Source organism: Coccinella septempunctata, chromosome X (genome assembly GCF_907165205.1).
Source record: "Coccinella septempunctata chromosome X, icCocSept1.1, whole genome shotgun sequence".
Taxonomy (NCBI): Eukaryota; Metazoa; Arthropoda; class Insecta; order Coleoptera; family Coccinellidae; genus Coccinella; species Coccinella septempunctata.
In genome coordinates, this window is record NC_058198.1 from 3683754 (window position 1) to 3755842 (window position 72089).

The 72089-nt window shown below is 37.4% G+C and overlaps 3 protein-coding genes across 8 annotated transcripts; 1 reads left to right on the plus strand and 2 right to left on the minus strand.

Moving 5' to 3' along the window:
• The first annotated feature begins 14375 nt into the window (after positions 1 to 14375).
• Positions 14376 to 42055, plus strand: LOC123321689 (ras-specific guanine nucleotide-releasing factor 2-like). Its single transcript, XM_044909414.1, has 5 exons — positions 14376 to 14396; positions 14686 to 14817; positions 34514 to 34620; positions 40321 to 40468; positions 41918 to 42055. Exons 1-5 carry the CDS (start codon positions 14376 to 14378, stop codon positions 42053 to 42055), a joined length of 546 nt encoding a protein of 181 aa, XP_044765349.1.
• On the minus strand, positions 25919 to 27552 carry LOC123321626. 6 transcript variants are annotated; one of them, XM_044909335.1, is made up of 6 exons: positions 27374 to 27552; positions 27204 to 27310; positions 27000 to 27082; positions 26910 to 26939; positions 26732 to 26848; positions 25919 to 26663 (listed from the first exon to the last, which is right to left on the minus strand). In XM_044909335.1, the coding sequence occupies exons 2-6, from the start codon at positions 27293 to 27295 to the stop codon at positions 26122 to 26124; spliced, it is 864 nt and encodes a 287-aa protein (XP_044765270.1). In that variant the 5' UTR covers positions 27296 to 27310; positions 27374 to 27552; the 3' UTR covers positions 25919 to 26121. The 6 variants fall into 6 exon arrangements, with proteins under 6 accessions (XP_044765270.1, XP_044765274.1, XP_044765268.1 ...); XM_044909339.1 differs by having other exon boundaries at positions 25919 to 26259; positions 26423 to 26663; positions 26910 to 27082; positions 27374 to 27546; XM_044909333.1 differs by having other exon boundaries at positions 26910 to 27082; positions 27374 to 27550.
• Positions 42056 to 55114: 13059 nt separating the features above from the next.
• Positions 55115 to 57106, minus strand: LOC123321690 (CTD nuclear envelope phosphatase 1 homolog). Its single transcript, XM_044909415.1, has 2 exons — positions 56167 to 57106; positions 55115 to 55128 (listed from the first exon to the last, which is right to left on the minus strand). The coding sequence occupies exons 1-2, from the start codon at positions 57062 to 57064 to the stop codon at positions 55115 to 55117; spliced, it is 912 nt and encodes a 303-aa protein (XP_044765350.1). The 5' UTR covers positions 57065 to 57106.
• Between the last annotated feature and the right edge of the window lie 14983 nt (positions 57107 to 72089).

Sequence of the window (72089 nt, forward strand, 5' to 3'; positions counted from 1 at the left end):
TGCTGAGGTCATAAGGATGACCTCAAATAAAACAAAAAATCAGATGCCCTTATTGCTGGTTAAAACCCAGAATAAGGGTATCTTCGAGGTGAGAAGGCTCTACAACATGAACTGTGTTGTTGAACCTAAGAGAAGGACGACCGGGCCTGGACAATGTTACCGCTGTCAGCGATATGGACATGCCCAAAGTAAGTGCACTTTTCCATGGAGGTGCGTGAAATGCTCCGGTAATCACAGCTCCAAGGAGTGTACGCTTACCAGGGAGAACGAGGAGCGAAATGCCTCTTGTGTTCTCTGTGGAGAGCAAGGACATCCAGCCAGCTACAAGGGATGTAGCGAATGGAAATTGGTCACTAAAAAGACCAAGAGATCGCCAAGATCGAACCAGACCAGCTCGAGGCCAACAGAAAATACATCGAGGCCATCCCCAAACTCTTCGGAAGTGAAGAAACCCCAGGAAACTGGAACCAAAGCAGTCAAAGAGACGAAGAAACCAGAGAAAAAGACGGAAAAGGCAAAAACCGTCAAAAAAGCCGAAACCAGAAAAGGAATTTCTGGAATCACTGAGGAACTGGATAAGTTCACGAAAAACCTCCTCAGCACGATGATGCAGAATCTGGAGAAAGAGATTGAGAAGAAGATGCAGCAAATTATTAAGAATATTTAATGGCTGACACGACGATAAAGAACAATCTCATAATCGTCTCTTGGAACGTCGAAGGATTGAGAGCCCGCAGATCAGAATTCGAAGAACTGATTGAAGAGAAGAGACCGGATGTCATAGCTCTCCAAGAAACGAGACTTAACCCCAACCTTCGGATAGCATTTCCCAATTACGATATTTACAGAAATGATAGACCTAACAGCACAGGTGGCGTTGCTATACTGGCTAGAAGGAATATGGATCACCATTTCGACCAAATATTCAATGGACAAGAAGTAGAAGCAATATCGATTATTGTGAATACTAATCGAGGGCAAGTGAAGATTATTTCAACTTATAAATCACCGGATAAGGACATGCTGGAAGAGGATCTAAAAATGCTACTAGAAGGAAGACACCCGAAAATCATAATTGGTGATCTTAACTGCAAATCGCAGGAATGGAACAGTAGGGTGGAAAATACAAACGGGAGAAGACTGAAGATTTATGCTGAAAAACTTAATGCAGTTGTGATAGGACCTGATATACCGACCTACATACCAAGAGTAAATGGACTACCCGATGTACTGGACATTGTCGTAATGAAAGACATCACTGAAGAAATCAACATTGATACAATAGAAGACGGAACTTCAGACCACAATCCCATAGAATTCATAGTGGGACATGGCCCAAGAAACGAAGAAGAGACACAAACCAAGGATCGCACAGACTGGGAGAAATATAAGAATTTACTTCAGGAGAAAATCAGGGAAATTCCCCAAATAAACACCCAGGATGAATTAGATGAAGCAGTTGAAAAATTGGAAAATCATATAAAAGAAGCCTATGAAGAAAGCACCAAGAGAATAAGGAAACCAATTCCGAAACATTCACATGGAGATACGCCAAGGGATATAAAGGAACTTATAAAAAAGAACAGAAGACTCAGGAAAATCTACAGAACAACAAAAAGAGAAGAAGACAAGAAGAAACTGAATAAGCATAGTCAGATATTGAAAAATGCTTTAACAGAACTGCGTAATAACAGATGGCACCAGAGATTAAGGGAACTGAATACAATAGATCACTCGGCTTGGAAAATGCAAAAACGCTTACGACGAGAACAGACAGTTATACCTCCACTGCATGGAGCAAACGGAATGGTATATACGAGACTTGAAAAAGCCGAAGCACTTGCCGACACAATTGAGAGAGAAGCCAGAATAAATTACAGAAATGATGATGACAATGAAGATCTAGAAGAAGAAGTGGAGGCAAACGAAGAACTGATGATGGAACCACCGGAAACCGAAATCATTCCAAAACCGGCTTCACCAACAGAAATCGAAGAGATCATAATGAAACTGAAAAACCGGAAAGCACCGGGAGAAGATAGGATAACGAATTATATGTTGAAGAAATTGCCTAGAAAAGGAATAGCAGCCTTGACGAATATAACAAACGGAGTGATGAGGACCGAATACTACCCAAAGAGATGGAAAACTGCAGAAATGATAGTTTTCAACAAGCCTGGAAAGGAACGGAAATTTCCTCAAAATTATAGACCAATCAGCCTACTATCAGCACTAGGAAAAGTCGTCGAGAGGGTTATCGCCAAAAGGCTGAATGAGGAAACAGAAATGTTGAAGATAATCCCACCCGAACAATTTGGATTCCGACGAGAACACTCGACTGAACTCCAATTACTACGGCTCATAGAATACGTCACCGAAGGAATGCAGACAAAACAGGCCACAGGATTAGTTCTGATGGATATCGAGAGAGCTTTTGATAGAGTATGGCACGAAGGCCTAATCTACAAGATGAAAAAAGCAGGATATTCGACCAAGCTATGCAAGATTATAAGGAACTATCTGAGGAATAGAAACTTTTATGTGAAGATAGATGGAGCAACCTCTCAAACCAGACAATTGGAAGCGGGAGTGCCACAAGGATCGGTACTTGGACCTCTGCTTTACGTAATATACGTTTATGATATCCCGAAGAATGCTAGGAATATGCTCACCTTGTACGCAGATGACACAGGAATAGCGTTCAGACATCGACGCCCAGAGATCATACACCGGAGACTGCAGGAAGCCATAGATGAATTACTCAAATGGTGCATCAAATGGAAAATCCAAATCAATGGAAGAAAGACTCAAGCAATATTACTGCAAAAGAGAAGATTGAGGATGGAAGAAAACCTTGAAGTTGATGGACAAGAGGTTGAATGGAAAAATGAAGCAACATACCTAGGAGTGACGCTTGACAGAGGACTTACATGGAAAAACCACATCAAATGTGCTGTTGATAAAACAAAAGCCGCAATGAGTAAACTTTATCCACTCATAGGCAGAAGAAGTCATATGAATAAGAACATCAAGTTGACGATGATTAAAACTATTGCGCGACCACAACTCACATATGGATCGGCGGCATGGGGCTTCGCAGCCAAGAGAATACGGGCCACTGAGAATGAACTCCTTAGAATGGCGATGGACGTACCCTGGTTTGTTAGGAACAAACAAATCTACAAGGACTTGGAATGGGAACCAGTTACAGAATTTATGAAGAGAAAGGCGGAAAGGATATTCGACAAAGCCAAACAACATCCAAATGAGGAACTACGAAGATTAGTCGACTACGATCCAACAGAAGAAGCTAGAAGGTCAAGAACCTACCACCGAAGACCGAGAGATCAGTTAAGGATTTAAATGTAACCAAAGAAGAGCTTAACCTATAAAAGCTATAGGCAGCATACAACTATCAACACGACTATGATCGTGTGAGAGTCCAGAAACCATAAGAGTCAACTGGTTAATAGGCAAAATGCCCGGAACCTATGAAGAAGCAGTTAAGGGTTTTTAGTGGGTCTCGAGCTCAGAGAGTGAGAATCCCCACACTGTTCCCCCTCAGCAGAGGGTGTGTTCGTCTGTTTGCAGATTTTCCCCCTGCTACACCAAAAAAAAAAAAAAAACGGAACGCTCCCGAAAATCCCCAGACTGGTTTGCCGACAGCGAAACTCATATCGCACTCCTTTTGGACGCAAAACACAAAGCGATGAAAACCGCAATTAACAAGCCTGGCGATGTTGCAGCCCAAATAGGTTTCATAAACATAAAACGCGAGGTCCGTCAAGAAATAAGAAAAATCAAGGACAGCTGGTGGAAAGAAAAAGCTAGAGAAATACAAGCTTACGCCGATAACCATGACTACAGGCGTTTTTTCGAAGCTATTAAAACTGTTTACGGTCCAAGCAGAAAAGATAGCTTTCCTATAAGAGATGCTCATGGAGCTATTCTAACTGATGATAGAAAAATTCTCGAAAGATGGAAGGAGCATTACTCACAGGTCTTGAATCAAAATAACGACTCGGATTTATCCATTTTAGACCTGCTTCCCGCGTATAGTCCGATGACATCGCTTGATGACGAAATTTCAATGTCGGAAATCATAAGCGCGATTAAAAATATGAAAAATGATAAGTCCCCTGGTCTAGACGGCATTCCGGCGGAGATATTCAAAGCCTTGGATGAGGACATTGTCAATAGTCTCCTAATACTATTCCGCAAGATCTGGGAACAGGGAGATGTGCCACAAGACTTCAGAGACGCTTTAGTTATCAACCTCTATAAGAACAAAGGCGTACGTCGAATTGCAACAATTACAGGGGCATACCGTTGCTTAATGTGGCCGGTAAAATTCTCTCGAAGATTATGGCTAATCGTCTGGTTCCACTCTTAGAGAGGCTTTTACCTGAATCCCAATGCGGCTTTCGACCAAATCGAGGTACGGTGGACCTAATTTTTACACTGCGACAGCTACAAGAAAAGGCCCGTGAACAACAATCAAGGATTTAATGTTTGTGGATAGTTCTCGTTCCTTCCAGAATTCAGTAATTGATAACTTCTCGGTTTAAGGAACTGGATGAAAACACTTTGGACTCTTAGAGCGACGTTTCGGCGTTATATTTCGCCTTCCTCAGGCTACAATTATAAAAGAAAACAAAAAAACATCAATACATGGACGACTGTGTGGCTAGAACAAACTTATATCGATATCTACATAAACAGATTACAGGAACTATTACAAATTTTTTAAAATTTAGGTTGTTTAATCAACTTTACAAAAAATTCAATGTTTGGAGACTGACTAGATTGTATTGAAATCAAAAACATCATCGCCCATAATCTCTTACCTAAGAAATCCTTTATTCTTCAAGGAAGAACCAGTCAATGGAAAAGTCATAAAAAATAAAACATAATAGCAATAAATGCTTAGAGGGCTCGGTAAATACTTGAGATTTTCTTGGTAATCTATTCATAGTAAATCCAACAATCAACTAAACAGAGAGACCGGCGGGCGAGTTATCACATTGAACATATGAAATTCTTACTACCAAAACACAAATAGGAAACACTACACAGGGGTATTCATCGACTATCTAACGAGGTTTATATATATATTATTAAGGGTGGAAGTATCAGATTGAACATTGACGTTGTCTGTTGTTTTCTTGATGAAGATCATCTCTTTGAAAATTCTCTTGTCCAAATTATTTTCTCTAGATAGAATCTCAGGTTCCTCAAAATCGAAAATATGACCTGTATCTCTATGATGAAATGACAAACCCGTACTAAAATTGCCACTCTTGCAATCGTTTTCATGTTGCTTCATTCTATTTTTGAGATATTGTTTAGTTTGACCCACATATGAAGACTGACAACTTTTGCAGTTAACTTTATAAATTAAATTAGATTGTAACATTTTAGGGGTGAGGTCTTTTAACTTAGAAAAAAAGTTCTTAATTGTTTTCCTGTAATAGCAAACAATACGGACACCGCTGCTAGACAGCGCATGGATAAGTTGCTTCGTCAACATCGGGATAAAAATAAGTTTAAATGTTTTTTTAGATGGTGTAGCCTCATTGTTTTCTGGAGCGTTACCTGGATTATTGACGAAGCAACTTATCCATGCGCTGTCTAGCAGCGGTGTCCGTATTGTTTGCTATTACAGGAAAACAATTAAGAACTTTTTTTCTAAGTTAAAAGACCTCACCCCTAAAATGTTACAATCTAATTTAATTTATAAAGTTAACTGCAAAAGTTGTCAGTCTTCATATGTGGGTCAAACTAAACAATATCTCAAAAATAGAATGAAGCAACATGAAAACGATTGCAAGAGTGGCAATTTTAGTACGGGTTTGTCATTTCATCATAGAGATACAGGTCATATTTTCGATTTTGAGGAACCTGAGATTCTATCTAGAGAAAATAATTTGGACAAGAGAATTTTCAAAGAGATGATCTTCATCAAGAAAACAACAGACAACGTCAATGTTCAATCTGATACTTCCACCCTTAATAATATATATATAAACCTCGTTAGATAGTCGATGAATACCCCTGTGTAGTGTTTCCTATTTGTGTTTTGGTAGTAAGAATTTCATATGTTCAATGTGATAACTCGCCCGCCGGTCTCTCTGTTTAGTTGATTGTTGGATTTACTATGAATAGATTACCAAGAAAATCTCAAGTATTTACCGAGCCCTCTAAGCATTTATTGCTATTATGTTTTATTTTTTATGACTTTTCCATTGACTGGTTCTTCCTTGAAGAATAAAGGATTTCTTAGGTAAGAGATTATGGGCGATGATGTTTTTGATTTCAATACAATCTAGTCAGTCTCCAAACATTGAATTTTTTGTAAAGTTGATTAAACAACCTAAATTTTAAAAAATTTGTAATAGTTCCTGTAATCTGTTTATGTAGATATCGATATAAGTTTGTTCTAGCCACACAGTCGTCCATGTATTGATGTTTTTTTGTTTTCTTTTATAATTGTAGCCTGAGGAAGGCGAAATATAACGCCGAAACGTCGCTCTAAGAGTCCAAAGTGTTTTCATCCAGTTCCTTAAACCGAGAAGTTATCAATTACTGAATCAAGGATTTATACAGCCTTCATCGATTTAAGCAAGGCATTCGACTCGGTGAATCGGAGAGCGCTCTGGAAAATCATGGCACGTCTAGGAGTACCCGAAAAATTCCTAGCAGTGTGTAAAAGCCTTCATACCAACAACACCGCTAGAATACAGCATAATGGCTCTACAACCGACCATTTCTCAACCAACTCTGGAATAAAACAAGGCTGCGTATTAGCGCCTTTACTGTTCAATATTTTCGCCATAGCTGTATCGATAATTGCTGACATGAGCATGCCCGTAAGAGGTGTTGGGATAAGATTCAGATTTGATAGAGGCCTGTTTAACCTGAAGCGCCTCAGAGCAAAAACCCGTACCAAGTTTATCACGGAACTTCAATATGCAGACGACTGTTCACTCATCGCTAGCAGCTCAGAGGATCTACAGATAATGATGGACACCTATAAACATATATACGAAGCTTTAGGCCTTAGACTCAATATTGACAAGATCAAAATCCTGGTAAGTCCGCCAGAAAGCCTTCAAACAGATATCAGCCTGGACAATGAAACTCTAGAACAGGTTGAGCAGTTCAAATACTTGGGAAGCTTCATAAATACTAGGGCTAACCTTGACACGGAAATACACAACCGTATCAATTCGGCATCACGGGCATTCTGGAAGCTGAAGGACAGAGTGTTCCAAAATCACGACCTCAATCTGAAGACCAAGACAGCTGTTTACAGAGCAGTGGTCCTCCCAACGCTTCTTTACGGAAGCGAAAGCTGGACTCCCTACAGGCGACATATTAAACAGCTTGAACAGACGCAGCAACGTCATCTAAGACAGATAATGCACATCAGATGGTTCCACAAAGTTTCGAATGCAGAAGTCTTGCAGCGCGCGAGTTGTACAACAATTGAGACTCAAGTAACGAGGGCCCGACTCAGATGGAGCGGCCACATTCTGAGGATGCAAGACACAAGACTCCCCAAAATAGCTCTATACGGCGAACTCACTGAGGGAGCCCGGAAACCAGGAGGCCAGTATAAGCGGTTTAAGGATACACTACATCAATCCCTAAAATCAGTTAATGCTAATCATAACTGGGAACAACTAGCGTTAGACAGGTCACAGTGGAGGTCTTTGGTCCACAGTTATAGTGGAGAATGGAGAAGGATACAGCGGCGGCCAGATCTGGTTGGAGACTATCCATGCCCTGAGTGTGGAAGGATCTGCAGGTCACGGTTGGGTCTCTTTAGTCACAGGAGGGCACACAGTCGCAACTAGCACTAAGAAGTTACAAGTCTGTTCGAATTTTTTTTTTTTTTTCTTCTTCTTTTTGTAGATTTATTCCCGGTAACGGGATACAGCAATGAATGAATGAATGGTTTCCTATGTTTCTCCGTTTTGATTTTCTCGTCGAATTTGTTGTAGGAATTCGGTCTGTGAATTTATTTTCGAAGAAATTATTACATTTCCTACATAATGAATAAATTATCTTATATCTAAGACGAGATATAAGATAAATGAGTAATTCATTCAATTATTTTTGTCACAGATATCTAGGATGACTTACCATCAGTATTTGTCAAAACACTTTCAATCAGCTCGCTTTCCATTTCATGTGGCCCCTCCATGAAAGGAATGCTTCCTCCATACGAAAAAGATATGCATTCAATATATGATAAATGAGTATTGCATTCAGTTATGCATTGCAGATATCTAGGAAGACTTACCATGAGTATTCGATGTATCAGTTTGAAACAGCTCGCCCTCCATCGTACGTGGTTCCTTTGGTGGCCCTTTCATGCATAGGATGCTTGCTGCATACATCAACTTACGTGCATGAAAAGCTTCAAATTGACTTGAAGTAAAATGTTCACTGTACATGGTGTAGCTTTTACTCAAGTCAATGTCTTGACGCCCAGAAAATTGTATCCACTTCAGAGCACTGAAAATGAAAATCAATCAACATCTGAGTCACATGGTGCGAGTTTCAATACTTACGTTTCCATTTTCTTTGGTAAATTTTAAAAACTTATATTCGGAGGATCCCAAACAGCAGTTTCCACAGTTCTTCACCATACAATATTTCCCGTACGACATTTTGAGCAAAGTTTTTAATTTTGAAGTTTTCTCTAAATAAAATAAACAATTAACTTTAAAATTAGGTGACTAGAACCAAAGAGTATCAACAAGAGTATTCACTCTATCATTTTGGCCGGTTCCGTTTCGATGTCCTTGAATGTTCCCTGGTTTAGTGGAAGGGACGAAAACGAAAGCAGATGTTCGTTCTGTTCGCAAGTCCCAATCTGATTGGTCGCCCAGATTCTCGTTTGACTGTAGTGAATCTGGGCTGGTATTCATTGTCGTACTGAAAGGCATCACTGAAGAAATCAGCATTGATACAATAGAAGACGGAACATCAGACCACAATCCCATAGAATTCATAGTGGGACATGGCCCAAGGAACGAAGAAGAGACACAAACCAAAGATCGCGCTGTAATAAATCGGAATAAGAAATTCGAATTAATTTGGGATAATTGAAACGAGGTATCGCTGGAACCTTCATACATTGTTGCAGCCGTGCTGCAGAGGCGATTTTTTAGTTGGAAATACGATACTTTGAGGCGCTTGAGATCAGACGGTATTAAGTCGTGGGAATTTAAATAATAACCAGTTCGATAAGAGTTGAAAGAGTTAGTGTCGCTCCGTCAGAAAATCGGCAGATATTGATACCCTACGTTTTCAGAGAGCAACCGGCGATCGGCGGCCTATGTAATTGATTCCAATATCCGGTGATAGGGACTTCGGAACAAGCGAAAATGGTTAGTCATGTAGATTAAGAAAGATTTATCAGTTTGGAGACCCTGAGAGCAAAACAGTTCTCAGAATGCGAAGTAGCCGAAATTTTCTTGTCCCCGCCGAGCTTGGGAACGCTGAATTTTCAACTCAGCAAGAATGATCGTCCAATGATTTCGATTTTGGGACGTTTTGGTACCACCCATAGCGTGGGAGAAAAAGACCGGGGGCAAAAGTACCTCGGAAAAGTTAGTCAGTCGGTCCGGGGACGTGATCTGTAAAATATCGAAAAATATACCCCTTCGAGTCGGTACGGAATAGTAGAGGAATTATAAGTCTTTTGTAGAGTCAGTCATTTAAATAGGTTTTCACGAAGAATCAGAGACTCGGTCGGCTCATATATATTTGGAAAAGTTGAGTATAAAGAAAAGTCCAGTCCTTTGTTTTTGTTGGTTTTGTTCAAGTAGAAACGGAATATCGGGAATTAGGTAGTTGAAGAGAACGGAAATAATTTGGAGCTAAAGTCAGTTTATCGGGAATCAGTAAAGTAGTATTCGAGGAGTGATCGTTGATTTTTTTGATTTGTAGTAAGACCATATATAGAATTGTGTTGGAATTTGGATAGGGAAAAGTGCGGGAAGTTCGGTTGAGTGTAAAGAATTCGCCGAACTGTGCGGGTAAAGTCCGGTGTCGAAAAGTTCTTCATCGGCAGCGTCAGACAAACAGTAGTCGCAGAAAAAGGTAGAAGGTTCCAATTTTTTTTTTATTCGTCCAGAGTCTTGAAGCTCCTCTAAAATTCATTGATTAAGTATTGATTAATATTGCGCGCTAAGTTGGGAAGTTGCATTTTAACCCAAGATTTTGGTTACGAAAAATATGTTTTATTGTTTTGCGCTCATTTGCATAGGTTTAAGAACTTGAAGATTTTTTTGTTGGTCGTCTTCGACCGAGTACGTATTTGTAGAGAAGTTCTAATTTTATTTTTCCAATAGATTTATTTGTTAAAGTTTTTCATGAGTTTCATTTAAACTTCTCCCCAGAAAAAAAATATCAACTTCAAGACCTGTCCTTCGTGCGACGGGCCGGATCCCCATTTTTCCCCTTTCGAGGGCATTCGATTTGTGTATTTAACATCTAAAAATAATCACCCCATGACCAGTGGAAAGCCGCTCTTCCACTACGGGGTGCATTATTACAGCACACACTGGGAGAAATATAAGAATTTAGTTCAGGAGAAAATCACGGAAATTCCCCAAATAAACACCAGGGATGAATTAGATGAAGAAGTTGAAAAATTGGAAAATCAAATAATAGAAGCCTATGAAGAAAGCACCAAGAGAATAAGGAAACCAATTCCGAAACATTCACATGGAGATACGCCAAGCGATATAAAGGAACAGAAGACTCAGAAAAATCTACAGAACAACAAAAAGAGAAGAAGACATGAAGAAACTGAATAAGCATAGTCAGATATTGAAAAATGCTTTAACAGAACTGCGTAATAACAGATGGCACCAGAGATTAAGGGAACTGAATACAATAGATCACTCGGCTTGGAAAATGCAAAAACGCTTACGACGAGAACGGACAGTTATACCTCCACTGCATGGAGCAAACGGAATGGTATATATGAGACTTGAAAAAGCCGAAGCACGAGTGATGAGGACCGAATACTACCCAAAGAGATGGAAAACTGAAGAAATGATAGTTTTCAACAAGCCTGGAAAGGAACGGAAATTTCCTCAAAATTATAGACCAATCAGTCTTCTATCAGCACTAGGAAAAATCGTCGAGAGGGTTATCGCTAAAAGGCCGAATGAGGAAACAGAAATGTTGAAGATAATTCCACCCGAACAATTTGGATTTCGACGAGAACATTCGACTTAACGCCAATTGCTACGGCTCATAGAATGTCACCGAAGGAATGCAGACCAAACAGGCCACAGGATTAGTTCTGATGTATATCGAGAGAGCTTTTGATAGAGTATGGCACGAAGGCCTAATCTACAAGATGAAAAAAGCAGGATATTCGACCAAGCTTTGCAAGATTATAAGGAACTATCTGAGGAATAGAAACTTTTATGTGAAGATAGATGGAGCAACCTCTCAAACCAGACAATTGGAAGCGGGAGTGCCTCAAGGATCGGTACTTGGACCTCTGCTTTACGTAATATACGTTCATGATATCCCGAAGAATGCTAGAAATATGCTCACCTTGTACGCAGATGACAAGGAATAGCGTTCAGACATCGACGCCCAGAGATCATACACCAGAGACTGCAGGAAACCATAGATGAATTACCCAAATGGTGCATCAAATGGAAAATTCAAATCAATATAAGAAAGACTCGAGCAATATTACTGCAAAAGAGAAGATTGAGGATTAAAGAAAACCTTGAAGTTGATGGAGAAGAGGTTGAATGGAAAAATGAAGCAACATACCTAGGAGTGAAGCTTGACAGAGGACTAACATGCAAAAACCACATGAAATGTGCAGATGATAAAACAAAAGCCGCAATGAGTAGACTTTATCCACTCATAGGCAGAAGGAGTCATATGAATAAGAACATCAAGTTGACGATGATTAAAACTATCGCGCGACCACAACTCCCATATCACATCAAGTCATATTTAAAACTAATAGATCCAAATTGAATTTTCCGGAAAAAATAGACTTCAACAATACATCAGTTAAGATAGCACAGTCCACAAAGTTCTTGGGAGTTCATGTGGACGACCAATTGAATTGGTGTGAACATGTTCTACAACTTGGTAAAAAACTAAATAGTGCTCTTTACATGATAAGAGTATTGTCTCGACGGGTGGATGTGAATCTTTTGAGGTCCATATACTTTGCAAGTTTCGATTCTTTGCTTCGGTATGGAATCGTGATTTGGGGTGGCAGTTCTGATGCCAGTAAATTATTTGTACTTCAGAAATCGGCTTTAAGAGCCATGATAGGATTAAAATATAGAGAAACGTGTATTGGCCATTTCAGAAGGAATGGAATTCTTACTTTCTACGGACTCTTCATTATGGAGAGTATTCTTTATACCAGAAAAAATCCCCATTACTTTGAAGATTCCAAAAATAATAATAATACCAGGCGAACAGTTCCTTATCACTTTCCACAACATAATCTGACTCTAACAGAAAGAAACACCAAATATGTATGTATCAGATTGTATAATAGTGTCCCCAAAGCCATATTAGATATAATGGAGTTCAGAAGATTCAAGAAAAAACTCACCAACTTGATCCTCGATATTGAACCTTATTCAGTATTACAGTTTTTGAAATATGATTATAGGAATTTTGAAATGTAATTCTAGTTTTCTCTTTGTTTGACGGTTTCTCATTTCTTTGTATTCTGGATTCTGAGAATAAATTTATTGTTATTGTTATTGTTATTGTTATTGTTATTGTTATTGTTATTGTTATTGTTATTGTTATCAAGAGAATACAGGCCACTGAGAATAAACTCCTTAGAATGGCGATGGATGTACCCTGGTTTGTTAGGAACAAACAAATCTACAAGGACTTGGAATGGGAATCAGTTACAGAATTTATGAAGAGAAAGGCGGAAAGGATATTCGACAAAGCCAAACAACATCCAAATGAGGAACTACGAAGATTAGTCGAATACGATCCAACGGAAGAAGCTAGGAGATCAAGAACCTACCACCGAAGACCGAGAGATCAGTTAAGGATTTAAATGTAGCCAAAGAAGAGCTTAACCTATAAAAGATATAGGCAGCATACAACTATCAACACGACTATGATCGTGTGAGAGTCCAGAAACCATAACAGTCAACTGGTTACTAGGCAAAATGCCCGGAACCTATGAAGAAGCAGTTAAGAGTGAGAATCCCCATACTGTTCCCCCTCAGGAGAGGGTGTGTTCGTCTGTTTGCAGATTTTCCCCCTGCTACATAAAAAAAAACTGGTATTCTCGAGCATTCGCGATATATTCGATCTTACGCATCGAAAAACGTTGTGATGTTTTTAACAGCAAATAGCAGAGTTTTCCAGAGTTTCAGCAAAGCATTGTGTTTAGCCCATATGAAAGCACAAAATGCTTTGGTAAAACTCTGGAAAACTCTGCTATTTGCTGTTAAAAACAACACAACGTTTTTCGATGCTTACGATCGCATATATTGCGAATGCTCGAGAATAGCAGCTCTGGCGAAGTATTGCTAGCGCGTAGCGTATCCTCACTTCAAGGTTAAAATTCCATGCATTCGATCTTACCTTGTAAATAGGCAAAGTGAAACCTCTTGTTGATACTCTTTGCTAGAACGAGCGGTATGAAAATCAAAACATAAACAAAACGGCCATGGGCAAATATCTCCATGAAATGGCAAATGGCCCTCGAATAAGAATTTTAACCTGTCTTAGTATTTTGATACACAACTGAACCACCAGGTGGCGCTCACGCAAGTGTAGTCGCTTCGTTTCCCATTTTCCTAACTCTATAATCTTTGCTGAATCCCATTGTAAAGGAAACAAAGAATTAGGAGAGACAGAAGAAAATCTATTCTTTTCGCAGTCGTTAAATATAAACAAAATTTAATACAGGGGCAATCCCTACAGATTCCTAAAGTTCATTATTAGAAATAACGAACGGAAAGAAGTGAAGTTGAGAAGCTAATTGGAAGCCCTGCGGCCGAAGTGACAGATCTGGACATGGAACTTGTGAAGTGTCCATTGCAGGGCATATCATGCGGACATTGAAATGGAAAAATCGGAACCTCAGTTTTGAGGCTAATGGAGTTTTATTCCCGCTGGGAATCATCCTCCACATTCATTAATTTCCTCCCCAAGATTGAATTAACCGATTTTCCCTGTGAATAATTTGCATCATTGCGTTTCTGCATCTAAAAAATTGAATTAAGGATTTCAGCGATAGATCTCCTGAGCTATGTGATTAGTGAAGGCAGGTCGTACACAAGGAATCGGATTTTGCACTTCAGTCTAGGCCGGATTTTCTCCGGGGAACAATGGTTTGTCAAATATTTAGGGTATTTATATTTCGGAGTTTTGAGGAGGATGACATGCTTCATCTGTTGATGGAATTCTCAACTGAAAGCGTTTATCAGGATCATTCAAGCGTTTAATTCTCGGATTATCCCGATGGCTTCCTTGTCGTATAATAGGGAAGGAATATGAATATTTCTGTTCTATTTGTTCAGTCAAATGTGTTCGTCTTTTCAGTTCTTGTTATATCAGCAATATTGTGATTTGACAAATATGAAGTAATCAAACGTTCATCTGTTGAAAAGTAACGGGAATATTTTCGCTTTTTTTCAGAATCTCCTCTTTTATTACGATTCGGAGCATTGCCACCGTCCAAGTGGCATTTTACTTTTGGAAGGCTGCTACTGCGAGAGGCTGATTACCACTGGGAGTGCGTCGAAGACTAAAGATGGCTCCGATAGGCAGGTGAGTGAAAGTGAAGTAAATTATGTGCCCTCTTTCGGTGTTTCCTCCATTATTTCAGTTCGAAGATGGTTGGTAATTCTAAGTTGACAAAATCGACTTGATTCGGAGATATAGGCAGAAAGCCTAGTCAGGTTCTTCTATTTTAGTACAGTGACAAGTTGTTGATGACTAATTCGAATACCAAAGTTGGCAACAATTGTTCTGAACAACAACAAGAGCTCAATAGGCCTTCTTTCCATGTGAAATGGTAATATCTCGCCTGAACCTCCCAACATAGAAAGTTATTCTCGCGAGCGACTCCCACCCTTTGCGAGAATCCAATGTAAACAAGCATAAAATCAAGTGAAATTAAACTGAACGAATGCGAAGCTCCTTGAAAATACTCTGGGAGGATCACCTCAGAGCACTTCAGCCCGGTTCATAAATCTGTCATTTACGATTTCTTTCGAAATTTTGTTTCGCCTAATCTGGAATTCCATCTGAAAGGAATCGATAATATTTAAGTCGGCGCTTATCTTTTTTGTCATTTTCTCTCTGACTTGTTTTCGTGATGTTTCTGTTCCTTTACAAATGAACATCTCTATCGGGATGTATAACAAGGTGAAAAATAACGCTGTGTGTATCCTCGAGGGCGCAATTTGTTGGAGGTTTTTTTTAACTATCACCGAAGTAGTTGGTGATGAGTTGTTATCATACATCTCAATTTCAACAATACACTGAACAATATCTGCATTTATGTGCAATTAAGGAACTTCGAGGTTTTTGAAATCGAGTTCCTTTGCTAGGGTAGAAGCATGGGCTACGCTGATTATAGAACTGATTATAGCTTTGGAGGAATCTTCCAGGGGAAATCGCAGATTGAAATTTGCAATTTTTCAAAAATGGCATTTCAAAGCTGAAAATCTAAACGGCTTCCGAAATTGCTCGCAATAGATAAGGCGTGTTCGAAAACCTATATCTTCATACCAATATTTCAAATATCTGGCTTTAGGAGAAAATAATTTTCCAACATTTTCCAAATGTTGGGTTTTCTCGAATCTTAAAAACAACTTCTATGCATTCCATATCCTAGGATAGCAATAGGGAGTAGGCTATCGGTCATCCGGATTTTCAGATAGATGAGCAAATATTTCATTTCGGGGGGGTCTAACACCTTGCTCATTTTTGACCAAAAAAAATCGGGATTTTCGAAATCGAGTTTTTGGGCTAGGATGATAGCCTTGGCAACGCTGATTATAGAACCGGAGATCTCAATTGGATCGCAGGAATATAAAAGGAAATATCGCAGAATGAAATTTGCAATTTTCGCAATTGCTCGCAATAGATTCAGCGTGTTCGGAAACCTATATTTGCATACCAAAATTTCGGATATTTAACACTGTTTACGAGAAAATCGAATTTTTGTTTTTCCACTTTTCACTAGGAAGGACGTCTACGTCCCAGAGAATGAATGACTGCTGCCAGTCCGATTTTATTTATTTATTATTTTCCTTTATCTACCGTTTTACCGCCCTTTGTTTTGCCATCTGCGATTCTTTGATTCCTCATAGGTATATTACACTAACCCCTTGTTTCAGTTTTTTTTTATCTTTCCTCCTCTCCTCGATACTGCCTGAAAGGTAAAAAATTCCGATAATTTGGTGACCCCCGATCCCCCTACGGTGGTAAAAATTACGAAATATGGTTTTTTCGAATGCACTCGTGTTTCCCAATATTTCAGCGAAAAAATAATGAACCAACACGAGACCCTCTCCTCGATACTGCCTGAAATGTAAAAAATTCCGATGATTTGGTGACCCCCAACCCCCCTACGGTGGTACAAATTACGAAATATAGTTTTTTCGAATGCACTCGTGTTTCCCAATATTGCAGCGAAAAAATCATAAACAAACACAAGACCCCCTCCTGAAATCAGCCTGAAATGTAAAAAAAGTCGGATAACTTGGTTACCCCCTTACCCCCGAAAGGGGGTAACGCGCAACACCTTGCGAAATACGGTCTAAAATGTAATTAATTCGCACTATTCAATTCTCCGAATGTCACCCATGGCGGTGGAAATTATTGTGATATGTATTGTGTCTTGAGCATATTTCCTGCAACGGTTTTCCAAATCGAATGGTGTTGTGCCCTCCAACGGAAATATATATCATCAATTTTTTTAGTATTTCTGTATAGAAATATTGATGAAATACTAGTACATCAACATCAATATTGTAACCAGTCCGGCCCTTGCGGCCGGACCTTTCGCGAACCAGAGCAGTCGCTAGGTTCTGGAACGACCGCGAAGGCATGGGAATGTTTCCGGCGCCTATATAAGCCCAGCGGAGGAGCAGGTAATGAAGTACAGTTATAGTTCACACTGCAAGCGACTAGTGGAAATAAATAGTAGTGACATAGTTAGTTTGTAGTTATAAGTGTATTAAGTGTAAATAAATAATTTTAATCAGTTGGACGTTTTAATCAAGTGAAGAAAATGTTACAATATGCTCATTACTAAATTTTTGTTTGACTCGTAGTTATTAATGGATACACCATCATCAATCGCCCTCGATATTGCAATCATAACGAAGAACTATGAGTAACGTGCAATAAGCGTGGCTACGAAATATTTGGAGATCTGGCACCAGCGCACCTAGATTTGTCCGTATCCCAACTTCGTAAGTCTACACGTCATAAACTGTGGCTGTGAAAGAGTGGATAACTTCATTACTTCATACTGTTCATACTTAAGCTACGGTTTCCTCGGACAGTCCGTCGACCGTCGCATCCAGGCCGCCAACCGCTGCGTTTCGACGATTTCATCTAATGCCGCAAACAGACTTCGTTCTTTTCCGTAGCTTTTTTTTTTTTGGTGTAGCAGGGGGAAAATCTGCAAGACAGACGAACCATGAATGTGTTTATCCTCTATTGGATTAACACTTTATTGAAATTTTCAATAAGTTTCTGTTCTTATTAAATCTCTTTTTAATTGATCTCTTGGTCTCCTTCGGTAAATTCGCATTCTCCTTTTGTCTTCCTCTGGGTCGTAGTCCACTAGTCTCCTGAGTTCTTGATTCGGATGGTTTTTCGCATTTTCGAATAATTTCTCTGCTTTTCTGTTCATGAATTCCGTTATGGTTTCCCATTTCAGGTCCTTATAAATCTGTCTATTCCTGACAAACCAAGGTGCATCTATTGCACATCGTAGCAGCTTGTTTTCAGTGGCCTGAATTCTTTTGATATGGCTCTTTGCCGCGAAACCCCAGGCAACTGATCCATAAGTCAGTTGAGGCCTAGCAACGGCTTTGATTATCTTCAATTTTGTCTCTTTCGACATGTGGCTTCTTCTTCCTATCAGAGGATAGAGTCTATTCATCGCTGCTTTCGTTTTGTCGATTGCTTGTTTGATATGACTTTTCCAGGTAAGTCCTTTGTCAAGCGTTATTCCTAAATATTTGGCTTCATTTTTCCAGTCGATTTCTTCGCCGTCAACATCCAGTTTTGTTGTGGGTCGCAGTCTTTTCTTCTGTAGTAATATTGCTTGGCTCTTTTGTCCATTGAGCTTGATTTTCCACTTTATGCACCAGTCATTTGTTTCGTCAATCGACTCTTGTAGAACTCGTTCTATTATTTCAGGGTTTCGGTGTCGAGTTGCTATGCCTGTGTCGTCAGCATATAACGTTAGCATGGTTCTTGGATTTTTCGGAATATCGTGGATGTATATGTTGTACAGAAGTGGCCCAAGTACTGATCCTTGGGGTACTCCAGCCTCTATATCTCTTGTTGAGGAGCATTCTCCTCCCACTTTTACGTAAAATCTTCTATTTTTGAGATAATTCCTGATCAACTTGCATATTTTGATCGAATATCCAGCACATCTCATCTTATATATAAATCCTTCATGCCATACTCTGTCGAATGCTCTGGCGACGTCTAGTAAAATAAGACCTGTAGCTTGTTTATTTTGGAATCCCTCTGTTATGTACTCTGTGAGCCTTAATAATTGTTGTTCTGTTGAATGCTCTCTTCTGAATCCGAACTGTTCTGTTCTGGTGATATTAGTTCCAGATTTTCGGTTTCCTCATTTAGCCTCGTGGCGATAATTCTTTCTACTACTTTTCCTAACGCCGACAGCAGACTTATCGGTCTGTAGTTTTGTGGAAACTTCTTCTCTTTGAATGGTTTATTGAATACTATGACTTCTGCTGTTTTCCATTTTTCTGGGTAGTGTTCTGTCCTCATAATTCCATTCGCGATATTTGTTAGAGCGGCTATACCTTTTCTAGGTAATTTCTTTAACATAACATTCGTTATTTTATCGTTTCCGGAACTTTCCTCTTCTTCAAACTTCTGATTATTTCCCTGATTTCATTTGGCGATGTTGGCTTGTCTATTTCAGCAGTCGCTGGTAATTCATCCATTTCTTCATCATTTTCTTCAACCAGTTCTTCCAAATCTTCATTGTCGTCGTCTATCCTGTAATTTATTCTCGATTCTCGTTCGATCGAGTCCGCCAATGCATCTGCCTTATCAGTATTGGTATAAGCCATTCCCCTTTCTCCGTGTAGGGGTGTAGAGGAGTCTTTTCTCCTCGTAGGCTTTTTTGCATTCTCCATGCAGAATGATCGATTGTATTCAGTTCTTGAACCCTTTTGTTCCATCTGCTTGTTCTTAGATCTTTCAGGGCATTTTTCAGAACTTGGCTATGTCGGTTGAGGTTCCTTCTATTTAGATCATTTTTGTTCATCCTATATATTCTTCTAAGTCTTCGATTTTCTTTTATAAGATCTTTTACTTCTTTAGGCGTATCGCCATGCGGATGCATGCGGTGCTGGTCTCTTCACTCTTCTCGTGCTTTTTTCGTAAGCTTTCAATATAATCTCTTCCAGTTTATCAACCGCACATTCCAGATCGTCTGGAGTGCTTATTGTTGGAATTTCTGTTATTTCCGATTGTATTAAATGGCTGTATTTAGCCCAATTGGTATATTCTCTTATTTCCAGCAGTTTTTCTCTTCTCCAATTGTCAATTCCACGGGATTGTGGTTTGAGGTTCCATCTTCCAAAGTTTCAATCGAGAATTCTTGAGTTATATTTTTCGATATCGCGATATCTATTACATCTGGTATTCCTCTTCCAAAAGCAAGATATGTCGGTAGCTCTGGTCCAATAACTATGGCATTTTGTTTTTCGGCGAAATCCTTGAGTTTTTTGCCATTTCTATTCTCTGTTATGCTATTCCATAATGGGGATTTACAGTTGAAATCTCCGATGGAGATTTTCGGGTTTGATCCTTCCAACATGTTGTTTATCTCTTCTTCCAATAGATTGTTTTGTGGTGGCTTATACGCCGAGGTTATTTCGACTCTTTGCCGATTTAATTCGGCAACAATCGTCACTTTTTCTGTTTTTCCTTGTGTTTCGTCGGATCTACTTTTAAAGTAGTGTTTCAGATCTGTTCTCACCAATATTGCTACTCCTCCTCCGGTGTTTGTAATTCTGTCACATCTATATGTTTCATAATTCATGAAATTCAGTCTTCTGTTCCGGTTTATTCTTGTTTCCTGTAGGGCTATAATATCAGGTTGTCTTTCTGATATTATTTGTTCTATCTCGGCTTTCCGAGTGTTGATCCCGTTTATGTTCTACGAGATTATCTTGAGGGATTTCTTCCTAATATCCGTAAGGTCCATTAATTCAGTTTACTGAATAATGCTTGGAGTTTTTTCTCCATTTCCCTCTCAATTTTCAACATTATTTTGTTGAAAATTTTTTCCGTGAAGATATCTAAATCATCGGCTGATTCAGTTATCTTTTTCTTCTCCTGTTGACTGTTCACATCCTGTTTCATTGTAAGTTTTTTCTGTCCTTCTTTTTTCTGGACGGGTTTTGGAGTTTCCCTCTTCTTTTCCTGCTCTGTAGGTTGGGTCTTCGCTACTTCCTGAATTTTTTGTTCAGAAGTTGTTGTTTTTGTTACCTTCTTTTTCTGTTCAACTGATTTTCGGGAATTTTTCTTTCTGGTCACCAACTTGAACTCGCCACATCCTTTGTAGCTAGCTGGATGGCCCTCTTCTCCACATAAGACGCATGTGGCATTTCTCTCTTCACCTTTTCTGGTGAGTGTGCAGTCATTGCTGCTATGACTTCCTGAGCACTTCACGCATCTCCACGGGAAAGAGCATTTGTTTTGTGTATGTCCGTACCTTTGGCACCTAAAGCACTGGCTTGGACTTTCAGGCCTCTTTTTATGTTCAACCACAATACAGAGGTTGTAGAGTCGCTTCACTTCGAAGATTTCCTTTTTCTGGGTTTTAACCAGGTAGAGAGGTATTGGCTTCTTTGTCTTGTTCGATGTCATTCTGGACACCTCAGCGTCTGATATTCCCTGGAATATCAGGTCGTCCTTAATCAACGCAATATCAGCGTCGATTGGTAAATGCCTAATAACGGCATATATCTTCTTCTCCTCCTCCATTTGGTAGGTAACAAATTCTTTACCATGCTGCTCGAAGAATGTAGTGATTTTTCATCATCATCTACGGTTGACGCGATGATTTTTATACCGTCTTCAACTGTAGTTGCACGGTTGTAATTTATCCTTTTTGTGTAGAGAGCTTTAGATATCTCTACCCAATCTGAGGTGCCCATCATCGTGATGGGTGGAATTTTATCTCTTTTAGGCACTTCCGTTGCCTTCTTGACAGTCTCCTCATCAGAAGAGGAGCTTTCTTTTCGCTCGCGTTGGGGGCGCGTTCTGGGTTTTAGCAACTTGAGTTGCAAAATTTTTCTTCTTTTCCGGTTCTGGAGTTACTTCCTGTTTGGAGGAATTTTTGGGGACCGCTACCGGCTTTGCAATTTCTGCAAATGTGGGGGATTTCTGTGCCGTAATCTGTTTTGCAATTTCAGCAAATCTAGGGGATTGAGGCGCTTTATTCTTGTTAACTTCCTCTCTCAAGAGGCGTATCTCCCCGACCAACAGAGACACGGTTTCAGTCAGTTTATTTATTTGAGCCTTCAAGTGCCCATTCTCTTCTTTGAGCCTTACAAGCTCCTCGTGTTCGCCTTCGCTGAATTCTTCAGCATCGGTCGCTTCCATGTAGGAACCCTCATTATCTGAGGTTTCCGACATGGTTTTATACTCAAAAATCCCAAAATATCAAACAATTTGAAAATAATAAAATATTCAGAAATCTTCACTGGAATAGTCTAATATAAAACTATGGTATAAAGCCGAATGTTTTATACGCTATGAGAAAAATCAGAAAAGAGATACGAAAAATAAGCTCACCTGATGTTTTCTGCAGTACCAACGAGAAAAAAAAAATTCTCTGGACACTTAGGATGAACACCAACTTTGAAAATTTTAACGAATTGAAATTCCGATAACAAATATAGAACCTACACAAACTTCACAGACGGAATCAAATATTCCGTAGCTTGGTTAGTGGGCACTTTCACCTCCGCTTTCACTTTTACGGCACTGTGACACTTCGACTTTTTCGTCCGCTTTCTCTTTTATAGCACTAGGAGCACTGTAGCACGTCTTCTCTTGTCAAGCGAATGACTCGGGCTGGAAACCGTAGCTTAACGTGGCGAGTAATAGGTATACTGTTTTGGGTCGATCCTGATTTTGTCGATGTTATATGCGAGTATTTGCCTCCCCCAGAATCCGAGAGGCTGACCTTTTTCAAGGTGTATCTGGATGATATAACCTACCCACCTGCGGTAAATTTCCGTTAGTTTTGTTACTCGTCATAATCTGTGACATTGAGGGGGTCAATAGCCATTATTTCCCACGCTGTCCAGACGGGTTGGGAAATTGAATTTCAGCCGTCCCTAACATGTGTGGGCTATTTTCAGTTTCTGTCCTTGAAGTGGGAGGATACGAAATGATTGTCTGGATTCATTTCGAGTGTCTGATTCATACAAGGATGATAAATTCGTCCTTCGATGTCTCTCCTCCAATCAGGAGCGCAGCAAGTTTGGTCCGGGCCCTGGTGCAAACTGGAACAGCAGGATGGAAAACAGAAATGGCAGAAAACTGAAAGATCTCGCTGAAAAACATGAAGCTATCGTTATTGGACCTGAAGAACCAACGTACCTAGCATTCGGAAATGGATTACCAGATATAATTGATATCGCAATTATGAAAAATATCACTAGAGAATTCTCGATAGAGACCTTGTGGGACGGAACCTCTAACCACAACCCCATCGAATTAACAATAGGAGAAGGGCCAAGAAGAGAACTAATGCAAACAAAAGAATACACCGATTGGACTGAATATAGCCATCTGATACAATCGGAGGCAACAGAAATACCAACAATCAACACAGCGGAAGACCTAGAAAGAGCAGTTGATAAACTAGAAAAGAATATACTAGATGCCTACAAAAAGAGCACAAAGAAAATAACGAGACCAGCACCGATATATCCACACGGTGATACACCCAGAGAAATCAAAGATCTCATCAGGGAAAATCGGAGACTAAGAAAAACATACAGGCTCAACAAAACAGATATAAATAAGAGAAATCTAAACCAACACAGCCAAGTTCTAAAAAATGCCCTGAAGGAAATGAGAACAAATAGATGGAACAAAAGAGTTCAAGAACTAAATACTATCGATCATTCTGCATGGAAAATGCAAAAATGTCTGAGAAGAGAAAAGACTAAAATACCACCTCTCCACGGAGAAACAGGAATGGCATATACGAATATCGATAAAGCAGAAGCACTGGCGGACTCGATCGAAAGAGAATCGAGAATAAATTACAGACCTGATGACGATAATGACGATCTGGAAGAACTAGTAGAGAACAACGAAGAAGAAATGGACGAACCACCAGTAGACGACAAAATAGAAAAACCAACTTCTCCATTTGAAATAAAAGAGATAATCAGAAGCTTGAAAAATAGAAAAGCTCCCGGAAGTGATAAAATAACGAATGCTATGTTGAAGAAATTACCTAGAAAAGGTATAGCTGCTCTCACAAATATTGCAAACGGTATAATGAGGACTGAACACTATCCGGAAAAGTGGAAAACTGTAGAAGTCATAGTGTTCAACAAACCAGGCAAAGATAAAAAATTCCCCCAAAACTACAGGCCGATAAGTTTATTGTCCGCCCTAGGTAAAGTAGTAGAAAGGGTAATCGCTAGGAGGCTTACAGAAGAAACTGAAAATCTGAATCTCATTCCAGCAGAGCAATTCGGATTCAGAAGAGATCACTCAACTGAACAGCAATTACTGAGACTCACAGAATACATAACAGAAGGATTCCAAAATAAACAAGCAACGGGTCTTGTACTACTAGATGTCGCCAGAGCATTCGACAGAGTATGGCATGAAGGATTGATTTACAAAATGAGATATGCTGGATATTCAATGAAACTGTGCAAGTTGATTAGGAATTATTTGAGGAACAGAAGATTCTACGTGAAAGTGGAAGGAGAAAACTCCACAACCAGATATATGGAAGCAGGGGTGTCTCAAGGGTCAGTACTTGGGCCGTTACTGTATAACATATATATTCACGATATACCAAAATCTCCAAGGACTATGCTGACACTATATGCCGACGACACGGGAATCGCAATTCGACATCGCAAGCCAGAAATCATAGAAGGAAAATTACAAGAAGCTATAGATGAAATAAATGACTGGTGTATTAAATGGAAAATAAAGCTCAACGGACAAAAGAGCCAAGCGATATTACTGCAGAAGGGGAGACTGAGAACTACAACAAATCTAGAGGTAGATGGAGAAGAAATCGAATGGAAAAACGAAGCGAAATATTTAGGTATCACCCTAGAAAAAGGTCTAACATGGAGAAGCCATATCAAACAAGCCGTTGACAAAACCAAGACAGCCATGAATATGCTCTACCCGCTGATAGGTAGAAATAAGAGCCACATGTCAAATGAGATAAAATTGAAAATAATCAAAGCCGTTGCTAGACCGCAACTGACTTATGGATCAGGTGCTTGGGGATTCGCGGCAAATGCCATATACAAAGAATTCAGGCAACAGAAAACAAGCTACTACGATGTGCCATAGATGCGCCTTGGTTTGTCAGGAACAAACAGATATATCGAGACTTGAAGTGGGAAACCATCACCGAATTTATGAAGAGGAAAGCTGAAAAGTTATTCGAAACAGCGAAGGAACATCCAAACGAAGAACTCAGGAGACTAGTGGACTACGATCCGGAGGAAGACAGAGGAAGAATGAGAATTTACAAAAGGAGACCGCGAGATCAATTGAGGAGAGATTAAAATGAGTACGGAAACTTATTGAAACTATACTAAGAAGAGATATCCGAAATGGACGAACATGAAAACCCTAGCACGACAATGTGCAAGAAGAAATTAACCGATTAAGGGATAAATGGTTTATAGGCAAATGCCCGGAACCAATGTAAAGCAGGTTAGGTTTAGTCACAGTATAGACACCAACCAGTAGTTGCACTCTAGATCAAATGAACTGAATTATTTACTCCTCCGAGAACACGCGCATCATTTCGGCGCGCATGAGAAAATGCGCGGCAATTTTAAAGGGAATTATTTTACGAGAAGAATTATGAGCATTGAGGCGAATGTAAAAATAATATTATTTGATAATTATCACTTCTCAAGTATTATTTCGAAATTTTTCATGATTTTCTATTTGAAATGATTATCGTCAGGGGAAACTGATGCATTTTTAGTGCATATGTCCTAAAGTGAATGCGATGGTTGTGAATCAGTGTTTTTTCAGATAATTTTATGTTAATTCTCGGCTAGAAAGGTTTTTTCCTTTAGTTTCAGAGGATTCATTTTTCTAGATTTCTTATTTCCATGGTAATCAACCACCTTCTGTCACAAAGCTGCTGTGATCTGTATTCAATATAGAGCCTTTAGGTTCATCTACTGAATAGGTAATGCATATTTTGAAAATGTGCGAAGGTTTGCTCTGAAAAGTAATTAACTTGTTCATTTAGTTCATTGTTGAAACTGCTGTGACAACACATGAAAAAACTATACTGTGTTCCCTATAAATTAGAATGTTATCGTCTACTTACAATATGAAGTCAACATATTCTAGACTGATGAAATGAAAATGCAGAATGAAAAGTTCAAAATAATGAATAAAATTTTATTAATACATACATATAATACAAAAAACACGAGAAACAAATAATATATCTATAAATGTAAAATTTTTATAATTTTTTTTTCTTTTTTGTTTGTTTTTTGTGCAATGAAGTTTCTATTGCAAAATTTAAGTGTGTAAAAAATTCTTAATCTAACATACAAACTTAATAAGTAATTCCAAGGAAATTTCTCACAAGGATTGGTGAAATCCAATAATTTGATCCAATGAGATATTGTAAAATAAATGGGTTTTTATTGACATCTCGTCAACACACACAATGCAATCCTTTGCTGCATCGTCCATATTCCTTGTCTTTAATGAAATGGCCTGAAATATGTGCTCATTTAAGCCAACAGAGAAATCCCAATTTGTGGTTATTCTACAAAGTGTTGCCTTGTGTGGCAAAAAAAATGTTTTTTGTAGAAATTGGTACACTTTGGGTCCCAAAAAGTATATTGTTAGTGCAAATTGTTTAAAAGCGACTGAATACCTATAGCCATGAGGTTTCCTTTTTCGAAGCTTCAATTGGGAGATCATAAAATCTGCCAGGGTCGAATTGAAATTTTTTCTACAAAATCGGATGAAATCTTCATCACTTATATCTACAGATTTCTTCTCTGGAGTTGCAACTAATTTTCGTTTCAAATTCTTCACCACTGATTGTAACTTTCTTTTCCTCGGAGTGGCTGAAGACAAACTAGGAGATGTTTGTGTTTCTTCTGGTTTCTTTTCTATGAATACAGATAAATATGCATAAGATATAATAGTTCAAATAAATAAGTAACGTTGAAGTCCTTACCTGGTGTAGTATATATGTTGGGGTTTATAGAAATCTCACGGCATTCATCTACGGTCTCATTATTTTCAATATCCATTGAAGATGTTGAAGCAGAAGTTGAAGCATTTACATTCACCCCTAATTATAAAAATAAATATTAATTATAACAAATAAAATCTTAATTTTCTTCAATATATACCTTTCTCACCAATGCCTTCTTTGAATAAATCTGGAAAAGAATCCTTTTTTAATCTACTTCCAGATAGCATTTTTTTAGAAAAATGCTCACTACATATTCTTTTTTTGTGGAGAAGTTCTGGTCTTTTCAGAATCCATTCTTGCCTTCCCATTTTTGGAAGCCAAATCATTTGCCTGAAAATGATAGGAAAAATTAAATAAGATACCATTCACGTGCATGTACGAAGTATAGCAGTTTAACTAAAATATTACCAAAAATTTACCAACATTAACACGTGCTTATTCAATAACTCACCTGAAAGTGTCTCCTGGTATGAGAAAAAAACTAAGTTTAGGATTCTTAACACTACTGTTTTTGCAATTATACACGCTGCAATAATTCACCATTTTGCACAAATATATTTACTTGGGCTGAAGGACCTAGGTCGATGGCCATAAAATAAACTTTTTTTTCTCTCTCTCTATTTACTTCACACGATTATAATTGCTACAATTTACCAGAGACTGTCTCTAATGTTCACCTTTACTTCTGCTTAACTTTCAAATTTCAAATGCTCGAATTCGAAATGCTGCTCAACAATTTGAGGTTAGGAGCACGGAAATGATGCGCGAGTCATAAATGGAGTAACAGAAACCAGGGAGTGCGACTACTGCTTGGTGTCTATACTGTGGTTTAGTGGGTCGCGAACTCAGGAGAGTGAGTAACCCCACAGTGTTCCCTAGAAATGGGTTCCTCTGGGCGAGAGATAGAGCCCCGTGTTTTCACGGTCGCAGATTCCTCCTGCTATAAAAAAAAAAAGGTTTTCCAAATCGAATGCTGTTGTGCCCTCCAACGGAAATATATATCATCAAATTTTTTAGTATTTCTGTATGGAAATATTGATGAAATACTAGTACATCGACATCAATGTGCTCCTTAGTAAATTTTTGTTTGACTCGTAGTAATTAATGGATACACCATCATCAATCGTCCTCGATATTGCAATCATAACGAAGAACTATGAGTAACGAGCAATAAGCGTGGCTACGAAATATTTGAAGAATGACGGAATCATTGACACTAAATCACATCATTTTTATGTTGTACATATTGATTTGACTTGAAATAAAGAAATATTATTATTATTATTATGACTTTAGCCTTGCGGCTTTCACACTCCTCTCCAGAGGAAAATTCGCTTATCCCAGATATCTCAGATATCAAAAGGATTAAGCTCTGTTGGAGCCCTTTCCAGGTTTTCGGGCTCGTGGTGGTGGTCGCTCCCTGCCACCGGTTGGATTCTTGCTCCACCCGCACTTCCTGTCGGAGCAGACGGTGTTCCTCTGAATTTCCCATATACTTGCATACAGTTCTCAGCCCGTTCCCATCAGTACCGCCTTCTGCATGACTCTATAGATATTTTCGTGTTTCGTGTTTCGCATTTTGAGTGCAAAGAAGTTGGATTATTTTCATGTGTGCAGACTCCATCCTACTGTTGATGAGGAAGTGTTGAAGGAGCATCTGAGAGCCAATGGATTCTCTGATGTATTTTGTGAAAAGCTCACATCCCGGCGACCTGGGGAATATTCTTCTTTTAAAGTAGGTGTTCCTGTTTCGGATTCTGAATCTTTGAAGAATCCGGATATTTGGCCGGAAGGTACAAGATTAAATTCTTTTTTCTTCCATCTAACAATGAAGAAATCGAATATCTAAAGGATTTTTCGCGACACCACCGAAAAAATCATACCGTCAATAAGATCACAAACTACCATCTGCTATCTTTGAATTGCCAGTGTCCTTACGTCTAGTAAAGTTGATCTGATAACTAGTGAATTCTTGGAAATTCAGAATCTACATTTCCTGTGCTTCAATGAAGTATGGTGCCGAGACTTTAATATTGATTGTGTACATTTTCCGGGTTTCTACCGTGGAGCTAGTTTCTGCAGGTCCAGATTAAAAGGAGGTGGTGTCGGAATTTGGTGTCCAAACTAACAAACTTGACTTGGAAAGATTCTGTGTTGAGAAACAATTCGAGATATGTGGAATTTGCTATATACAAACTAAGGTAAAAACTGTAATATTAAATTGTTATCGTTCTTGTGTAAACACTGATTTCATGTTATTTTTGGAGCAGCTCTGTGCTGTTCTTGAATTTTTGTATGAACCGAATTTGAAATTTATTCTTTGTGGTGATTTCAATATAGATCCTTCTCGAGATCAGAAGGAGTACAGAAATCTTGCAAACATTTTGGAAAGTTATAATCTGCATAACACCGTATATCAGAAGACACGTCAAAACAACACATTAGATTATGTTTTTTCAAATAGTCGACAATCGTCAACAAGTGTGGTTGATGTTCATTATTCCGACCATAAAGGTCTTCTTCACACTGATTTCCAGGAGTCTCAGTCAAAAATATCTCACGAATATAGGAGAGACTTCAGCAAGTCAAATATCGCGGATTTTGTTGATCAATTAGTTGGGGAGGACTGGAGTGATGTTTATAAGAGTAGTAATGTAGATGTTGCGTTTGATAACTTCTATCGTATTTTTCAGTACTACTTCAATGTCAATTTTCCTTTAAAAATTTTTTATAAAAAACAAAATAAAATATGGATAGATGAACGAGTTAGGTCATCAAGTTCTGCTCTAAAAAAATTAGCAGATTTAAGGAAAACTTTTCCTGAATTAGATGAGTTGTATCGTGTACGCAGGAGTAAACATTCCAAACTCGTTGAGAATGCGAGGCGAAACTTTTATCAAAATAAAATCAATAGATCGGATAATAAAGTGAGAACTGCTTGGAGTATTATAAATGAACTCGGAAATGGGAAGCGTAGTAGGTCAATATGTTCAAGGGTCAAAGACAGGGACAAAGTGTTTGAGGACCCTATTGAAATTGCAAATCTGTTCAACCAATTTTTTGTTGATGCACCTGTCACTTCAAGAAGCCAGATTCCTAAAAAATCATTCAAAGATAGAATAACCTCAAATCATTCAACAATTTTTTTGTTCCCATTCGTGAAACAGGAGTTCTGCAGTCTGATTAGCAATAAGCTGAAACCAAAGAATTCTGCAGGCTATGATGATGTACCCGCATTTCTGATTAAAAGCTGCCTCAATGAGATTTCGGAGCCGCTAACTTACTTGATCAATCTGTCCTTTTCATGCGGTGTTTTTCCGGACAAATTGAAGGTTAACAAGATCTTACCTGTACATAAGAAAGGCGATAGAGAAGACATGAGCAATTATCGTCCCATATCTTTAACATCGGTATTTTCTAAGATCTTTGAATATTGTTTCCTTGATCGAATGATGAGGTTCCTAGATGTTCATAAAATATTGAACGATAGGCAGTTTGGCTTTCGTGGCGGACGGAGTACCAATGATGCAGTTCATGGGTTTCTAAAATTTGTCGTGGAACACTTAGAGAGCGGTGATTGCCCTACAGGAATTTTTTGTGACTTAAGTAAGGCATTTGACTGCGTCGATCATAAGTTGCTATTAAAAAAGCTTGAAAAGATCGGTTTCCGTGGAGTGGCTTTGAGTTGGATTAAGGATTACCTCAAAAACAGGAGACAGTTTGTTTGCGTTGACCAAGTCTTTTCAGACTATTTGAAGTCGGAGACGGGTGTACCTCAGGGTTCAGTTTTGGGTCCTGTACTTTTCATCTTGTTTATTAATGATATATTCCATCTTATTTTCGATTTGTTCCTATACGCAGATGATGTATCAGCAATCATTAAAGCGAGAAATAACATCAATCTCGATGAAGTAGTGCGAAGATGTTTTGAAGAGATGTACAACTGGTTCTGTGAAAACTCTTTGCATATAAATTTTGAAAAGACTGGTTACTTAGTATTCCATAATTATGGTAAGAATATTGATGTTAATGTTAGCGCTCACGGTGTCCAACTGAAGAGGGTTGAAACGGTTAAATTCCTAGGGATAACTTTGGATGAAAATCTTAACTGGAGATCTCACTGTGAAAATATTTGCACCAAACTGAATTCAGTCTGTTTTTTATTGAGAAACTTGAAGAAAGTCTTGACATTGGATCAACTTCTTTTAGTGTATCATGCTCAGGTTTCTTCTAGACTTAGGTATGGTGTAGTGTTTTGGGGCGCGTCCTCTTTTGCTGAAGATGTTTTTCTCCTACAGAAAAGAATAATACGGTGTATTGCGGGAATATCACAGAGAGTATCATGCAAACCATATTTCATGAAGTTTCAATTGCTCACTCTGCCATCATTACTGATATTGGAGATGGCTTCGGATGTTTTTGTTAATAAGAACTCACTCTTAAAAAATTCTGACAATCATAATTATGACACAAGAAACCGTTCGGATTTAGTTTTACCCAGTTTCAAATACAGAATCGGTAGGCGGTCACCGTTCTATCTTGGATTAAAAATTTTCAATAACCTAACTGAGGATATAAAAAGTTCTTGTAACATAAAAGTTTTCAAAAACAAATTAAAGCAGTATCTACTGGAAAAATGTTATTATAAGGTTGAGGATATTTTTTTGTAATTCTCTTTGTAATGTACTTTTTTTTGTATTTTTTCTTTTTTTCAAATGATTCATTCACCTGATATTTTCTGTAATTCTCTTTGTAAGGTACTTTTTTGTATTTTTTCTTTTTTTCAAATTGATTCATTCACCTGTGCCTATTGTAATTCTACTGACCTTTTCTATAATGATGTGATCATTCAAATGGAAATAAAGTATTTTGTTGTTGTTGTTGTTGTTTCGTCCAACTGAAGTTTTCTCAAGTTCTCTAGTAGTTTCTTCGGTATCAGGCCTGTAGATGATATGACAATAGGGATGGTCTTGATATCTTTCAGCTTCCACTGTCTCCTGGTTTGTTCCTCGAGATCTCTGTACTTTGAAATTTTTTCAGTGTGCCTATCTAGAAGATTATTATTATTTGGAATCGCCACATCGATGAATAGTGCTCTGTCCTCATCCTTATTGAGCAATATGAGGTCTGGTCTATTGTGGGTTATTTTCCGATCTGTGAGAACCGTGCGATCCCAATAGAGCTTATGATGTTCATTTTCCAATACAGCATCCGGATGGTAATTGTAATAAGGAACCTTTTTCGAATTCAGAAGTTGGTGTTTCAGTGCCAATTCTTGGTGAAGAATCTTGGCAACGGCATCATGTCTATTTTTGTACTCCGTGCCTGCGAACTTCTGACATCCCCAGGTGATGTGCTGGATAGTTTCATGTGTCTCACAGCCATAACGACAGCTATCATCCGCCACTGAGGCATCCTTGGCGATATATTTCATGTTCATATTATTATTATTATGTCTATCGTGTGTCTCTGTTCCCGTTCATTTTTTACCAAAGAATGTTCCATATACATAAATAAATAGAATCTCCTGAAGCTGTTCACGAGAAAATCAGGATGTATTGGAAATCAGAAAGCTCAAGATTTTGACGTTCTTCCTCCGAAAAATCTATTTGTAGAAATTGTTACTTTGGGCTTTTCTAACTGTTACACTAAAGATTCTTTCAGAAATATTCAAAGTGATTGCTGCTTTATATGAATATTTATTCATCACCTCCTGTCACGGGAAATTATTCTCTCCAATTCTTTTCCTGCATGCTTCAAATTTCCATCAATCCTAGCTCAACTTTTCAGTTGCTGATACGGATTCCGACTCTGTCATATTGAATCTTTGTCATCAAAAATACCTGCTCGTTGTCTGAAAACAGATTTCAACTCGCACAAAGAGATGAACACCTTTATGCCGAACTAATCCCTGTGGCTAATTCACGAACGAGTAACTCGAAAGCGTTAACGAGGCGGCAAACAACTCAATTTTCCATTTTGTTTTCCGTTTCTCTTTCACACATAGGTACTTTCCGCCTATGTCTGAGCTCCCGGGATAATGATTTATCCGCTTTCTCGAATGTTTTTTCGTTTCTGCTCGTCGACGAGCCTGACGTGCACTGACAAAGAGGAACCTAGGCTTATGCTTGTTCAAGATCTCGCTTTCCATCCAGAATCGGCGTATTCAATTAAAAAAATGTTAATTGGCCTCAGTTTTCGTAAGGATATAATCATAATCTCATCTCCATTAATACCTTTGCATCATGGCCCTCTTTTATGACTCATGTCTCATTCGAGGTAGATTTTTTCATCCATATTATAGTATCGGTTGTGCTGCAAGTATCTATTTATGGTCACGTTCTATTCTCGATTCACAACGTGGTCCTGACTCTCATCTCTAATCATACAGTTTTGTGCATGATAAACATATCTAAAAGCGTTTTCCAAATGCTGGAGCTGATAGAGCGGCCACCACACCGTTCGAATCTTTTCTCTGATTTTACCTGTGAACTTTGGCATTGATTAGGATTTCGTATTCTGTTTGGTGTCTTACCCATCAGTAAAATGTCCATAGAATGGTACGAAACAATGGAATCAATATTGACATTCTTCCAAAAAATTCTAGAAATGTTCGAAAACGATTTCAGGTCAGAGAATTGAAAAAGATGCTGTGTTTGATTTTTATTATCAATCAGTATCTAAGTAGAAAAGCCGAAGACGACACATTTCGTTGATGGGAATTCCGAATAGAGATAAAAATCACATTTCGTTGATGGGAATTCCAAATAGAGATAAACATATTCCACCATTTTTGACTCTGTTGAATTCCTTCCCATCGAAAACCTATATGTATCTTCATATATAAGCCACTATTGCACTGAGTTCCTTGTACGTAATTCGAAATGTAATATGTATGCATGTAAGTAATTAACTAAAATAATAAACATCTGTCCATCCCTGAATATATACGCTGAAGATTATAATGGTGGTATATGTTCAGCAAGCGGAATATATGTATCTACATAAACTACATAATTTCATTGGCTGTTAATGTACGATGATAATCCAAAATGTATTCTGTCTAAATTCTAATACTGAACCTTAAGAGGGGTCTACACCGTTTTAGTATTCAGTTCAAGAAGAGAAAATGAAACCACTAATTTATATGGGTTTTCATTATAATTCAATTCAATCAGTTCGTCATCTCGGAAAGTCAGATATTTTTTTATTCGTCAGATGGAAAAAAAATAAAAAAATTTTTGCATTGAAGAACAAATATTTATTCATGTTATTAACTTTCCGAGGTGAAATTATCTCTTCTATGAATTTTCACATGAAAAAATTTCTCGAATAGTCTCGCCATTGGCTACAAATCGAATCCAGGTGTAATTGATAAAAGACGTTCGTTAAGTGGACGAACGTGGAAACTATTGTAATATTCATAACTTCTACTTATCGTTCAAGTGTTCTGGCAACACTCTACATTCTGTAAGTCTTTCCCCCTTTACGCCTTATACGGATGGCGAGAAACTCCCGTGGTATAAACTCCTCTTAATCAGCTTGTGTTATTGTAATGAGGTGGGAAATATTGGTAAAATATAAATAATTGAAATAAATGGTTGGCAGGATATAATGTATACTGTCCCACAGTCTTTTTTCCAATATCTGATTAGTAACATCTTCGGACTGAACGATTCAAAAGCTAGCATCAAGTATCTTGTGGTGTTTTCAAAGTGTACGAGTTCTCCAGTTTATTATCGTGAATTTTTCCTTTTGTAGTATTGCTTCGCCATTTCATACAGAAAAGACAACATCAGACAATACGAGCTCCGAGCGTTGAACGAAATGGATTGCAAAAATTGGATCGAAGCCATACGAGAGGCCAGGTGAGTCTACAGGCTGTCCCACTAGTGCCGCAGCGGACGATATAACTGTAGCGGTCAAAGTTTGGCAAAATTTTTTGATGCAACCTTGAAATACTCCAAGAATAGCACAACCTAAAAATATTTCCAAATATATCCGGTGTCTCACAAAATAGGAATGGAGGTTGACTTTAATTTTTCAAATGGGACACATTATATTCAGTAGTGTTTTTCAATTCTCTGGAACTTCCTACATGCTTTTGCATACTTTTCACATATTTTTATTCAATAGTTTTCGAAATATTCGTCATTTTGACAAAAAAATGATACCTGTAGAGGCTATGTTATTCTATTATAATTCACGAACCCCTGCATATACCAATAACAGCTTAACATGGATTGAGAGACAGAACTTCAAAGAATCATAGCCAGCTATAATAAAGCATCTCCAGCATATTAAGTGTCCACAAAAAGACTACCAACATGACGAATTTCAAATCGATTTATCTTCATTTTTTTAAATGCATTGCATATGATATTTTTTCATCATTAAAATAACTATTCATTTTACTCCATTTTTTGTTAAATACATGATATGCTTTTTTTTAACCGAATAGGATTTTTCAGAACTTTTTCAAAGTTTTTCCCCAAAATCCACATACCTCTTCAAATACAAATTTGCTTTTCTTCTCTTCTGTTTTCACGGATTTGATGAATTTTCCTACAATGAAATAAAAATTCGAAAAATAAAAATGAGTTTGAATGTACAGGGTGGGCAAATTTCGATGTTTTAGCACTACAGCTTTTAAACCAGAGGAGATACACAAAATCCGATACCCCATTCTCGTTCTCTTTTTCTGAGAAACTAACAATAGTAGTAGTCATTTTTGACCACTTTCTTTTGTTTTCGAGTTATAAGCAAAAATTGGAAAAATGGCGATATCGAAATAAATTTATATCTCCGCTAATACTGATGCTAGAGCTCTGAAATTGAAACATTATACAGGCACTTTTTTACGTAGAATCCAGTGGCGTGCTCGCCTTTTTAGCAGAATTTTCAATTACGAAGCTATGACCCAAAGTTATGTTTTTTTAAATGGGAACATTAGATTTCTGTTCAATTTTTTGAAAGCTTAATTTTTACTGATTTCAAAAATGTATAACATCATATAGTTTGTACCAATATAAATAATGGAAAATGGTCAAAAACACTTTTTCTCAATATTTCTATGGTTTCGACTTTTGACGAGCACAGAAAAATAGAGTTTCCTATAAAAAAAGCAGTCTCCTTTCGGCAATGTCATTCTTTCTATGCTTTTCACCAATTTTCACAAAATTCGAATCAAGATATATTTCATGAATTTTCATTATAATGAAAGGACTTATAGAAGTTCTCAAAAATAACAGAAAAGCAAATTCTGCTACTTGAATTCAGAGGTATGTGGATTTTAGGGAAACTGAACTGATATAGTGTAAGATTTTCATTCCTTGGGTTGCGGAGTGTATGTTTTCTTGTTGCGCACTGGGATGCGTCGCGATTTCACTTCACGAAAGTACCTCGCGCAGTTTGATTACTATATGTTCTTGGGTTGATCGGTTAACGTATTTTCATGAAATTCAGCATTTATAAGTATTTCACGATGCTGATGAAATCTAAAATATTTTCAAGGCATGAGCACCTCCGGTTTTTCCGGAAATGACGTCAACTTCCGTTTTTCAAATTAGAACACCATTTTTTTATTGCAGAAATAGATTCCTTAGGAAATTTCAAGTTATTTTGATGTAACATTTTTCAGTTTTGGTTGGAAAATTCTCTCTGAGCGGGAATATTCGAAAAAAAAAATCGAAAATAGAGCTCCGCTGAAACAAGAATAACTTCGAGGTTTTTGGATTGAAAATTTTCATTTTTGGGATTTTTCAAGATGTAAGATTGATGTATCCACTTTAAAAATCGAAATCGCGATTCATGATACAGGGGGTGAAAAAATCGCTTTCAAAGTTAGGGATGACAAAATCGTGAAAAATCAATTTTTTCCAATTAGAACCCCATTTTTTTATGGCAGATATTGAATCTACGTTAAAAAATAATGTGAGTGTATGCATCACACCCTTGCCCTAAAATGGATATTTTCTGAGTTATTCACAAAAAACTGTTTTTCGTCTTGAATTTTCAGCTATTTCTTTTCGCCAAAAAGATGAAATTTTCAGGAACTGTTATTTGAACCAAGCTGTAGATTTTTCACCCCTTCTTGAAACCGACTTCAAGTTACTATTAGGAGAACCATGGCAAACTCTCGCAGTTATAACTAGAGAAGATGCTCAAAGTTTTGACCGTTAATTTCTAGACATTTATTTATACCTCTCAGGAATGCTTCGTGCGTTGCTCCTCTTATTTCATCGGGAGGAAGAGATCTGCAAAAGTGTTTAAAAACCAAATTGAGTTTCAAAACTATGAATCTAAAAATCTAAACAAACCTGAACGCATTTCTGACTCGTTCTATGCAGTCCTCTTTATCAGTCAGGGGAGTTGAGTAGACAATATTTTTTATCCTACCCCAAACATAATAGTCTAAAGGAGTTAAATCGGGAGAACGTGGTGGCCAAAGATGTGGACCATTGTTCGCCAACCATCGATCTTCAAATAGCCTGTAGAGGATATTTGACACATTGAGTGAATTGTGTGGAGGCGCGCCATCTTGTTGATACCATAAGTCATTATGGTTCTGTACTAGCGGCTCAATTATTTGAGTCAATATGTCAGAATATCTATCTCCTAAGGGAGAACATTCTTTAAATAATGCAAACATGTGTAGTGTTCTATCTTACCAGTAAAGTCCCATCATAAATGTGAACATCGAGAATTGCATTATTTTTGATGGCGCAAAAAACATTGAAACTCCAGGTCTCTTGAAAGTTCCATTGTCTGAAGTGGTGGTTGTTCTCTTCATCTCAATAATGACTGTTATGCCTATTGAAAGAACCATTCTTTGTGAATTTAGATTCATCTGTCCAAATTATACAGTCCAAAAAGTTTTCATTCTCTTGAAATCGAATAATCATAGCTTCGCAAAACTCTGTTCTCCTGACGAAATCGGTTTCCTTCAAATGCTGTACCCTATTGAATTTATATGGGTGCATTTTTTGTTTTTTTAATATTCTCCAAACACTCGATTGAGATAATCCCAGGTCAATCTCGGCATTTTTGAGAGAATTTTGAGGATTCACACGAAAATATGCAAGAACTGTAATTTCGTTGTTCTCATCTTCTACTACCGTTTTTTCTCTGTGTATAGTTTTTTTAACGAAAGATCCGACATTTCTCAAGTTTGTCATGGTTCTGTTAATGGTATCTCTCGTTGGTCTGGGTCGGTCAGGAAACCTCTCAATGAACAGTCGAATCGTTCTATCTACAACTTTATTACATTCCCCATGAAGTAGAATGAGATTTAAATAATCTTCATTGGTAAAATTAGGCATAGTGATCGATTTTATAACTTAATACGAATTATCACCAAGTTAATAGTAAACACAAAATGCTACTGAATAAAGAGGAATTTGGCAGATGTAATTAATGATATCTATCATAAAAAAAAAGAATGTAAAACATGCTAAGTTTTTGCATATGGTTCATAAGGAATTATTCATTTATCACTGGAGAGAAAACCGATGGCCGATTAGTTGAAATAAAGAGGTTTCCGATACAAATTCGAATCAAAATTCGCCATCTATTTAGGAACAACCTGTAACTTTTTTCTCTTGCATATTAGGGTAGTAAAATCTAAAACATGGTTTAAGTAACAGTTCCTGAAAATTTCATCTTTTTGGCGTGAAGGGAAAAGAAATAGCTGAAAATTCAAGACGAAAAACAGTTTTTTGTGAATAACTCAGAAAATATCCACTTTAGGGCAAGGGTGTGATGCATACACTCACATTATTTTTCAACGTAGATTCAATATCTGCCATAAAAGAATGGGGTTCTAATTTGAAAAAATTGATTTTTCACGATTTTGTCATCCCTAACTCTGAAAGCGATTTTTTCACCCCCTGTATCATGAATCGCGATTTCGATTTTTTAAGTGGATACATCAATCTTACATCTTGAAAAATCCCAAAAATGAAAATTTTCCATCCAAAAACCTCGAACTTATTCTTGTTTCAGCGGAGCTCTATTTTCGATTTTTTTTTCGACTTTTCCCGCTCAGAGAGAATTTTCCAACCAAAACTGAAAAATGTTACATCAAAATAACTTGAAATTTTCTAAGGAATCTATTTCTGCAATAAAAAAAATGGTGTTCTAATTTGAAAAACGAAAGTTGACGTTATTTCCGGAAAAACCGGAGGTGCTCATGCCTTGAAAATATTTTAGATTTCATCAGCATCGTGAAATACTTATAAGTGCTGAATATCATGAAAATACGTTCAGTAGTTTCCCGTATAAATATGGGTGAGGTTCCTCGTGAAAGACCCTGTATATTAACAGCCATATTTAGCGAAAACTGAAATAATTTGACAATAATTAAGACAGTGGTGCTTGGTGTTAGGTGAGTTAATTTTTTGTAATGATGTCAGGTTGTTATTTAGATTGCAATTTTTTGTTAGTTGTAGAACTGATTTTTCCTCAACAAGGCTCATCTCTGTCAGAATAAACACTCTAGTAAACCCCTCAGCTAGGACTTTGATTTCAAAAATCCTGTTCCTGTTCAGAAACACTTCGAAAAATTTCTGAAAAATCCTATTCGGTTGAAAATATGCATATCATGTATTTGACAAAAAGTGAAGTAAAATGAATAGTTATTTCAATGATGAAAAAATCATATGCATTGCATTTGAAAAAATAAAGATAAATCGATTCGAAATTCGTCATGTTGATAGTCTTTTTGTGGACACTTCATATGCTGGAGATGCTTTATTATAGCTGGGTATGATTCTTTGAAATCTTGTCTTCCAATCCATGTAAAGCTGTTATTGGTATGTGCAAGGGCTCGCGAAATTTAATTAAATAACATAGCCTCTGCAGGTATAATTTTTTTGGCAAAATAACAAATGTTTCGAAAACTGTTGAAGGAAAATATGTGAATAGTATACAAGAGCATGCAGGAAGTTCCAGAGAATTGAAAAACACTACTGAATATAGTGTGTCCCATTTGAAAAATTAAAGTTAACCTCCATTCCTATTTTGTGAGACACCGGATATTTTCGGAAATATTTTTAGGTTTTGCTATTCATGGAGTAATTCAAGTTTGCATCAAAAAATTTTGCTTAACTTTGACGGTTACGCTTATATCGTCCGCTGCGGCACTAGTTGGACAACCTGCATATTTCACTTTCATTTTCCCCCTTATCCCTCATAAACAGATGTTTCTTCTGAAATCCGGGAAATTCAGAAAGAAAAGGTTCACATATTTTCGTATTTCCTTTCATGATTCTTGTGCTCCGTTTGATCGAAATCTTATTTTTTCTTAATCATTTTCAATCTCTTAAGATTGTTCGAAATAAGAAACGTAAGAAAGAATTGATTGTGAATATCTCAGTGATCATTCGTTTCAATGTTACTCCTTTCATTGAACACAATGCTTTTGATTTCTTTTTCATAATGAGAATGCATGGTGGAGAAAACGTTTATTTGAGCTTAAAGCCGTTCCATCTTTTCGATTCGCAAGTGCCCTCAAAATGCCGAAAAACAAAATTTTATCTGAACCCCCGAAATTGTTCATTTTTTGACAGTTTCAACAAACTCCTACTGCAAATGGCAAAACTGGAACAGAAACACCTACACCTCCTCCAGATCATCGAATCGGAGAAAACAGCCAAGTGGCAATATACACAGCAGTGTGACGATTTTGCTTCTGAAATAAAAAAGCTGAGAGCTGAGGTGAGTCCTCGTGTTTTATTTTGTTGGATGTTCTCACACAACACTATGCCATTTTCAACTTAGATACCCCTAGATTTCCCATAGAATCAGGAAAAATGGTTCATGAAGAAGTTCGAGATTTATATGATTTTGAGAGAGAGTTGTGATCCTCGCGAGAAACTGCATATTTTTTCGAATCCTCTTCTGTGAAGGATAGAAAAAATGGTGATTTACGGATTTGCTAGATTTCATTATTGTTTATACTTACTTATAACCCTAGGAAGATAGATAGATAGGTAATAGTACGAGAGCTGGCAGCAAAAACAACTACCTCATAAGTTACCAAAGGTTTGGTTTGGCACTTTGGTTCATTTTAATAATGTGAACTTGAAACCGTCCGTCTGCCGTTCGTGAGTGGTCGCCTTATTGGATAAGAAAAATTGAAAAGATGTGAAAAAATCGATTAGAACTTTCCAATTATTACCAAGATGAATGTTGTGTCAAAATGGTCTAGGATCTTAACTGAACTGAAATCGTAAGCGTCTGCCAACAGGGGTGGTCGCTATTTTGAAACAGACGCTGTCAAATACAGGGTGGTCCAGATCATAACCAAGAAATTTTAACCATCACGTATTCTACATCAAAAATAAGTCCTAGTTTGTCATATAAATATATGTCGACAAATGTTTCCTCTCCGAGATACGGGGTGTTAAAATTATAGAAAAAAAAATGATTTTTATTAATAACTTTCACACTGCTTGAAATATTTTTATGAAATTTGAGAAATAGGTTTTGAGCGTCAAGGAGCACTTTTTGCATAATATCATTTCTTTTTTATTTTACCAGTAGCGTCCGTACTGCAGCGAGACTGAATATTTTCAGATAAAAAAAATATACGCCACTGGTTTTTTCGACAATAAAAATTACTTTTTAAATCCTTATTTAATTTGGAGCAAATTAGGTCTCTGGACTTTTTGCTGTACGAGGCACCGTTTCCGGTTAAAAAAATAAAACACATTCTCATGCATGAAGAAATCGCCAAAATTTGATATAGCAATAAAAAGCGTACTACGGTTTTGTACCAATTTTCTAAGATTAGATAAATTCAACACACACCCATCTCCTATTTTTAGGGTAGAATAATTTGATTAAAAAACTTAAATGACAGTTTTGGTTTCCAATTACTCGTTTCAATACAAGCATAACCATAAAAAACTGTAATTTCGTTATTGTGGAAAGCAAAGTGTGCCATGGAGAAAAAAACTGTTGTCAGCTTCGAACATTTATTTGAAGTTTGACAGTAATTCATCACAGTGATAAATCAGTTTCTCTTTAACAACTAAATGCCTTTTTGTTTTAAGAGTCAGGAACAAGCCGATATCCATTTCTGTTATGGAGTGGCAAATGGAAACTCGGCGGAAGCAACTATTGAGTACCGATTTCCGAGAAGACGCCATCCGCATTCCTCAGTGTTTGTCAACATTCACCAACGATTTAGAACTAATGGACTTAGTACTAGACCTGATGAACGACAGAATGGGCAAGAAAGGAACAATAACAGGATTCTTCGTGAATTTGATAGGAATCCAACAACAAGCAGTCGAATAGCGGCTCGCACACTTCGATTTTCTAAGTCAAAAATTCTTCGAGTTTTAGAAGAAGGCCGTCGACATGTTTTCCATTCGCAACCCGTCCAAGCTTTACGAGAAGGTGATGATGAGCGAAGATTATTTTTTTGCCAATGGATTCTTCGTTCAATTGAGCAGAATAGAGACTTTTTAAATACCATATTATGGACTGATGAATAGCGATTTACTCATCGGGGCGTGGTAAACTTTCATAACCAGCATGTATGGGCCCACGAAAATCCACATCCCATTCGACCAAGAAATTTCCAAAAAAATTTAGTGTTAATGTTTGGCTTGGAGTTTATAATAATCACCTATTTGGACCCTATTTCTTACCAGAACGAGTTAATGGTGAAAATTGTTTACAATTTCTAATGGCAGAGCATGCAAATATGTGGGAAAATATTCCAGTAGAATCAAGATTAGCGGCTTGGTTTCAACTTGACGGTTGTCCAGCTCACTTTCATAGAAATGTGAGGAACTGGTTGGATAATAATTTTCTAGAAAGATGGATCGGACCTAATGGGCCAGTCAGTTGGCCTCCACGGAGCCCCGATATTTGAACCTTTGGACCTTCGTATGGGGGTTTTTGAAAGAAATCGTGTATATGACTCCTGTGAACTCAAGGAAAAAACTTATTGGCCGTATTCAAAATGCTTGCGACGAATTAAGAAATCGAAATTTAGCTGCTGCTGTCGGATCTGTTAGACGTCGTTGTGAATTATGTGTTCAGCAAAATGGTTCATACTTCGAACACCTTCTTCAAGTTCGTTTTGAGTGTGGTTATTATATGCTTATTATTTTTAGTTACACGTTTCGTTCACAAAAATAGTCTTATTATTATTATGTACTTACCATATCAAAATTTGGCGATTTCTTCATGCATGAGTGTTTCGTATTGAGTGGACTGTATTTTTTTCTAGAGAGAAGCTGGTTCCGTTTTGAACGCAATACTGTAGGCATTCACGAAAATTTCTGTTGTAAATAAGATCATAAAATATGGAATCACAATTCATAAAAGATATCTTGACTCACCCTTGGCAGCTAAGGGAAATTAGTTATTTTTGTATCTAGTGCGCGAAATGCTACTTTGGTGATCGAGAACTGATTTTTTTTAACTCGGCTGCGCCTCGTTAAAAAAAATAGTCATCATCACCGAAGTATTTCGCGCATGAGATGCAAACAAAATTTTTTCTACAAACGTCAAAAATATTATTCTGAAATAAGTAACATACTTAGCTTAATATGAAAAAGAGTATTGAAGTTTCAGGATCAACTGCTGTCACCTCTACGGCAGTTGCTTGCAAATCAAAAATGGATAGTCTTCCAACTCCCAAATCTACGATATCACGAGCTGAATATGAGTTATCTGGTTTAGGAATACCTAAATATTGGTTCGTGCACTGGCTGCACCATTAATGTTAACATTGTGAATAATAAATAAAATTAGGTAGTGTTCAATTTTCTCACAATTTGAAAGCCTTAATTATTGTTATACCTTAATAAATAAATAGTTTCTTGGATTTTTGCTTGATTGAGGAACATAAAGGTTAAGATATAAAAATCCCATATAGTTTACATGCAGTGTGCGAAGTAAGTATTTCGCTCACTACTTCGCGAACGGTGTCATGGTAACGAAGGAAAATGAAAAAAAAACGGTCACTACCCATTTTGTTGTCAATGTGCGAACCTTGTCATTTTTTGACGTTTGTAGAAAAAGGTATTCATTTATTTATTTATTTCACATTGGAATACATACAGGCATTCGCCCAGAAAGAGTATTCACATATATACATACTATTTCAAACAAAAGGAAATTCCTAAATCATACATGCACAAAATAACAAGAACCTACCATCTAAGGCAAAATAACATAAAAATACCAACCCTCAAAAAATGAACAAAACAGGCTTACATTAAATCATAAAATTATCGATCCGAGGCCTCAAGGTTGGTCCTGACAGTTTTCTTCAACCTTACCAATGGGTCTTGAAAAATATCAACATTCATACAAAGGGCATTACATGTCGTCATAACTCTAAGGAGTGGGGAGTTTTGCGCCGAATTAGTGTTTCTGACGGTGCCATAGAAAGTACCGAAAGATCTCAAACCTACATTTGGAACCCTGAGAGATATAAAATTGAAAATTCCAGATGCCCAAAACTGTCCTCTAATGATTTTACACGCGAATAACACATACGTAAGCTGTCTGCGATTGGACAAACTCATCATGTTAAATCTGCGTCGAATAGTCGTGTGATTGTGGTGATCAACAATAATTAATTTATTTCTGTAAGCTAAATATCTCAAAAACCTATTCTGAACACTCTCCAAGCGTTGTACGTAGCATATATACCTTGGGTTCCACACAGTTAACGCAAAATTCAACTTACTGTGGACAGAGGAATAATAAAGAGTCAGTATCGTTTTATTTTCTTTGAATTGGACACTATTACGGATAATGAAACCTAGCATTTTGTTGGCATTATTCACAATTTTCTCTATATGCAGGTCGAAAATAAACCTTGAATCTAAAATAATGCCCAAATCCGAAACATTGTCGACCGCTTTGATAGGTCTACCATTTATGGAGTAATCAAAATCCAGAATATTAGTATTTCAAGTGAAAGATATTTTACAACACTTCTCAAAGTTGAGAAACAGAGATTTCTCTTCACAATACCCTTGGAGTCGCATGAAATCCTGCTGCAGCTTCAAGCAATCACTCCACATTTTCACTGGTCTGAAAAACTTCAAGTCATCAGCATACAGAAGAAATTTAGAGTACCGAAAACATGCCCCGATGTTGTTAATACATGTAAAGAAAAGCATTAAAATCGCAGAGCTTTTCTTAAATATTATATTCGCGTTACCTGGAATGGCCGAACTGACACTTTATAATAAATTTTGAAGTTTTTTCGAATTGTCATAATAAATAGTTTCAGTTCAACAATTATATTGAAGAAGGTTGAATTAGAGGCTTTAAATGTTGTTTCCCTCTATTTTTGCAGGTTTGTTATATTGTGAGTTTTGTTATTGTTAATAAAGATACCCTCTATTTTTGCAGAGAAACGCAATTGAGTCTCAATGCATTTTAAATAGGAACTTCATTATAAAACAACATTTTCTGCATCTATTCCACAAATCTTGGATAAACTGAGATTTGATTTCACCGTAAAACCAACAGCGGATGGAAAATCAAACATTATATGTGTAACTTCAATAGCAACAACTGATGGAGAGGTTTTTGAATTACCAGATGAATACCAACCAGTTAATTTGCACCAGCAACTTATTAACACTCCAAACTATGTGAAAGTAAAAAAATCATTAACAAAAAGATATCAAAAAAGAAGAATTGGATAAAACTAACGGAAGATATATCGAAAACTTATTTGGATGAAGAGAAAAATGTATAGTTTGATGATATTTACTTGGAAGAGATCAAGGTAGAAACAAATACTGATAAATCTATCCCAACTGGCTCAGAAAAAATCTTGGAAAATTTTGTAGAGAAGTTAATTAACTATAAGCCAACACAATTTCAATCACAGAATTTAGGACAAGTTGCGAATTATTTCATGATAGAGAAATTCACTTACAGAAATTTGAATGCAAACCAATGGATTGAAAATTTCAATAAAGAATGTGAACGTTTCCAAGTAAATGAGGACAAAAAGAAAATTGAAATTTTAAAACATTTCTTGCAATTTTCCGGAGCAGAGTGGTACAGCTGTATGATGATTAAATATTCGATAGAATCAGAATGGAATATATGGGAGAGAAATTTTTGTGATACCTTCGCGAATAAAGGATGGTCACCAGCCAGACATGCTTTAGCCTTCAAATATCAAGCAGGTTCATTGCTTGAGTATGCTTTAAAAAAAGAGAAATTGTTATTAGAAGTGAGGAAGTCAATCGATGCTGGGACACTTATAGACCTAATAGCGTTTGGTCTACCTAATTATGTTGCAGATAAAATTGATAGAGAAATTTTACGAGAAACTGAAGATCTTTATAATGAAATTGGAAAACTTGAAGATTTGGTTGCAAAGAATAATAGTAATAAATACGACAAAAGAAAAACTATGAATCCTGAGGAAAAACCTAAACGAAATGATGAAAAAAAACCATGCCAAAATGTATTAGTAAAGAAAAAGGTAAACGTTATCATCCTGAGAAGATTTGCTGGTTCAAAAAGGAAAACCATGGGGGAGTTTTGAAGACCGTGAATAACACTGCATTGGAGATTGAATTGAATGAAAAGAATCCAAAAAACTAGATGTGCCACCATTAATAAAGGTCAGGTTACTATTGAATGATATTCTTGAAGTTTTTGGAGTATATGATTCAGGTTCGAATGTATCGTTGATTAATGCAAAATTATTGAAGATACAGTCAACAAAAATTGCTAGTAACATACAGATAGTGAACTTGAGGACTATTAATGGTGATGGAAAAACAAAAGGTATGGTAACCCTTAAAATCAAAATCTTCAATATAGAAAAAATTATGGACATTTATGTAGTAGACAATGAAAATTTCAGTTATGATTTTTTAATTGGTTTGGATTGCATTAAAAATTTCAAATTAGTACAAGATCAAGACTTGAAGATCACACAATTTGATGATCTGGAACAAAAGAATATGATCTTAAGAAACTTTGTTGAAAACAATTCTCTGAATTCAAAAATTTTAGATATTCCTAATGTTGTAACGGGTTTGGTTCGGAAAAGGGTTTTAATCTCGAGCGCCAGCTATTCTTTCAATAGGGAGAAATAGCAAACCCACCCAGGTACCTACTAGTCGGAGACAGAGTTCGGGTTTATCTAAGGTGGTAGCGATAACAAGTGCTTTAAAACCGAATTTATTACAACAATCTAACTTACAGTGAACCATACAGTTATTTCCAAGTCAAGAAATATATATAGCTGATGACCAAGTTCAAAAATGAGGAAAACAGAAATGCAATAACTTGTCACGGTGATCAGAAAGTGAAATCAATGAATCAAAGAATATTCAAATCAATTATATTCAGTCAAACTATCAGGTATTAAAGAAAGCAAATAATTAATAGCAGTTACTTTGATTCCTTCTGAGGCAATGACGGATGTACGGGGTTTATACAAAATTTACAGCAACCGGGTGTCTCAGAAAGATCCAAGTCTCTGTAATCGGTTAATTTAGCAATGGGTTTGATCCCGAGCACTTCCAGTGATTTTCAGTGTACAAGCCAATCAGAATTGAAACTATTCAATAAACGGGACGGGGTTGATGCAGGTGAAACACAATGCAACAATTTACAGGATAACGGGGTAGTTTATCGTGGTCTCTCCGTGGCAACCTTGGGTGTACACGCCAAGCATTACCAGCAGAAAAACTTCGAGACTTCTGCCGATTGGTTTCTGTCACCAGATAGCCAGGCGAGAGAAGTCTGCGGTAAACGGGAAATCTACACGGAACACAACAGGGGTAGTACGGTATAGGTTACTGTGGTCTTTCTGTGGCAACCTTGGGTGTCACACGCCAAGCATTACCAGTAGAAAAACTTCGAGACTTCTGCCGATTGGTTTCCGTCACCAGATAGCCAGGCGACAGAAGTCTGCGTTAAACGGGAAGTCTAAACGGAACACAAATGGGGTAGGACGGGATAGGTTACTGTGGTCTTTCTGTGGCAACCTTGGGTGTCACACGCCAAGCATTACCAGTAGAAAAACTTCGAGATTTCCGTCGACTGGTCTTGGTTCACCAGAGAACCAGGCGACAGAAGTCTGCGTTAAACAGGAGGATTAACAACAAGGATTAACACAATTAAACAAATAAAAGAATGCAACTTTGAATCACGAAGTATGCGGTATCAAGAAAAGACTTACAGTTTGTTCCGGTACGGTCACACCACCACTTAGCGAAAAAAAAATGAAGCAAAGCAAAAGAAAACTCTAATAGGAAGAAAGAGTGAAAAAACGGAAATGAATTAAAGAATCAATTACAGAATCACTACCGAATCAAGACTGAAAACAGAATCGCAGAATGACTACCGAATGAATAATAATGAATAATCTTCGTCTGGTGGTGCGGCCCTATTTATTAACTCTCCAACATGTGGACGGTCACGTGATCAAAATTGCACTCAAAATTCGGAATTCTCGAATATTCTCCCCAGAAGAAATATTCTCGGTGGCGGTTATCTCTTTATCGGTAAAAGAAACTGTCGTTATCTGCAATCCACGATGCAATCCACTTTTTCTTTATTTTGGATTCTTACGGCGGATTAATGATGGAAATTTCAATTATACGGAATTTGAATTTATTAATCAGGATTCTGAAAAATATTTCCAAAATGAAACGGAATAACTATATTGAAACTGAAATCTCCATCAGACGGTGTTGCATTGTTTCAACTGGAAAATTCAGGGAAACGGATATTTAAAACGAGGCTTGATTTTTATTAAAAAACAATCAAGTATCGTTACAATGTACAAGGGGAAAAGAATGAAGAGAATTATTTTTCAAATTCTGATGAACATGAAAATGTGAATAGATATGAGATAAATTTCAATGAGCATATAAATACAGATGAATTTGAGATAGTCGTGAATCATTTAGATATATACAAAGAATCTGAAATAAATAAATTGATAGAAAAATATAAATCAGTATTTGCGAAAGATAAATATGATGTTGGAGCTGTAAGATATTATGAAGCTCATATCGACCTAATGGTAGATAAATACTGTTACAAACGTCCATATAGATGTTCAAATGAAGACAGAAAAGAAATAGAGAATCAAGTATCAAAATTATTAGAAAAAAATTTGATTGAAGAATCTTATAGTCCATTTGCTGCTCCTGTAACTCTGGCTTATAAAAAAGAAGACGGCAGAAAAACAAGGTTATGTATAGATTTCAGAGAATTGAACAAAATTGTCGTTCCTCAATCACAACCCTTTCCTTTGATTGAGGATTTAATGATTAAAACATAACTTGTAAATATTTCTCTACTTTCGACGTTAATTCCGCATTCTGGTCAATTCCTTTAAAAATTCAAGATAGATATAAAACTGCATTTGTAACACAAGAAGGTCATTTTCAATGGACATGTCTGCCATTTGGATTGAGGACTGCTCCAGCTATTTTTCAAAGGATATTGAGTAACATTTTAAGAAAATCCAAACTATGTGATTTTGCAGTTAATTTTATAGACGACATATTGATTTTTTCGAAAAGTTTTGAAGAACATTTATCACATCTATCGAGATTGTTGGAAGCAATTCAAAGAGAAGGTTTCAGACTAAAATTTTCGAAATGTAATTTTGCGAATAATCATGCCAAATATTTAGGTCATATAATAGAAAACAATTCAATTAGACCCCTGAAAGATAATTTAACAGCTGTGAAAAATTTTCCAATACCTGTTACAAAAAAAAATATACGTCAATTCTTAGGAAAAATAAATTTTTACCATAAGTTTGTTCCAAAAATTGCAGTCATTCTGGATCCATTACATAATTTATTGCGGAAAGATGTGAAATTTATATGGTCTAGAGAATGCCAAGAATCTTTCAATAAAATTAAATCATTGCTATGTTCTGAACCATTCCTGAAAATTTTCGATCCTGAATTACCAATAAGCATTTATACAGATGCTAGTATCAAAGGAGTGGGGGCGGTGCTGAAACAAGAAGATGAAAACGGGGACAGCAGACCGGTAGCTTATTTTTCAAAAAAATTAAATGAAGCGCAAAAAAAGAAGAAGGCAATATATCTAGAATGTCTAGCAATAAAAGAAGCTGTGAAATATTGGCAACATTGGCTGATGGGAAAAGAATTCGTAGTCTACTCAGATCATAAACCATTAGAAAATATGAATATTAAGGCTAGAACTGACGAGGAACTAGGAGATTTAATATATTATTTATCCCAATACAATTTAAAAATAAAATATAACCCAGGAAAATCAAATCAAGAAGCTGACTGTCTGAGTAGGAATCCAGTTTTAGAATCTTATGAAAATAATGACGATTTTTTAAAAGTAGTTAATTTGATAAACCTTGAAGATATTAAAAATGACCAAAAGAACAATTTAAATTTAGAAAATGGAAGACTTATATTAGAAAATGGAATCTATTACAAACGGAATAAGAGAGGAAAAAAAATTATGCTGTCGGAAAAATTCAGCAAAACTTTAATTAAAAATGTCCATGATCTCTACTGCCACATTGGACAGACACAGATGAAAAATAAAATAACACCGTTTTATACGGCAGAAAATATCAACAGAAACATTGAAAAAATTTGTGATGAATGTGAAATTTGCATTAGGAATAAATCAAGGAGAAAACCAAAATTTGGGTTAATGTCACAATTAGGTCCAGCAACACGACCCTTTGAAATTGTGTCTATTGATACTATTGGGGGATTTGGAGGATTGCGGTCTACAAAAAAATACTTACATCTTCTTGTGGATCATTTTACGAGATACGCCTACATATCAACATCGAGAAATCAAAGCTCTGGTGATTTCATAAAACTTTTGAAAAAAGTGACACCAGCTTACAATATTGATATGGTATTGACGGACCAATATCAGGATATTGTATATATCAGAATTTATACCAGGGTATAAATTCGAAAGAATTCAAACAATTCGTCATGACAGAGAATATAAAATTGGTTTTTACTGCTGTGGATGCACCATTTTCAAATGGTCTTAATGAAAGATTAAATCAAACTTTGGTAAATAAAATTAGATGTAAAATTAATGAAAGTGATAAAAAAACTGCATGGTCTTCTATTGCACAGAAACGTGTAGAAAAATATAATGAAACGGAACACACAGTCACGAAGTTTGCTCCAAAATATCTTTTGGAAGGCGAAAATATTAACATTCTACCAAGTGAATTAAAATCAACATGTACTAGAGAAATTTTAGAAAGAGATAGGAAAATAGCATTTCAAAATTCAGTGAGATCACATGAATATAATAAAAAATTATTCGACTCACACAGGAAAGATTATAAATTCAAAGACCTAGTCTATGTAGAAAATGGAAATCGGCTCAATAGGAAGAAATTGGAAGAATTGAGGATTGGACCATTCGAAATTCTGAAGAAGATTTCCGATTCAATCTATCAAGTTGATACTGGACACAGAAGAGCTGAATCAAATCTTTTTCACATAACGAAATTGTGTCCAGTGTTTGTTAGTGAATGAACGAGTACGTACATTCTAGTTTGAGGGGGGAGATGTAAAGAAAAGCATTAAAATCGCAGAGCTTTTCTTAAATATTATATTCGCGTTACCTGGAATGGCCGAACTGACACTTTATAATAAATTTTGAAGTTTTTTCGAATTGTCATAATAAATAGTTTCAGTTTAACAATTATATTGAAGAAGGTTGAATTAGAGGCTTTAAATGTTGTTTCCCTCTATTTTTGCAGGTTTGTTATATTGTGAGTTTTGTTATTGTTAATAAAGATACCCTCTATTTTTGCAGAGAAACGCAATTGAGTCTCAATTCATTTTAAATAGGAACTTCATTATATACATATAAATTAGTAATAACAGAGGGCCCAAATGAGTGCCCTGAGGTATACCCGAGGTGTTCTTGAATGCTCTCGACCTATAGCCATTAATAGAAACATACTGGGAGCGATTCAAAATGTACGAATCAACCCATCTTAGGAGACTACCACAAATACCCACCTCAGCAAGGCGACGAAACAACAAAGAGTGAGATATCTTATCGAAGGCCTTGCAGAAATCAGTGTACACTGAATCGACCTGAATGCGCGAGTCAAGATTATCTTGAACATTCTCCAGAAAACAAACGAGATTCGTTTCAACACCTTTACCTGGCATAGAACCATGTTGCTGGTCGATGATCAAACTTTTGACTTGGTGAAACATGGATTTATAATATATATTATAATGGCTGTGACTAGAGTCCCGACTCGGGACTCGTGTCCAGTCCCGAGTGACGTCATTATATTCGGGACTGATATTCGGTCCCGAATTCAACGATGCACTGCACTGGTGCTTTGAAATTATTATGCAGTGAAAGAAGTAGCGAAAATCATGAGCCTATACCCAGTCAAATAGAAACAATGATTTATATTTCAATCGGGCAGGTAGATATGAGTTGCTATAAAGATAAATATGTTGTTGAAGTATATTTTTTATTTTCAAATCATCACATTTATAAAGAGAAAAAAGAGCAATCTTGAAATGAAACATCTAAGGAGAACATTTTAAACAGAACAACTACCTTTACCTTTTTGGCTGAATTTTCATACACTTCAAATAAAAATACATGTTATTGGGGTGGCGTAGCATTGAATCGTTATTTCGTATAAAATATCATATATTTCACAAATATATTTCTCAGCTTCCTTTTCCGATCAAATTTTTTTTTAGTCAAGAATGGCTGTAAGGAAGAGGATCACTTCTGAATCAGAAATTGTCTGGCAATTCCTCTGGATCAATTTACACTAAGCAATTCTCAACTTTCTCATAAGTTAGAATTGCATACTTCGATGCTCCTTCCATGCTCATATTCAAAGATAGTATTTTCTCCTATCTTTGCAATCTTGAAAAAGCCCACACTATTTTTTGATAAGCAATCACTACTTGAATTTTGCCGCAACTATTCAAAACTAATATTATACGATTCGTGAACATAACCTCAAAACTCTCTTACAAGAGACTTGTTTGGTAGTTGAGTCATTTGATTTCGTCAGTCGGGACTGGACACGGATCCCGAGTCGGGACTCTAGTCACAGCCTATTATAATATATTGGGGTGTAAGGGGAATGGATGCGTTTTATAGCCTCTCCTCTCAAATGCCAACCTCACCTACTCGCGGTGCACCCTGTTCTTACGAACGAGGCTCTGGCGACCGAACATGAGCGGTATAACTCTGTTTCCCATAGTAACCTAGCCTGAACGTCGGCTTGAGCAGGAAATGGCTCTCTGCGTTGCATAAGTTACGTCTTAGACCTTGTCGTCTCAGGATACCTGTGCCACAAGATAATCTAGGTTAAACCGCAACCAAAGTTGCACTGACAGCGTTACCAGTGCAGCTTTCAAACACCTTCTAACGCAGCTCCTACAAAAAGATGGCTCAGTCGAACAGGACAAAATTTGTATCCGGAGGTAAAATACCCTCCCATTCGGATCTCCGGGGGAGGGTGCCTGAACGAGTGAATAATCGAACAACCACCAATGAAAAGCACATAGCTTTTGCAGCATGGAACGTCAGAACCTTGCTAGACAACCCCAGGGCCGACCGACCAGAGAGACGTACTGCCCTAATCGATAAGGAACTGCAACGTACATCCATTGCAATAGTTGCCATAAGCGAGGCACGCTTTTCGGACGACGGTAGCTTGGTAGAACAAGCGTATACTTTTTTCTGGAAAGGCTTGCCGGAAGGCGAAATCAGACAACATAGCGTAGGCTTTGCCATTAGAAACGACCTGGCCGCCAAACTAACCGAAAAACCAGTTGGCATCTCAGAACGTTTGATGACCCTACGCTTTCCTGCAGCGAATAACACGTTTGTGAAATCATTGCAGTATATGCACCCACTTTGAACTCCTCTGACAACTTAAAGGACACCTTCTACGAAACACTCGTTGCTACATTGAGTAAAATCCCAAAACGGGAACGAATTATTCTCCTTGGAGACTTCAACGCCAGAGTGGACAGATGTCAAGACTCAGAACTATGGCCGGGAATAATAGGGAAACACGGCACAGACAGCATCAATTCGAACGGAGAACGTCTGCTGGCTCTTTGTGCAGAACACAATATGTGTATAACGAACACCTATTTTATTACAAGACCCAATTCCAGGGGGACCTGGCGCCACCCGCGCTCAGGGCATTGGCATACTCTCGACTATGTGATCGTGAGAAGAAAAGATCTGAAAGAGGCGTTGGTCACTAAACCCAGAGCAGATCTGGAGTGCTGGACTGATCATAGGCTGGTAATCTCGAGAATGAAAATCTCAATGCTCCCAAAATACCCACGGAAGCCAAAGTATCTAAGAGAGAGCCTTCAAATCTCCAAACTACAAAACCCTTCTACAAAAGAAAGATTCACATCTGCCGTCAAAGATAGCCTTACACCACCGGATTATAATGACGACATTGAGAGTCATTGGCTCCGCTTCAAGACATCTCTTACAAATACAGCAAAAGAAATACTGGGCACAGGACGCACCCGAAAATCCCCAGACTGGTTCGCCGACAGCGAAACTCATATCGCACCTCTTTTGGAGGCAAAACACAAAGTGATGAAAACGGCAATTAACAAGCCTGGCGATGTTGCAGCCCAAAAGAGTCTTACAAACATAAAACGCGAGGCCCGTCAAGAAATAAGAAAAATCAAGGATAGCTGGTGGAAAAAAAAAGCTGGGGAAATACATACGATAACCATGATTATAGGCGTTTTTTCGAAGCTATTAAAACTGTTTAGGGTCCAAGCAGAAAAGCTAACTTTCCTATAAGAGATGCTCATGGAGCTCTACTAACTGATGATAGAAAAATTCTCGAAAGATGGAAGGAGCATTACTCGGAGGTCTTGAATCAAAATAACGACTCGGATTTATCCATTTTAGACCTGCTCCCCGCGTATAGTCCGATGACATCGCTTGATGACGAAATCTTAATGTCGGAAATAATAAGTGCGATAAAAATTATGAAAAATGATAAGTCACCAGGTCTAGACGTTATTCCAGCGGAGGTATTCAAAGCCCTGGATGAAGACATTGTCAATAATCTCCTAGCACTATTCCGCAAGACCTGGGAACAAGGAGATGTGCCACAAGACTTCAGAGACGCTTTAGTTATCAACCTCTATAAGAACAAAGGCGATACGTCAAATTGCAACAATTACAGGGGCATATCGTTGCTTAGCGTGGCCGGCAAAATTCTCTCGAAGATTATGGCTAATCGTCTGATTCCACTTTTAGAAAAGATTTTACCTGAATCCCAATGCGGCTTTCGACCAAATCGAGGTACGGTGGACCTAATTTTCACACTGCGACATCTGCAAGAGAAGGCGCGTGAACAACAATCAAGGATCTATACAGCCTACATTGATTTTAAGTAAGGCCTTCGACTCGGTGAATCGGAGAGCGCTATGGAAAATCATGGCCCGCCTCGGAGTACCCGAAAAATTCTTAGCAGTGTGTAAAAGCCTTCATACCAACAACACCGCTAGAATACAGCATAATGGCTCTACAACCGACCATTTCTCAACCAACTCTGGAATAAAACAAGGCTGTGTGTTAGCGCCTTCACTGTTCAATATTATCGCCATAGCTGTCTCGATAATTGCTGACATGAGTATGCCTGTAAGAGGTGTTGGAATAAGATTCAGATTTGATGGAAGCCTATTTAACCTGAAGCGCCTCAGAGCAAAAACCCGTTCAAAGGTTATCAATTTTGTAACGGGTTTGGTTCGGAAAAAGGGTTTAATCTCGAGCGCCAGCTATTCTTTCAATAGGGAGAAATAGCAAACCCACCCAGGTACCTACTAGTCGGAGACAGAGTTCGGGTTTATCTAAGGTGGTAGCGATAACAAGTACTTTAAAACCGAATTTATTACAACAATCTAAATTACAGTGAACCATACAGTTATTTCCAAGTCAAGAAATATATATAGCTGATGACCAAGTTCAAAAATGAGGAAAACAGAAATGCAATAACTTGTTTATACAAAATTTACAGCGACCGGGTGTCTCAGAAAGATCCAAGTCTCTGTAATCGGTTAATTTAGCAATGGGTTTGATCCCGAGCACTTCCAGTGATTTTCAGTGTACAGGCCAATCAGAATTTGAAACTATTTAATAAACGGGACGGGGCTGATGCAGGTGAAACATAATGCAACAATTTACAGGATAACGGGGTAGTTTATCGTGGTCTCTCCGTGGCAACCTTGGGTGTCACACGCCAAGCATTACCAGTAGAAAAACTTCGAGACCTCTGCCGATTGGTTTCCGTCACCAGATAGCCAGGCGACAGAAGTCTGCGTTAAAGGGGAAGTCTAAACGGAACACAAATGGGGTAGGACGGGATAGGTTACTGTTATCAGTTTCATACTCCTGCACTTGTGTCACTATATTTTCAAATGTTATTTCATTTTGTTGAGCTATCTGTTGTTTATCGTTAAACTGTGCTGTGAGGTTTATTGCTGAAGAATCATTTCTCTGAATTTTGCACAAAGGATGAACATATGGGGTATCGTTTTTAATCCACTGTCGATGCAGATGTAGATTCCTTGAAAGAACAGATCTAACATCTGCTGTAAATCTCAAGGCATCTAAAACAGGTAGAACATTCAGCAAAGCCATATCATACGGATCAGAAAACCATGATTTTATTGGAATTGCATTATCAGGATATGCTCTATAGGCACCTGGACTATTATCCAGAATGAAAACACTAGAGAGATCATTGCAGATGGCGCTCAGATCTTTTGTATATGATCCCAGATCAGGTGTGCAATGCTGCCTGTAGAATCTTCGTCGAAGTATTCCTCGCCCATTGTCTAATTTGTCCGCTACTGCAGCACCATAAATTTCCATACTAGCAGTGAATACTACCATTTCATACCATTGTGAAACTATATCTAGGAAAAAATCTACATGTGGTCTTTTGTGAACGAAGAATCTCACTGGGTGCCTATCAATAACAACCTTTAGTATAAAGTCTGGAGGGGTCCCAGGCCTCACTGTCTGTCTTATTACTCCATCATGATGGGAGTGAATAAGGGTTTCATCTAAATCTAGCACTAGGGTCTTTCTTTTTACTATACTAAGTCTATGCCTCGATAGAGGGGACAGGGGATACAGTTCATATTTCACTGATTGATGCTGAATGACTGCTCTAGCTTGCTTTTTAAGCATGAAACAGAGACATGTCCATACTCGAGAGGCAATCAGCATGAAAGCCCTTATTCCCATCTGTAACTGTTTCCACATTGAAAATTTATTTTAAGTTAACTTCCAATTTGGATACACATATATTCATTCAGCAATGAATGAATGAATGTATAAATAATGGACTCGAAAAGTTTAGCAAAGGACGACAATATACTGATAGGACAACAGTTCTCAATACGATGTTTCTTACCACCCTTGAAAACCGGAACTATAGCCGACACCTTCCACCGACTCGGAAAAACACAAGAAGTCAACGACTTATTAAAAATTAGGGATGGGCGAAAAATATCGATATATCGAAATATCGATATTTTTTAAAAAAATAATCGATAAATATCGTCGATATTTCGAATTCCGATACTATCGACTATCGATATTTATTTCGAAGTATCAAATTTCGATATTTTTTCATGTGTCGCACATCGTTGATTTGATGTGTAGTATAACGACCACGACAATAAGTGGTGTATTGAGTTAACTTCGTAGTTCAATCCTTCATATCTACGCATTGAACTCTATGGGTTCCCATAGAGAAAAGAAGTGCATGTGCAATTTGCACTCAAAATAGTAATTGATATTAGTTCTGTATTTTAAATAATGAAAATATTGATAACACTTCCAAATCTGTGCTTAATTCCGAATATTTTAATAAAGCTCATGTGTAACCACAAATTTGGTATATATCGTTAAACCGATATATTCAAATAATAAAAATATTAATAACACTTCCAAATCTGTGCTTAATTCCGAATATTTTAATAAAGCTCATGTGTAACCACAAATTTGGTATATATCGTTGAACCGATATATTCAAATAATAAAAATATTAATAACACTCCCAAATCTGTGCTTCATTCCGAATATTTTAATAAAGCTCATGTGTAACCACAAATTTGGTATATATCGTTAAACCGATATATTCAAATAATAAAAATATTAATAACACTTCCAAATCTGTGCTTAATTCCGAATATTTTAATAAAGCTCATGTGTAACCACAAATTTGGTATATATCGTTAAACCGATATATTCAAATAATAAAAATATTAATAACACTTCCAAATCTGTGCTTAATTCCGAATATTTTAATAAAGCTCATGTGTAACCACAAATTTGGTATATATCGTTAAACCGATATATTCAAATAATAAAAATATTAATAACACTCCCAAATCTGTGCTTCATTCCGAATATTTTAATAAAGCTCATGTGTAACCACAAATTTGGTATATATCGTTAAACCGATATATTCAAATAATAAAAATATTAATAACACTTCCAAATCTGTGCTTCATTCCGAATATTTTAATAAAGCTGATGTGTAACCACAAATTTGGTATATATCGTTAAACCGGTATATTCAAATAATAAAAATATTAATAACACTTCCAAATCTGTGCTTCATTCCGAATATTTTAATAAAGCTGATGTGTAACCACAAATTTGGTATATATCGTTAAACCGGTATATTCAAATAATAAAAATATTAATAACACTTCCAAATCTGTGTTTCATCCCGAAAATTCTAATATATCGATATATCGAAATATCGATATTTTTTCACGATATATATCGATACTGTCGAGAAATATCGATACAATATATATCGATATTTTTTTCACGTTTGCCCATCCCTATTAAAAATGATGAACAACGGCTGTGCTAGGGAATCGGCGCATTCTCTCAAGACAATGGGGGGGGATTCCATCTGGTCCTGGACCTCTGCACACATTCGCCGATCTCATTGCGTCGATTATTTCATCGACGGTATGGCATTTAAGTAGTTCGCGCCGTAACCCGAAGAAGGTACCACGAAATTTCCCATGAAAAAGGAGGCGAAAGATTGGGCAATCTCCGGGGCCGATGAAGCGCAAATGTCCCTCAAATACATTTCGGATGGAATTTTGCCGTGCTTCTTTTTAGCAGAAATGAAACTGAATAAACGTTTGGAGTTCTCCGATAGCTCAGACTCCACTATCCTCGTATAATTCTCAAAATCTTTCCTAATAAAACGCTTGGAAAGTGTTCGCAGTTCTCAAAACTTCATTAAGTCTTGTGGGTTGCCGTAAATCCTCCACTTCACATGATATTTATTCTTAGATTTTATTAATTTGACAGTTCCGTGTGAATAATAAACCGGAAATTTCAACAGATTCCGAGACTTAGGTACATTTTCAAGCATAATATTATTAAGAATATCATAAAACACATTGACATCATCATTTATATCTTCATTATTCAAAATTAAATTCCAATCAACATCTGCAATTTTATTATTTATTTGAGGAAAATCAGCATGTTTATAATTTAATATTCGATTCACGAAACCATCCTCGAGATATCGGTGTTTTTTGACGTCAAATAAAAACTCTAATCAGGGATGGTGCTCATCTTCATTAACAAAGGGAATTTCAACGTTAGATATTTCTTTACAATATCTTTACAAAGTATCAGATCGAGAATTTTATTTGAACTATTAGAAATGCAGTTAAACTGCATAAGTTCTGTGTACGTTGAAGTATCAATAATTCTAGAATACTTAGTTTCGACAGTTAAAGGTATCAAAAAAAATTCAGTTCATCCCTTACCCAATTTACAGACGAACAATTAAAATCCCCACAAAGTAAAAGTACATTATTCTGTATTCTGCCTTTATTGGCCTCCAGCTTGTCCACAAAGAATGACGAGCCATAGTCGTCTCCGGGTGGGAGATAAATGCAACATAAATATATTTTAACATTTTCTACAGTAATTAATAGCCAAAGATCTTCTGCATGGCTATTGAAATCAGATAGATATTGTACCGTGTAATCATTACGAACCCCAATTAAAACACCACCTCCATCTTTTTTGGACTGAAAGTAATTTTCAGTGTTTATCAATTCAGTGTCAAAAATACAATCTTTAAGCCAGGTTTCAGTTATAAACACAATATCGTAATTATTCAATTCTAAATTCATTTTAAAGTCTGTAAGATTAGTGCGCTAACCACGCACATTTTGATAGGCAATATACAGCATCATTTTGGTTAACACATCAACAAGAACAATTACAATAAACTAATATTTTTAGAGCTTACTTAAATCAGTCATAGAATGAACCTGAAAAATTTTGGCTCCATCAACCTTTCGAACAAGAATACCGCCATTCTGAATTCATACATACTTGTAGTTCTTTTCCTTAGCAGCCACTCTTGTCTCCCTGAACAAAATTTTATTCGCAGTTGTCAAGTGCTCATTTACGTAGAACCGCTTAGAAACATCGAACAATTCCAGACCTGGCTTACCACCCAATTCAGGTTTCTTGGATTTAGCAGCTGACAAAAAAAAAGAGTCTCTGTCAAGCTTCCTGTCGAACTTTACAATAATGTTCTTTGGTTTATTTTCCAGTTTAGTCGGAACTCGCGTTATAGTATTCACTGAGCCATCTGTCACCTCGTGTCCGATGAAATTGCCAATTTTCTTCACGATTTCAAACAAATTTTCATTCTTTCTTTCAGGAACATCCATTATTTCCACATTATTACTACGCAGACGCTGCTCCACATTGCCGAACCTTTTTTTTTGGTGTAGCAGGGGGAAAATCTGCAAACAGACGAACACACCCTCTGCTGAGGGGGAACAGTGTGGGGATTCTCACTCTCTGAGCTCGAGACCCACTAAAAACCCTGCTTCTTTATAGGTTCCGGGCATTTTGCCTATTAATCAGTTGACTCTTATGGTTTCTGGACTCTCACACGATCATAGTCGTGTTGATAGTTGTATGCTGCCTATAGCTTTTATAGGTTAAGCTCTTCTTTGGTTACATTTAAATCCTTAACTGATCTCTCGGTCTTCGGTGGTAGGTTCTTGACCTTCTAGCTTCTTCCGTTGGATCGTAGTCGACTAATCTTCGTAGTTCCTCATTTGGATGTTGTTTGGCTTTGTCGAATATCCTTTCCGCCTTTCTCTTCATAAATTCTGTAACTGGTTCCCATTCCAAGTCCTTGTAGATTTGTTTGTTCCTAACAAACCAGGGTACGTCCATCGCCATTCTAAGGAGTTTATTCTCAGTGGCCTGTATTCTCTTGATGTGATTCTTGGCTGCGAAGCCCCATGCCGCCGATCCATATGTGAGTTGTGGTCGCGCAATAGTTTTAATCATCGTCAACTTGATGTTCTTATTCATATGACTTCTTCTGCCTATGAGTGGATAAAGTTTACTCATTGCGGCTTTTGTTTTATCAACAGCATATTTGATGTGGTTTTTCCATGTAAGTCCTCTGTCAAGCGTCACTCCTAGGTATGTTGCTTCATTTTTCCATTCAACCTCTTCTCCATCAACTTCAAGGTTTTCTCCCATCCTCAATCTTCTCTTTTGCAGTAATATTGCTTGAGTCTTTCTTCCATTGATTTGGATTTTCCATTTGATGCACCATTTGAGTAATTCATCTATGGCTTCCTGCAGTCTCCGGTGTATGATCTCTGGGGGTCGATGTCTGAACGCTATTCCTGTGTCATCTGCGTACAAGGTGAGCATATTTCTAGCATTCTTCGGGATATCATAAACATATATTACGTAAAGCAGAGGTCCAAGTACCGATCCTTGAGGCACTCCCGCTTCCAATTGTCTGGTTCGAGAGGTTGCTCCATCTATCTTGACATAAAAGTTTCTATTCCTCAGATAATTCCTTATAATCTTGCATAGCTTGGTCGAATATCCTGCTTTTTTCATCTTGTAGATTAGGCCTTCGTGCCATACTCTATCAAAAGCTCTCTCGATATCCATCAGAACTAATCCTGTGGCCTGTTCGGTCTGCATTCCTTCGGTGACGTATTCTATGAGCCGTAGTAATTGGAGTTCAGTCGAGTGTTCTCGTCGAAATCCAAATTGTTCGGGTGGAATTATCTTCAACATTTCTGTTTCCTCATTCAGCCTTTTGGCGATAACCCTCTCGACGACTTTTCCTAGTGCTGATAGTAGGCTGATTGGTCTATAATTTTGAGGAAATTTCCGTTCCTTTCCAGGCTTGTTGAAAACTATCATTTCTGCAGTTTTCCATCTCTTTGGGTAGTATTCGGTCCTCATCACTCCGTTTGTTATATTCGTCAAGGCTGCTATTCCTTTTCTAGGCAATTTCTTCAACATATAATTCGTTATCCTATCTTCTCCCGGTGCTTTCCGGTTTTTCAGTTTCATTATTATCTCTTTGATTTCTGTTGGTGAAGCCGGTTTTGGAATGATTTCGGTTTCCGGTGGTTCCATCATCAGTTCTTCGTTTGCCTCCACTTCTTCTTCTAGATCTTCATTGTCATCATCATTTCTGTAATTTATTCTGGCTTCTCTCTCAATCGAGTCGGCAAGTGCTTCGGCTTTTTCAAGTCTCGTATATACCATTCCGTTTGCTCCATGCAGTGGAGGTATAACTGTCTGTTCTCGTCGTAAGCGTTTTTGCATTTTCCAAGCCGAGTGATCTATTGCATTCAGTTCCCTTAATCTCTGGTGCCATCTGTTATTACGCAGTTCTGTTAAAGCATTTTTCAATATCTGACTATGCTTATTCAGTTTCTTCTTGTCTTCTTCTCTTTTTGTTGTTCTGTAGATTTTCCTGAGTCTTCTGTTCTTTTTTATAAGTTCCTTTATATCCCTTGGCGTATCTCCATGTGAATGTTTCGGAATTGGTTGCCTTATTCTCTTGGTGCTTTCTTCATAGGCTTCTTTTATTTGATTTTCCAATTTTTCAACTGCTTCATCTAATTCATCCCGGGTGTTTATTTGGGAAATTTCCGTGATTTTCTCCTGAAGTAAATTCTTATATTTCTCCCAGTCTGTGCGATCCTTGGTTTGTGTCTCTTCTTCGTTTCTTGGGCCATGTCCCACTATGAATTCTATGGGATTGTGGTCTGAAGTTCCGTCTTCTATTGTATCAATGCTGATTTCTTCAGTGATGTCTTTCATTACGACAATATCCAGTACATCGGGTAGTCCATTTACTCTTGGTATGTAGGTCGGTATATCAGGTCCTATCACAACTGCATCAAGTTTTTCAGCATAAATCTTCAGTCTTCTCCCGTTGGTATTTTCCACCCTACTGTTCCATTCCTGCGATTTGCAGTTAAGATCACCAATTATGATTTTCGGGTGTCTTCCTTCTAGTAGCATTTTCAGATCCTCTTCCAGCATGTCCTTATCCGGTGATTTATAAGTCGAAATAATCTTCACTTGTCCTCGATTGGTATTCACAATAATCGATATTGCTTCTACTTCTTGACCATTGAATATTTGGTCGAAATGGTGATCCATATTCCTTCTAGCCAGTATAGCAACGCCACCTGTGCTGTTAGGTCTATCATTTCTGTAGATATCGTAATTGGGAAATGCTATCCGAACGTTGGGGTTAAGTCTTGTTTCTTGGAGAGCTATGACATCTGGTCTCTTCTCTTCGATCAGTTCTTCGAATTCTGGTCTGCGGGCTCTCAATCCTTCGACGTTCCAAGAGACGATTATGAGATTGTTCTTTATCGTCGTATCAGCCATTAAATATTCTTAATAATTTGCTGCATCTTCTTCTCAATCTCCAGATTCTGCATCATCGTGCTGAGGAGGTTTTTCGTGAACTTATCCAGTTCCTCAGTGATTCCAGAAATTCCTTTTCTGGTTTCGGCTTTTTTGACGGTTTTTGCCTTTTCTGTCTTTTTCTCTGGTTTCTTCGTCTCTTTGACTGCTTTGGTTGCAGTTTCCTGGGGTTTCTTCACTTCCGAAGAGTTTTGGGCTGGCTTCGGAGTATTTCGTGTTGGCCTCGAGCTGGTTTGGTTTGATCTTGGCGATCTCTTGGCCTTTTTAGTGACCAATTTCCATTCGCTACATCCCTTGTAGCTGGCTGGATGTCCTTGCTCTCCACAGAGAACACAAGAAGCATTTCGCTCCTCGTTCTCCCTGGTAAGCGTACACTCCTTGGAGCTGTGATTACCGGAGCATTTCACGCACCTCCATGGAAAAGTGCACTTACTTTGGGCATGTCCATATCGCTGACAGCGATAACATTGTCCAGGCCCGGTCGTCCTTCTCTTAGGTTCAACAACACAGTTCATGTTGTAGAGCCTTCTCACCTCGAAGATACCCTTATTCTGGGTTTTAACCAGCAATAAGGGCATCGGCTTTTTTGTTATATTTGAGGTCATCCTTATGACCTCAGCATCGACGATCCCTTGATCCTTGAGGTCGTCAAGGATCGTCGGGATATCTGCATCCAGCGGTAGGTATCTCACTACCGCGTAAATTTTCTTTTCCTCCTCTCGTTGGACCGGTGTGAACCTAGCAGACCGTTTCCAGCAGACCGTTCGACGGAAACACCCGAACGCGGTGACCAGTGGCGTACAGCCAAAATTTAATAACACGGAAACTATTCGTCGGAGCATAACCATATTTGGTGTGTAGGATGTTTATATCGATCTGATTAACCACAAAAAAAATCAGCGACTCGCATAGGGATCCAGGGGGTATTTCGTCATCCCCTAAATTTTAAAATTTTATAACGGGAAAACTATTCGCTGGAGCATAACCATATTTGGTATATAGGATCTATATATCGATGTGATTGACCACAAAAAAAATCAGCGACTCGCATAGGGATCCAGGGGGTGATTAGTCATCCCCTAAATTTCAAAATTTTATAACACGGAAACTATTCGCCGGAGCATAACCATATTTGGAATGTAGGATCTTTATATCGATGTGATAAACCACAAAAAAAATCAGCGACTCGCATAGGGATCCAGGGGGTGATTCGTCATCCCCTAAATTTCAAAATTCGATAGCACGGAAACTACTCGCCGGAGCATAACCATATTTGGAATGTAGGATCTTTATATCCATGTGATTAACCACACAAAAAATCAGCGACTCGCATAGGGATCCAGGGGGTGATTCGTCATCCCCTAAATTTCAAAATTTTATAACAGGGAAACTATTCGCCGGAGCATAACCATATTTGGAATGTAGGATCTTTATATCGATGTGATTAACCACACAAAAAATCAGCGACTCGCATAGGGATCCAGGGGGTGATTAGTCATCCCCTAAATTTCAAAATTTTATAACACGGAAACTATTCGCCGGAGCATAACCATATTTGGAATGTAGGATCTTTATATCGATGTGATTAACCACAAAAAAAATCAGCGACTCGCATAGGGATCCAGGGGGTGATTCGTCATCCCCTAAATTTCAAAATTCGATAGCACGGAAACTACTCGCCGGAGCATAACCATATTTGGAATGTAGGATCTTTATATCAATGCGATTAACCACAAAAAAAAATCAGCGACTAGTTTCCGTGTTATCGAATTTTGAAATATAAGGGATGACTAATCACCCCCTGGATCCCTATGCGAGTCGCTGATTTTTTGTGTGGTTAATCACATTGATATAAAGATCCTACATTCCAAATATGGTTATGCTCCGGCGAATAGTTTCCCTGTTATAAAATTTTGAAATTTAGGGGATGACGAATCACCCCCTGGATCCCTATGCGAGTCGCTGATTTTTTGTGTGGTTAATCACATGGATATAAAGATCCTACATTCCAAATATGGTTATGCTCCGGAGAATAGTTCGGTGTTATAAAATTTTGAAATTTAGGGGATGACTAATCACCCCCTGGATCCCTATGCGAGTCGCTTATTTTTTTTTGTGGTCAATCTCATCGATATATAGATCCTATATACCAAATATGGTTATGCTCCAGCGAATAGTTTTCCCGTTATAAAATTTTGAAATTTAGGGGATGACGAAATACCCCCTGGATCCCTATGCGAGTCACTGATTTTTTTTGTGGCCAATCACATCGATATATAGATCTTATATACCAAATATGGTTATGCTCCGGCGAATAGTTTTCCCGTTATAAAATTTTGAAATTTAGGGAATGACGAATCACCCCCTTGATCCCTATGCGAGTCGCTGATTTTTTGTGTGTTTCATCACATGGATATAAAGATCCTACATTCCAAATATGGTTATGCTCCGGCGAATAGTTTCCCTGTTATAAAATTTTGAAATTTAGGGGATGACGAATCACCCCCTGGATCCCTATGCGAGTCGCTGGTTTTTTGTGTGGTTAATCACATGTATATAAAGATCCTACATTCCAAATATGGTTATGCTCCGGCGAATAGTTTCGGTGTTATAAAATTTTGAAATATAGGGGATGACTAATCACCCCCTGGATCCCTATGCGAGTCGCTGATTTTTTGTGTGGTTAATCACATGTATATAAAGATCCTACATTCCAAATATGGTTATGCTCCGGCGAATAGTTTCGGTGTTATAAAATTTTGAAATATAGGGGATGACTAATCACCCCCTGGATCCCTATGCGAGTCGCTGATTTTTTTTGTGGTCAATCACATCGATATATAGATCCTATATACCAAATATGGTTATGCTCCAGCGAATAGTTTTCCCGTTATAAAATTTTGAAATTTAGGGGATGACGAAATACCCCCTGGATGCCTATGCGAGTCGCTGATTTTTTTTGTGGTCAATCACATCGATAGATAGATCCTATTTACCAAATATGGTTATGCTCCGGCGAATAGTTTTCCCGTTATAAAATTTTGAAATTTAGGGGATGACGAAATACCCCCTGGATCCCTATGCGAGTCGCTGATTTTTTTTGTGGTCAATCAGATCGATATATAGATCCTATATACCAAATATGGTTATGCTCCAGCGAATAGTTTTCCCGTTATAAAATTTTGAAATTTAGGGGATGACGAAATACCCCCTGGATCCCTATGCGAGTCGCTGATTTTTTTTGTGGTCAATCACATCGATAGATAGATCCTATTTACCAAATATGGTTATGCTCCGGCGAATAGTTTTCCCGTTATAAAATTTTGAAATTTAGGGGATGACGAATCACCCCCTTGATCCCTATGCGAGTCGCTGATTTTTTGTGTGGTTAATCACATGGATATAAAGATCCTACATTCCAAATATGGTTATGCTCCGGCGAATAGTTTCCGTGTTATCGAATTTCGAAATATAAGGGATGACGAATCACCTCCTGGATCCCTATGCGAGTCGCTGATTTTCTTTTTAGTTAATCACATCGATATAAACATCCTACACACCAAATATGGTTATGCTCCGACGAATAGTTTCCGTGTTATAAAATTTTGGCTGTACGCCACTGGTCACCGCGTTCGGGTGTTTCCGCCGAACGGTCTGCTGGAAACGGTCTGCTAGGTTCACACCGGTTCTCGTTGGAGAGTGTAAAACTCTCTGTTGATTTTGTGGAGGAATTCAGTCATCCTTCGATGATCATCGGCGGTTTGTGGGACGATTCTTATACCGTCCTTTACTGTCGTCGCTTTTTGGTATTAAATACCGTTCCGCTTCAAGGCGTTTGAAATTGACGTCCATTCGGACGTACCTCTCAGGGTAACTGGGGGGATTTTTTCTTTTCTCTCCACTGGAGTGGTTTTCTCTTGGGCTGGGGTTTCCAAGACTCTTTTTTTGTTTGAGTCTTCATTGGACGAGGAGCTATCCTTTCTCACTCTTTTGGCGGGTGGGGAAATTTTGTTTTGAGGGGTTTTGACCACCTCCATCTTCTGTTTTTGAACCGGTAAGTTCACTTCTTGGACATTTTTCAAAATAATGTTCTTTTTGAGTGCTTTGGAGTAAGGACTTTCCTTATTTCCCTCCTGCAACTCGAGCCTCTCCCTGAGATTTTTAATCTCAGCAACTAAGCTAGATACGCATCTATCTAGCTCATTCACCCTCGCTTTCAAACTTGCGTTCTCCTCTCTCAAAATATCGTGTTCGGACACGACATTAGCGATTTCTGGCGCGTCTTCTTCCATTACGGAATCGCAGTCCGAATGGTCAGACATTTTAAAATCTGATTAATAATTACTTTGCTACTCAAAGAAATTGGAAATAAAATTTTTCAAGACAAAAAAGAAAAATTTATCTCATGCATAAAAACAAAACGACTCATCAAAAATTCTCTACGCTATGAGAAAAATCAGAAAGAAAGATACGAAAAATAAGCTCACCTGATGTTTTCTGCAGTACCAACGAGAAAGAAAAAATTCTCTGGACACTTAGGATGAACACCAACTTTGAGAATTTTAACGAATTAAAATTCCGATAACAAATATAGAACCTACACAAACTTCACAGACGGAATCAAATATTCCGTAGCTTGGTTAGTGGGCACTTTCACCTCCGCTTTCACTTTTACGGCACTGTGACACTTCGACTTTCTCGTCCGCTTTCTCTTTTATAGCACTAAGAGCACTGTAGCACGTCTTCTCCTGACTCGGAATTTGCCGAACCTCGCCTCCATAATTCCAATCCTCTTCTTCAAGGTTTCATTTTTCATTCTCCGCCTTCAGGTAACTGGTCACCCTTATAGCCTCATCCAAATGGGATAATTTATTCTCGAAATCTGACACTTGATTGGAGCAAAAGTCGACCGAGCTACGCAACTCTCTGATTTCGCTTCTGACTTCACAAAGCTCGGTCTTGAGAGCAGTTACCAGCTCAGCATGAACGGCAATACCCCCCGATCCATCGTCGACCTCCTGCTCACTGCCCCCGTCATCAAACGACGCCACTGTCGCGACAGAATCCTGACTTCGACAGTTCCTACAACTCCACTGATTATATTATCAGGCAAGGTTGCGAAAACAACACCTAGAGAACCAAAAACTTTCGCGAAAGAAACATTTCCTCCATCGACGTAAAATACCATCGTAATTTTGAAAGATAAGAAAATTATAAGGAACTGTACAGAACGCACATACCTATGATTAATAAAAAAAAAATTAAAATTTATAAATTCAAAATACCCAATCCAATCAAAACAATGAGAATGTGTTTCATTTTTTACCCGGAAACAGTGCCTCGTACAGCAAAAAGTCAAGAGACCGAATTTGCTCCAAATTAAATAAGGATTTAAAAAGTAATTTTTATTGTCGAAAAAACCAGTGGCGTATAATTTTTTTATCTGAAAATGCAGTCTCGCTGCAGTACGGAGGCCACTGGTAGAATAGAAAAGAAAAGATATTATGCAAAAAATGCTCCTTGACGCTCAAAACCTATGTATCAAATTTCATGAAAATATTTCGAGCAGTGTGAAAGTTATTAATAAAAATCATTTTTTTTCTATAATTTTAACACCCCGTATCTCGGAGAGGAAACATTTGTCGACATATATTTATATGACAAACTAGGACTTATTTTTGATGTAGAATACGTGATGGTTAAAATTTCTTGGTTATGATCTGGACCACCCTGTATTTGACAGCGTCTGTTTCAAAATAGCGACCACCCCTGTTGGCAGACGCTTACGATCTTGGTAATAATTGGAAAGTTCTAATCGATTTTTTCACATCTTTTCAATTTTTCTTATCCAATAAGGCGACCACTCACGAACGGCAGACGGACGGTTTCAAGTTCACATTATTAAAATGAACCAAAGTGCCAAACCAAACCTTTGGTAACTTATGAGGTAGTTGTTTTTGCTGCCAGCTCTCGGACTATAATGAGAGAATTTGGAATCAGAAAGCCTGGGCCTCTCTGACCAAGAATATCCCATCAGCGAATCTTGGTGGCGAAATGATGAAGAAAACCAGCATTGAAAAAAAATTCACTACGATGCTAAGTCGAAAAAGAAATTAGGAATGGGAAACGATATCAATATTGCGAGATACAAGAAATATTCTGGATCCTTAAAATCTTCAAACTTCGACCTATTCAGGAAATAATTAATAAATTAATCGACTTACCTGAAGGAAGATTAATAGAAAATTTCCGAGCTTGTCCTTGATATAATTATTACATTGTAGTTTCCGTGAAATCTACTCCATCAGCACGATTCTTAAGAGTTGACGAAAAACACCTCTCTTCGTCGTCCCATATCCCGGTACACCATATATCCATGCCGTGAAAGTGCGAGTCTCAAAAAATCACTTTACATCAGGGAGCTAGATTTAGGTAGTGAGTATCTAACGAAACCTATAATCTGGGAGGGTGGGTAATAATTATATCTACGGACAAGCTCGGAAAATTACAATTAATCTTCCTTCAGGTAAGTCGATTAATTTATTAATTTTCCTTCGCTTGTCTTTGATATAATTATTACATTGTAGATGTTCAGAGTAAAAAAAGGGGGTTTTTCGAATAAAATATATTCAGTCTATAAATTCATACAGAGTGAATCATCACACTCTGGAATTAAAGTAACAGTCCCAGAAATCGTGTTTAATTTAGACAGAATAATGAAAGGTAAAGTGGTTTTCTATCAAGTAACATAAAATTAAAAAAAAAAAATTATTTGCCCAGGTTCATAATTGCCCTAGCAAAATTATCGTTAGGTTCTTTCAAGGGTCTATTGTAAAATTTGAAAAAAAAAAAGTTTTTTAAGTCAGTGTCCAACCTGCTGTATTTCGAATTTGTTCGATATTTACACCAGCCCTAAATGCGGCTGATGTGGATGCATGCCTTATGCTATGGGCAGAGTAGACTGATGTATCTATTCCTGCATCATACAAGGTCTTTTTGATCCAGTGACTTATGGTCTGTGAAGAGGCAGCGTGAATAGGTTTTCGTAAGGTCAATATGAGATTCTTCACATTTTTGCGACACAACTGTGTTTGATTTATATATGCTACAATAGTGGAGGCTACATACAGTACATACGGATTATTGTTAAAAACTGGAAAAATTAATAATGGTTGATATCTACCTGGGGCAGTCGTTTTTACTCTTTCGGGAATTTTTATCTCAATTTTGTCTGGTTTAATATTGATGTTCTCAAGTTTTATTAGTGAGAGTGTTTGTACCCTACTAGCTGAAGTCAGAGCCATAAGTGTGACAAGTTTCTTTAGTAGCAATTCTATAGTTAGATTTTCTGAAGAGTATAATGACTCTAAGTGTTCCAGGACCGGATCAGGGATCAGAGTTCCACGTGAAAGAATATTTAGGTGTTGGTGGATGAACATTGGCACCTTTCAAAAATCTTGTTATTATTTTCTGATCACCTGTTTCTAAAAGACCAATTATTAAATTTAACGCTGATCTATATGAATTAATATGGTTTAAGTGTTCTGATAAAAATTCTAAGTAAGTTTGTAATTTATACACAAATGGATCTTGTCCTTTACTAAGGCAAAAACCCCAATACTTTTTGAAACATGCTGAATACTGCTTCATAGTGCCTTTTATTAAAGATGCTATCATGACATCAATGGCATACTCAGGAACCATGAATGAATTTTCCACACTTCTTGTTTAGTCTCGTTTCCAAGTTTTAATTTAATTTTTGCGAATGCTTTTTCATTCAATTCATACTCTCTGTCTATTGATAACGATCTCGATTCAGCATCAGCATCTGTATTCGCTTTTGAAGAAATATAACTAACGTATACTGAAATATGCCTCTGCTCACATCATTTCCACAATTCTCTAGCAGTCTGATTGTCTATTCTCAATAATATACGAATATTAGTTTGGACTTGGCAAAGGATTTCAGGGCATAAAATGCGGCCTTGATTTTTAGAAAATTTATATGCATTAAATTTATATGCATTATAGATTCCTCGTTTTCCCAGAATCCGTGGCATTTCAAACCATCACAAAAGGCTCCTCACCCTGTCTGTGAAGCTTCTAAAAATATTTCATCAGAGAAAGGCTTAGGTTTTATATTCTGTCCTAACCCGACATTTTTTTACCACCAATCCAATTCAGTTGTCAGAGAATTTGGTAGAGTAATTTTCTTTTGATAATTTAGGCAGTCCCCTAACAATGACTGGTATTTCAATCTCTCAAACGGTTTTATATGAATGAACACGTGAGACGTGGAAGTCTTTCAAGTCATGGTTTCTGCTCGTTTCCATGAATTTTTCAATCAGTTTTTGAATGACGATTATTATATCTTCTGGGTATGATATATGCGCATATTCACGGTATCGTAAATGAAACCCAGCAATTTAATGCATTGTTCAGGTTTCAATGTACTTTTTTCCCGATTTATTATAAAACCCAATTTTTGAAGAAGTCCAAGTGCTAACTG

Coding starts and splice junctions, on each gene's coding strand:
- LOC123321689 (XM_044909414.1), top strand. CDS start 14,376: ATGGTTTGTCAAATATTTAGG. Junction 34,621..40,320: donor GAAGCCATACGAGAGGCCAG/GTGAGTCTACAG, acceptor ATTTTTTGACAG/TTTCAACAAACTCCTACTGC. Junction 40,469..41,917: donor TAAAAAAGCTGAGAGCTGAG/GTGAGTCCTCGT, acceptor CGCATTCCTCAG/TGTTTGTCAACATTCACCAA.
- LOC123321626 (XM_044909333.1), bottom strand. CDS start 27,295: ATGGTGAATTATTGCAGCGTGTATAATTGCAAAAACAGTAGTGTTAAG. Junction 26,849..26,909: donor AGAAGGCATTGGTGAGAAAG/GTATATATTGAA, acceptor TTTTATAATTAG/GGGTGAATGTAAATGCTTCA. Junction 26,664..26,731: donor CAACATATATACTACACCAG/GTAAGGACTTCA, acceptor CTGTATTCATAG/AAAAGAAACCAGAAGAAACA.
- LOC123321690 (XM_044909415.1), bottom strand. CDS start 57,064: ATGTGGAAACAGTTACAGATGGGAATAAGGGCTTTCATGCTGATTGCC.